Genomic DNA, 72,089 nt, shown 5'->3' with positions numbered 1-72,089 from the left:
CCTGGCCTTGCTCAGTGGGTTAAGGATCCGTCATTGCTGTGAGTTGTGGTGTAGGTCGCAGACATGGCTCAGGTCTGGTGTTGCTGTAGCTGAGGCATAGGCCAGCAGCTGCAGCTCTGATGTGACCCCTAGCCTGGAAACCTCCATATGCCACAGGTGTGCCCCCCCACCCCACCCCAGGAACACTCTTTTCTTACCTAACTCCTTACCAATACCTTTGCTGCAATGATAAAATTGTGGAGGGTAGTTGGGGGGATGGCAATGAAAAAAATAGGTGAGGAAGCTTAAGAGGTACACACACTTAAATGTTCAATGTATAAATGCTTTGTTCTCTGCATTGGAAATGGCAGTTTTGTCCACCCAAGGTCTTACGGTTGTATGTGACCCCCTGTGGTCCCTTTGGATAGGCCTTAGAAATGCAGTGTGAGAGGAATTTTTATGAAGTTTAAAATAAATTGAACACTTGACTCTCAGGGACTACAGCAGGAAAGCTAACTCTAATATAAATGTGCTCCAGCTGTAAAACCAATTGGTGACTTTCTTTTAATAATAAAATCTTTCTGGAGTTCCTGTTGTGGGTCAGAAGGTTAAGAACACTACTAGTACCCATGAGGATGCAGTTTCGATCCCTGGTCTCACTCAGTGGGTTAAGAATCTGGCATGGCAGTGAGCTGTGGTGTAGGTCGCACACGTGGCTTGGATCCCCATTGCTGTGGCTGTGGTAGGCCAGCAGCTGCAGCTCCAATTTGACCCCTAGCCTGGGAACCTCCATATGCTGTGGTTGTGGCACTAAAAAGACAAACAAACAAACAAAAACAAACCAAAAACCAAAAAAACAAAAAAATCCCTATCTTTCTATGATAGCTAGCTACCGCAGAAAATTACTGAGGCTTTTTTTGTTGGTTTTTTTTTAGGGCCGCACCTGCGGCATATGGAGGTTCCCAGGCTAGGGGTGGAATCAGAGCTTCAGCTGCCAGCCTACACCACAGCCACAAAAATGTGGGAACTGAGCCACAACTGTGACCTACTCCAGAGCTCAGGGCAACATCAGATTCTTAACCCACTGAGCGAGGCCAGGGATCAAACCCGTGTCGTCATGGATACAAGTTAGGTTCCTTACTGCTGAGCCACAATGGAAACTCCTACTGAGGCATTTTGAAAGACAGGAGCTTTTCATATATATGATGTGTTTACCCATGAAGGAAAGAACAAACTGCTTAGAAACATTATAGGAAGCAGAGGGACTCCTTTCTTCTAACAGGATAATATTCTTTTCACCAAGTTTATGTTTCTCTTGTTTCAGTTTTTATTTTCCCTTCTAGGTTTCCATTTATGTTATGAAGTCTGAGGCTTGTGACTAGAAAGATCTATCACCATGTTTTTAATCTTGTTCACATAAAAAAAATAATCTCTATTTTGGCAGTGTTTGCTTTGTAATACTGCTAACATGATAACTAATTTCTAGATCACAGGATTTAAAACAGTGGCTGTTTATCCCCATACTAGTTGTATCTTTGAAAAATAAGTGCATACATTGTCATTTTTATTACTGTTAATATTTGGATAAAAATTTCTTTAACATTTTTCTATGTAATTACTGTAAGTCAATTGAGTAGTAAAAATTTTACACCGATTTTGCCGGTTAATAATTATTCTTAAGAAATCAGCCCATTCTCACTCTTAGAGTTAAAATAACTGCTGTATTGTTTTGTGCCTCTGTGCCTTTTGTTTTTATGGCCTAAAATTCCTCTTCCTTTTTTCTGACCATCCAGCTTCCAAATATTATTTATGATTCAGTTCAAAGATTGTCTCATCTTGGAAGATTTCACTTATTCTCTAGGGTTAGATGAAAACCTCTGCCCCATATCTTCCCCACTTCCCAGCAGTTTTTTTTGTGGCCTCAATACACCATATTTTAAGATTTGTTTTTCTCCCAATATGCCTGCTCAAATCACTGAAGTACCGTCTGAAGAAAACACTGTTGATGTTAACTGCATTATTGTAGTGTCAAAGTAAAGAACCACAACATAAAGAAATAATGTCATGATTTTACATTTCCTTTTTAAAAAATATTTTATTGTACTTTGTTCTTTTTATGGCTGCACCTGCTTTGTGGAAGTTCCCCAACTTGGGGTCGAATCTGAGCGGCAGCTGAGGCTTAATGCTATAGCCACAGCCACGCTGGATCCTTAACCCACTGAGCGAGGCCAGAGGTTGAACCCACATTGTCACAGAGACCACAGGTGTGTCTTTAACCCACTGAGCCACAACCAGAACTCCATTTTCCATTTTCTGAGGCTTATTTTAAGAAACATACATAAAAAGGCATTAACTGAACAGATAAATTTAACTAAATCTTTAATACAAATCACAACAAAACATTAAAACTTTAATGTTTTTGAACATATAGATTCCTCAAAATTGTGTAAGGCAGACATCTGTCTCACGGCACAAACAATTCCAGGTGTCTGAATCCCATGAAAACTGAAACGGCCTATTTGTAGAATGTAATGGAAATTCATTTTTGACCTGCTTAAAAGTATGCTATTCTAAACAAACACATCTGCTAAACATTGTTTTTTTTTTTTTTCCTCTTATAACTGGATCTGTGTGGAATTCACCGCTGCAGACAGGATGAGATTGGTGGAGCAGTTCTGCCAATGAGCAGCGTGGTAGATGCCTCCACCCCTCATCAAGGCGGGACTTGGGTTTTGGGAAGCTGGCCTCCCAGCCAGGGTGAGAAAACACCAGGCAGGCAGATACTAGCTGGGCATTAAGTGGTGACCTGCACAGCCAGTTCGGGGAAGTGCCATAGAATGAATGGAAAGAACCAGGGTTGAGCTGACCATTTTGGAGCGATTTAGACTGTCCTATGGCATCGGGGGTGAAAGAGCGAAGTGGAGCATATATCTTGTCATTCTTTTGGCATCTTTATTTATTTATTTATTTAAATAGTTGATTTACAATGTTCTGTCAGTTTCTGCTGTACAGGAAAGTGGCCGAGTCATACATTTATATACATTTTTTTTTCTCACATTATCCTCCATCGTGTTCCGTCATAAGTGACTAGATATGGCTCCCTGCGCTATAGAGCAGGATCTCATTGCTTATCTACTTCAAATGCATCCACTAACCCCAATCCCCCTACTTATTTATTTGTTTATTTTTCATTTTACAGCACCTGCAGCATATGGACGTTTCCAGGCTAGAGGTCAAATTTGAGCTGCAGCTGCCAGTCCACACCTTAGCCACCACCATGCTGGATCCAGGCTGCCTCTGTATCCTATGCTGCAGCTTGCAGCAACACTTAACCCCCTGAATGAGGCCAGGGATCCAACCCACATCTTCACAGACACTGTGTCGGATTCTTAACCTTCTGAGCAACAAAACGGGAACTCCTCTTCTGACTTCTTGAACCCAACAAAAGTATGGCTACTCTTCATTGGCTTTTGTCAGAGGTAACTTCAGTAAAATAGCCCAGCAATTCCTCGGATCTTTACTTTCATGGCTTCTGTAATGTTAAGCACCATCAAATAAAAAGGACCATACTTAAAAGGAGAAAGAGTAGAGAATTTATCTACATAATTTAAAGTCAGCAATATTTCCAGAATTTTATGTATTCTCTCCCATTCTCAATCTGGATCTCCACTACAATTTTAAAGAGTGACTTATTCCTATCACAGTTCTTTATAAAATTTTGTATGGTATTGCATTACAATTCTAAAGAAAAACTGCAATAAACTTGTTGGAAATTCATATACTGTAATCAATTGCTTGTTTTTATTAAAATTCTGCATTCTAATTTAGACCAAGGTTTCTTGACCAAAATGACTATTGACATTTCAGTCTGGACTATTCTTTGTTCTGTGAAGTTCGTTCTAGGATCTTTAGCAGTATCTCCAGCCTCCACACACCATGTGCTAGAAGCATTGCACAGTTGTGACGACAAAAAATATTCCAGAAATCACTAAATGTTTCATGAAGGTAAAATCACTTCCATTTTAAAATGAAAATGTTTCCTAAGAGTGGAAATTTACAAAGCTCTTTGAGGTGGTGAAAAAAGCTTGGGCTTTTTCCTAAAACAAAACCGAGCTTGAATCCCAGGTTTATTATTTCATACCTCTGTGAATTTGATGAATTTATGTAATCTGTAAGAGCCTAATTTTCTTTCCTGAAATTTATGAATAATAAACACTAAAATATATTGCATGTAAAATGCACGGTAAATAAGCAATAACTTAAAGGCTCCATTGGTTTTACAGTTAGCAGTATTTATCTTAATTAGTGTGCATGTTGATCTGAAAATACTTCAGTTGATTTTCAGATAATAAGCTTTATCATATACATTAATCTCTACTCCCATCAGTCACCCAATTAAAATGATAAAGAAATAGAAAAGGGATATTCTACAGCAAAAAGGGAATTGGAAGAGATAAGTAGCAGACAAAATTTCTGCTAATATCTGAGGGGCTCTAAATGAATGGGGGAGTGAAAACTGCTAAAAACTCAATGTTCTTCATGAAAGGAGGTTATCGAACTGTCTTATCCATGCACTAATTTCTCAAATTTTTTATTGTTGTTCTTTTGTCTTTGAACATGAAACGAAGTTTATTTATATTTAGAAATGTCTGAAAAGGGGAGAAAAAGGGAATAAAACTTTTTTTTTTTTTTTTTTTTTTTTGCTTTTTTAGGGCCATACCCACGGCATATGGAAGTTCCCAGGCTAGGGGTTGAAGGAGAGCTACAGTTGCTGGCCTATGCCACAGCCACAGCCACTTGGGATCCAAGCTGCATCTGTGACGTATGCCACAGCTCATGGCAATGCTGGATCCTAAACCCACTGAGCAAGGCCAGGGATGGAACCTGCATCCTCATGGATCCTAGTCCAGTTTGCTAACTACTGAACCACAAGGGGAACTCCCTAAAACACATTTTTAAATGACCATAAAGTAAATGCAGGTACATTAAATAATTTTTAAAAATTGGTATATAGAGAGTCTACCTCATACATAAAACAAGAAAATAATATAATCAGGAGGAATAACTAGCTAACAATAAAAAACTTTTCAAAATTAAAAATTGATTTCTGAAATTAAAAAAAAAAATTGTATAAGCGTAAGAAGACAAAGTGGTATAAGTCTCCAAGAAAGAAAAACAAAAAGGCAGAGATTGGCAATATGGGAAAGAAGAATAGAAATTGAGGCATAATGCAAATTTCCATCATATGATTAGAGACAACAGATGAAAGAGAAAAGCAGAGGTGAGTATGCCATTGCTTAGCAATGAACGAATTACTTGTAACTAGCATACTGAAAGTTCCAGTTGCAAAGACCCAGCAATTGTTTAGCAAGTGGGATGGGGGCCAGTACTTACCTAGATAGATACAACTCTGAAAAACTGAGGAAAATGAGAATGTTATATAAGGCTCCAAAGAGGAAAGAAAAAAAAAGAGAGACAGGAAGGAACAATAAACACATTGTCATAAGACTCAATGGCAACGAATCAAAACTAAGAGACAGTGAAATGAGTATTTTGGATTTCTAGGAAAGGATCCTGGCCTGTGATTCTACATCAGTCATGCATTCATCCGCGAATGTGGGCTGACTACAGGTATTTTGCATATATAATGGTTTCTCCACAAGATTTTTCTTTTTAAAAAAATTTTTTTAAAACTTTTTAATTAAAATGTAGTTGATTGACACACAAGACTTTTCTTCAAGAAGTTGTCTGGAGGGTGTATTTGAGAGGAGAGTTGAGAGAAAATTTAGAAACCTAAGAGGTTGGGAGCTTCAAAATAATAAATAAAAATATAAATGTAGCACAGGTAGCCAGTGATGAACCTAAAAGTAGTAATGTGACCATTTGCAAAAAAAGTGAAGAGAAGGCGATGATGATATTACACATGACTTTAAATAATCATGGGAAGAAGGCAATACATGACTACAGTGAAAAATCTAGAAAAGGTCATGTAAATACTATTTACATACTAGTTTCATATTCATATTTACATATGAAATGCTGAAGTTGATATCAGAAGAAATTTTTTTTTTTTTTTGTCTTTTTGCCATTTTCTTGGGCCGCTCTCGCAGCATATGGAGGTTCCCAGGCTAGGGGTCGAATTGGAGCTGTAGCCACCAGCCTACGCCAGAGCCACAGCAACGCTGGATCCGAGCCGTGTCTGCAACCTACACCACAGCTCACGGCAACGCCGGATCGTTAACCCACTGAGCAAGGGCAGGGATCGAACCCGCAACCTCATGGTTCCTAGTCGGGTTCGTTAACCACTGCGCCACGACGGGAACTCCAAGAAGAAATATTTTTTTAAGAAGTATTTAGCTTAGGGGAATAAAACTGGAGATAGGGACTGATATGATGTGGAAATACTGTTTTTCATTACAGGTCATTTTGTATCACCTTAATAATTTTATGTATGAATTTCCCATTTTAAAAAATGTCATCATGTGGAGTTCCCATAGTGGCTCAATGGTTAACCAATCCGACCAGGAATCATGAGGTTGTGGGTTCGATCCCTGGCCTTACTCAGTGGTTTGGGGATCCGGCGTTGCCGTGAGCTGTGGTACAGGTCGCAGATGCGGCTTGGATCCCAAGTTGCTGTGGCTGTGGTGTAGGTCGGCAGCTACAGCTTCAATTGGACTCCTAGCCTGGAATCTCCATATGCCGCAGGAGCAGCCCTAGAAAAGGCAAAAAGACAACAACAACAACAACAACAACAAAAGTCATTATGATGTCACGTTCTCCAAATCCTCACTCGCCTATAAAGACGTAGAGTAAATAATCCAAAAAAAATAGAGTTTACTTGTAATTGTTTTCTGAATTCAAATGTAAATGTGGATCAGGGGATTTATAGCCCCTCAAATAACAGAAGCAAAACCACCCTTCAACACAAGCCAACCTTAGCAGGAGCGTGCACATAGCATCTATTTATTTTTATCTGTTGGTCTCTATAATGGTTTACCATTTTTTATTCTTCCAACTTCACCTAACCTTCTTTACCTGCTCTCTCTGACTCCCTCCACTTCCTTAACTTATGTTGTAATAGGAAAACCTTAGGAGGCTAATGTCTCTTCTATTCCCACTGCAAAGAAAATGAAAACTCCTGGAGTTCCCAGGATGACACAGTGGTAACAAACCCAACTAGTATCCATGAGAATGCAGGTTCCATCCTTGGCCTCGCTCAGAGGGTTAAGGATCTGGCATTGCCATGAGCTGTGGTATAGGATGCAGACACAGCTCGGATCTGGCATTGCTGTGGCTGTGGCCAGCAGCTGCAGCTCCAATTCGACCCCTCACTTGGGAACATCCATATGCCACCGGTGTAGCCCTAAAAGACAGACAGACAGACAGAAAGAAAGTGGGAGAGAGAGGGCGAGAAGGAGGGAGGAAGGAAGGAAGGAAGCTCCTGTGACTTCTCTTGTTGTGGGTAAAGGATTAATTCCAGATCAGAGACAGAGGGTGTCAAAGGAATTAGGCTGAGGTGGCAATAATAATAGTTAGCATTCATTAATGTCCAATAAATACAGAAAACTTTCCATCCAAAATCTTATTTGACACTAAAGATAAGCTCTTAAGGATTACCAGCTCTGTTTTATAGATAAATACTCCAGGGCTGTGGATGTTAAGATAATAGTCTTGTCAGGGGCGGAACTTGGATGAGACCCCAGTCCTGTGTGAAACCAGAGATCCTAGCCTTTCCTCTCTACCCAATTGTTAAAAAAAAGACATTAGATTTCTGGTTTTATCTGATAATTTTATTTGTTGATTCCCTTTAAGGTTTAAGCACACTCTTTATTAAAAACAAAATATAGGGAGTTCTCATTGTGGCTGAGCAAATTAAGAACCTGACATAATGGCCACGAGGACGCGAGTTTGATTCCTGGCCTTGTTTGGTGGTTACGGATCTGGCATAGATAGGAATGGAGTAGGACAGTTACACAGGTAGTTGTAGAAAGCCCAGTAGGGGACCATAGATAGAGAGGGAAACCTAGGGACCTTTGGGAGATCTCTGTAAGTTAATAATCGCTCAAGAAAGTCATCAGAATGAAGCAGACTTGCTTAACTACAAAACCGTTAATAAAAGCATGAGACATGCCTCAGGTCCTTAAGTGAAAGATAAATGAGCTTGAACTCAAGTGCAGCAAGATAATGACTGTTAGGACCAAGGACTGGAATTTAAGGCAAGAGGACATTCCAAAATAGGAGACCCTCATTGTACAGAAACCTGAGATGATGCAACATATTTCAGCATCTGTTACCGCCCTTCTGCTGATTTGAATAAGCTCAATGATGTCCTAGTTTGACCTCGTAGGGTCCAATGCTTTCTTACTGGACATGAAGGAGGAACTAATGAAGTAAGCCTGACATCTCCTTGAAGAAAGAGGAAGAGGCAGTCTTTTCCCCCTGCCACTTTCCTTGGATTATAAAAACAGAGCCCACCTAATCCTTGGGGCAGAGCATCTTTGCCTGCCAGCTTGCATCTCTCACAAGCGTCCTATCTTAATAAATCTATTTCTTGCCTATCGCTTTGTCTCCCACTGAATTCCTCATGCACTGAGACACAAAGAACCTGAACTTCATTCAGTAAGTCCAGGCACCAGGTGAGTGATCCTGATTTTAAAAACTGTGGGTTCAAGTCCCCATCTGGCTCCTGGCTGGGTTCGAGTCCCAATCTGGGTTCTGGCTAGGTTCAAGTCTTAAGTGTTGAGAGTTTCAGCATCGCCCTAAGCTGTGGTGTAGGCCAGCAGCTGCATCTCCGATTCAACCCCTAGTCTGAGAACGTTCATATGCTGCTGGTGCAGCCCTGAAAAGGAAAAAAGCAGGCCTTGAGTCATTGTGATTGATACTGTCTTGGCACCTGCACCCCATGGTATATGGAATGACTGGCCAGCGGGGACCTGCTTAATAGAATAGGGAACTCTATCCAATACTCTAATAATCTACCTGGGAAAAGAATCTGAAAAAGAATGGATGTGGGTACATGTATAAGTGAGTCATTTTGTTGTACAGCAGAAGTGATTACAACCTTGTAAATGCATCACACTTCCATAAAACTTTAAAAAATGAATAAAAAATATGCTGTCTTTAGATGCCAACCTCAGTTTAAATTGTCATGGTGCCCCCCACATAGATGCTGGTCGTCTTGTTCAACCAGGATCCAGGGCTGACACCACCTTGCTTTGCTAATTGTATTGCTTAGGCTGGTAATGTAAAGATTCCTTTGGGGTGAATCACATCAACGTATAGAGCCGGGAAAGCAAAAATGCCATGCAGAGTAAATATCAGCAGAAATAATAAGATTAGGAAAAGTCAATAAGAGATGCTGAGATAGGGAGGTTGTATTTAGCAGTGAGACACCCCTGAGGAAGCAATGCACGGGGACATAAATATGGATGTGACTGATAAGCAAGGAAGGTCAGCGTGGATAAAAGATCATTGTGATACTTATTGCTCTTCTACCTCCTACCCTGGGACACATGACACAAAGTAAGCCTTTTTTTTTTTTTAATGTTTAATTCTGAGCCTTAATAAATTCATTCTTCTAAGGATAAAATGGAGCACATAATAAAAGTTTATAAAAAGTCAGCTGTCCTTGGTGTTCCCATCATGGCTCTGCAGTAACGAACCCGACTAGTATCCATGAGGATGTGGGTCTGATCCCCAGCCTCGCTCAGTGGGTTCAAAGGATCTGGCATTGTGGGGAGCTGTGGTGTAGGTCAGACGCAGCTCAGATCCCGCATTGCTGTGGCTGTGGTGTAGGCCAGCAGCTACAGCTCTGATTGGGCCCCTAGCCTGGGAACTTTCATAAGCCGCAGGTGCGGCCCTAAAAAGACACACACAAAAAAAAGTTAGCTGTCCTGTCGCAAGGAACACTGACAAAGTGTAGTGTGTATCAGTGATACAAACGAGATCATATCAAGCTCCATCTCAGTTTAAGTAAAGTGTGGGATCATGGTGGTAAGCTTTCTTTATATACGAAAAGTACTTCATGGGAAAGTTTTGCAAGATTGTTTTCTGATCACCTCAAATGAGGCCCCTGTTAAATGGTGGAGTCAAAGTATGTAGCTCTTTTTTTTTTTTTTTTTTTTTTTTAGAGCCACACCCAAGGCATGTGGAGGTTCCCAGGCTAGGGGTCCAATTGGAGCTACAGCTGCTGGCCTACACGACAGCCACAACAATGCCAGATCTGACCACAGCCACAGCAATGCCAGATCTGAGCCACGTCTAAATTACAGCTCATGGCAATGCCAGATCCTTAACCCACTGAGTGAGGCCAGGGATTGAACCCACCACCTCATGGTTCCTAGTTGGATTCGTTTCTGCTGTGCCACGATGGAAACTCCATGGTATGTAGTTCTAAATGTCAGGTTTTGTGATGCTCTACAAATTCTTCAGATATTGGGACCCCAATTTGTGCCACTCCTGTACACGCATACATGGGCGTGCACACACACAGTCTTATTTGAAATTTTGGATAGAAATTAAATAACAGAAAAGGAAAGAGATTTTATTTGAATGTTCTTTTATTCTATACAGTAGGCTTATTAATTTTCATATTTTTCTACAAATGCAAATTATTCATAGACCAGCCCTCAACTCTGAAGGAATTTTGGAAAACAATTATATGAAAATGTTTTAAGCTTTAGATATGTGAAATCCATTGCACATTAAAAAGTCCAGCTCTGAAAAAGAAATGCAACTCAATGATTAATCACAAAGTGAATAACACATGGACAGAATTAAAGTCTAATAACAACAACAAAAAATTACATTGCAAAATCTGAATCTTACATTATAATCACTTCAGTCACGATCCCTCCCCTCCACAAAGATTACTGCAAATCTGACTTGCATATTTTTACATAACTAAATTCCAGAAAATACTCACCAGCATTTCTTCACTATTTTATCTCCTAAGTTTTCAACCCTAAATAATGTGGTATAATTTTGAATTGTGTGCAAATGTATTAAAGTGTGTGTGGTTTTTGCTTTGGTCCACATGATGTGTATGATATTTTTTTTTTTCTAAATTCCTCTTTTTTTTTTTTTGTCTTTTTTTTTGCTATTTCTTTGGGCCGCTCCCGCGGCATATGGAGGTTCCCAGGCTAGGGGTTGAATCGGAGCTGTAGTAACCGGACTATGCCAGAGCCACAGCAACGTAGGATCCGAGCTGCGTCTGCAACCTACACCACAGCTCCTGGCAACGCCAGATCCTTAACCCACTGAGCAAGGGCAGGGACCGAACCTGCAACCTCATGGTTCCTAGTCAGATTCGTTAACCACTGCGCCACGACGGGAACTCCTTTTTTTCTAAATTCTTAGGTGTATCTGTAAATCATTTTCATTGTTCTTGGATGTTGCATCTTACGAAGACACCATTCTAAGTTTGATGGGCATTTTAGGTGTTTTGAGTTTTTTGTTATTACAATGCAATGATGTTGCTATGGTACGTTCTTGTACATGTCTTTTAGTGAACATGCAGAGACATTTTCAATGGATACCTGCCTAAGAGTACAATTGCTAGGTTAGAAGTACGTATATCTTAAAATGTAGTTTGTCCTGGCAGACAGTTTTGTTTTGCATTATTTTTTTTTCGGTCTTTTTTTTTTTTTGGCCTTTTTCTAGGGCCGCTCCCGCAGCATATGGAGGTTCCCAGGCTAGGGGTCGAATCGGAGCTGCAGGCGCCGGCCTACGCCAGAGCCATAGCAACGCAGGATCCGAGCCATGCCTGCAACCTACACCACAGCTCACAACAACGCCGGATCCTTAACCCACTGAGCAAGGCCAGGGATCGAACCTGCAACCTCATGGTTCCTAGTCGATTCATTTCTGCTGCGCCTTGATGGGAATTCCCTCTGATCTTTTGAACACTGAATTTGACCCTTACACAAATGGAAGAGGACAGATCCAGTGGGTAATTAATGGCACAGGCTTTGAGGGCAGACTTAAAAACCCAGCTCTGCCACTTGGGAACTGCCTAGCCTTACCAGATTCCTCACTCTCTCTGACCCTTTGTCCTTTGCATGTCAAATGTCAGGAGAATTAGAGGGAGGGAAAATATACAGGGTGTTTGGTAAGTGGTAGCTAAAATTCAAATAACAAATAGCTGCTATTTGATACTCTTATTGAAATATTAAAAGGTCACTAAGAATTCTTCATATAGACCCTGTGATGCATGGATGAACAAATTTTATTTATTTATTTATTTTGTCTTGTGTCTTAAAAGGGCCACACCCTCGGCATTTGGAAGTTCCTAGGCTAGGAGTCAAATCCGAGCTGTAGCCACCGGCCTACACCAGAGCCACAGCAACGCGGGATCTGAGCCGCATCTGCAACCTACACCAAAGCTCACGGCAACGCCGGATCCTTAACCCACTGAGCAAGGCCAGGGATCGAACCCGCAACCTCATGGTTCCTAGTCAGGTTCGTTAACCACTGCACCACGACAGGAACTCCTGTTTTGCATTATTGAATGTCCTTTCATGAGTATTCCAAACACTGAGCATCATGGATGTTAAATCTCCCACATCCAGTTTGGACCATGTCCATCTATTGGCTTGGCTCGGTGACTCTGTCACTCTGTTTTACCAAATGTTTTAAATCAGTGAACGTGGGAGATGACTTGATCACTGTGCTAGTTCCCCCAAGAGAAATCTCCCATTTAATTTTGTCCTTAAATTTGGGATGAATGCCTCAGGATCCTTTAAAAGGAATTTGGGGTATTATCATGAGGAAACACTTCCCCCCAAAGCATTGACACTGTTCCACCTCGGTGAAGTCTGCTGTGCAAAGCCTGATCACGTGTCCAGCCTCTGTAGGGTGTATGTTTCAGGTAAAAATTAAAAGTTTTCATTGTGTCACCCCCTGTCACATCCAGTGTCTGGCTGTGCTTGCATCTGTGTCTTTAGATCACAGATATTTTGTTTTCTAGGTTCTGCGTAGGAAATGAAACACCCCACTGCAAATAACTACTTTAAATGGTCTGGTACACCAGCCTGAGGGCACATAGATAAGAGGTGTGAAATGGAAAATGCCAAGTTCAGTGTTAGGTAAATGTTAATGGAATGTGATATTTTAAAATGAATCAAAGAAAATAAACAAAATTGGAGCATGGGGGAGCATACCAGATAACTACCCCATTAGGCTCCACATCACAGCATTCTGGAGCCTCCTTTAAACAAAATGGCATGAAATCAGACTGCATCATCAGACCATCCCTAAACTTAAGCCAAGTCTCTGTATAAAGTTATTTTATTCAGCGAATGGCCGAGGAGGGTATAGTGACATACTCTAAACCCGCACAATAATGAACACGCACGTGCTAAATTTTATAGCACCTATCAATTAAATTTCAGCTGGTCAGGGAGAGAAATGACCGATATTTTTGTTCCAACAGTTAGGAAATACCTTAATTAAAGGTGACGATAACAGAAATGAGCTATGTGTAAACACCAAGACTGTGCCAGTCGTTCCTGAAAATTACGGGGATCCTCATTTTTAGTAGGGTAATCGAAACCATAGAGGGCGACAGTGGTCAATGTCAATATTAAAAATGTGTCAGAAGTCTCCACATTATCTGAGGAAAGAATTGATTATGAATTAGTGTCAGAATCAGCCCTCTGGTTTCTTGTCCTTCTGGAAGCACACATCACTGTGCCTTGATGAATGGTTTCTACTGGTTTTCTCCGAGGTAACTTTTAGAGGAGCCTGAAGATATTAAACACACATTAAAGATTCCATTGATCTTTTATAAGCAAAGGAGCAGCCAAGAGCGCATCCCTCAAAGGTGACAGATACAGGTTGGACTGTTTTAATGAATCGTGATTGAAAATTTCCCTGTACAATATCAGTTCCCTGCAGAGGCGTCAAATGTAATGTCTGATGATGGTTTCAGACATGATAGTTGATAGAATGTTAAGAAATGTTATATGTAGCGTGGGATCTGGGTAATGGGCAGTGGTGAGAATAAGGGATGGGAATTGATCTTATAAAAATATTTATTTGGGCCACCTGCTTTATTACCTAAGGTATTTTCTCAAACAAGCTTTCATGAAATCAGCATTCTTTCAGATAAAAAGGTGGGTAACTTGGTGGGAATAAAAAGATAAAATGTCACAGGTAATGCATCTTGCAAGCTTGGGAGGAAGGATTTAAATTTAGAATTTTCTGGAGTTCCTGTCTTGGCTCAGAGGTAATGAACCCAGCTAGTATCCATGAGGATGCGGGTTCTATCGTGGCCTTGCTCAGTGGGTTAAAGATCTGGTGTTGGATCATCCGTGGTTCTGATTTGACCCCTAGCCAGGTATCCTTCATATGCTTCAGGTGCAGCCCTAAGAAGCAAAAAAGAATAAATAAATAAATAAATAAATAAATAAACTTAGAATTTTCTTTATAAGTCAATAATCTTTCTTTGACAACACACCAGTTCTGCTACAAAGACAATTGTACTTTCATTGTAAACTTTTCCTCTCTGAGGCAAACATCATTATTTATTGCAATAAAATGTTTAGAAAATTAACTTTTGAGAAGAGTGAAAAAGTGTACTTCTTTTTTTGTATTCTCAGTGAGGCATGATTTTCTTATTTTTGTCATCAGGAAGAATTGCATATCTGTTGGAAAAGCACGAAATTAATGTGAGGGAGTTCCCGTCATGGCTCGGTGGTTAATGAACCCGATTAGTATCCATGAGGATTTGGGTTCAGTCTCTGGCCTTGCTCAGTGGGTTGGGGAACCGCCATTGCCATGAACTGTGGTGTAGGTCACAGACTCGGCTCAGATCCTGCGTAGATCACAGACACGGCTCAGATCCTGTGTTGCTGTGGCTGTGGTATAGGCCAGTAGCTGTAGCTCCGATCGGACCCCTAGCCTGGGACCCTCCATCTGCCCCAGGTTCGGCCCTAGAAAGACAAAAAAAAGAAAAAGAAAAAAAAAGAAATTAATGAGAAAGCTGGTAAGAATAAGACAGGGATTATGAATGGCCCCTATCTTGTCCTTTCCTTCCAAAGCTTATTTTGCATCTTTGTATAGAATTGTAAAAATGGTACTGGGGCCAGTCAGGGTCCTTGTAGCACTAGTGTGAACCATTGCCATCATCTGTGGAGTATGCAAATGGAAAGATGGGACCCAGCAGGCAGAGGAATTAAGATTCTTATCTAACAGCTCAGTGTTAGGTATTAACATTACCTAACATTCCCTCCCTTTGGAGGAAGCTAGTGTGAAGATACAGGTCTCTTGAGACCCTTTCAGAGATATATTCAGTGACAACTGTCTTCTCCTAATGCTAGGATGGGGATCATGGGGAGCGGATATTTTTCTTCTAGGGTAACAGAACACAGCAAGAAAAATCAATAAAACACCTCTGGTATATTCTCTGACAGCTTCTCTCAAACATTTGAACCTAAGAAACCCAAAGACTGATAGTTTATCTGAGTTATGTTTACTGATATTTACTATATTAGAAATTACGAAGGAGAATTTCTAAAAAACATTTTTTAACTTGAAATCCACTGCTTAATATAATTCATCTATGCTTCAATTTAAAAGACTTTATTTTGCAAAGCAAATAAACACATAGTGAGAGGAACGTCATTATTTTATATTTTTGCAAATCTTTCTTTCTCTCTTTTTTTTGCCACACCCACAGCATGCAGAATTTCCCGGGCCAGGGATCAAATCTGAGTCACTGCAGCGTCTGATCGCAGCCACAGCAGTGACAACGTCAGAACCTTTAAGGGCTCGGCCGCCAAGGAACTGCTATTTTTGTAAGTCTTATTCGTGTGTGGACTAACAGAAGACAGCTAGATCCTCCTATCTGCTTCTGTATTGTTACATATTTACTTTTAAGTTGCCTCTAGAAAATCTGCTAGAGGGATTTTTATGGGGAAATGAGATCAAAAAGTGTAAATCATGGGCAGTTCCTGCTGTGGCACTGTGGATTAAGAATCCGAATGCAATGGATTGGGTCGCTCCAGAAGTTTGGTGCAGTGGGTTTTAAAGGTTCCAGCTGTGGCAGTTACAGTCATAAAAAGAAAAAAGAAAGAGAAAGAAAGAAAGAAAGAGAAAGAAAGGAAGGAAGGAAGGAAAGAAAAAGAAAGAAGGAAAGAAGGAAAGAAAGAAAGAAAGAAAGAGGGGTTCCTGTCGTGGCTCAGTGGTTAACGAATCTGACTAGGAACCATGAGGTTGCAGGTTTGATCCCTGGCCTCACTCAGTGGGTTAAGGATCTGGCGTTGCCCTGAGCTGTGGTGTAGGTTGCAGACGAGGCTCGGATCCCGAGTTGCTGTGGCTGTGGCGCCAAAAAAAAGGGGGGGGGGCTGGGAGAGAAAGGAGGGAGGAAGGAAGGAAGAAAAGGGTGAGTCACATTTTAATATTATTTGAGGATACTTTTGCCTTTCTGGGTCTTCTGTGGTCAGGAACTCCAGACAACATGTTAAGAATCCTTACACTATGATTATTTAAAGGGGTGGTAGTGGTGGATGGAGATTATCTAGATGAACACACCATAAAAATGGCAATGAGTTAGCAAATCTGGAGCAGATGCTAGAGGGACTCGTATTAAGGGCATCATTAGCTAACCAGTATTTCCAGAATGTGTATCCGTCTAAAAAAGTTGCAGCAATTCCCAGCTCCCAGCTTTGTTATACAAATATACACACACTAAACATGTTTGGACCTCTAGAGGCCAACGAATGAACTCATGAGGGTCTAATTATTGGTTTCTTTGCTGTAATTTTGATACTTTCCTTTAATGCTTGATTATTTAGCTTTTAGTTACTATATAACTCTTTATCTAGTAGTATGTGATGTGTGCCCCGTGGTGCCATGTCTCTGCTGGACCTTTACATGTGACAAGCTTTCCTTGATCCTAAGAAGTAGAAAACCCTGACTTCAAAAGACATTTTTGTTACCTCTTGTCCTGACCCACGTGAAAAGAAATAGTGTCAGAACACTGTGGTATGCTACGGAAAAAAAGTGTGGTGATATAGTATGATCCTTGTGCTGGCATAAAAAGAAAAAAAAATGTCAGGAATAAAAGGAAGAATCACGGGGTGATGACTTCCTTCACCTGATATGCAAGCCAATGAGGTTGCCCAACAGCCTTCTGGAGCCGCTGTGGCTGATGATCGGCTAAGAAGCCCGGAAACTGATGAGTGGTGCTGGCCCAGGTTGTTTGGGAGAGTGTTTGTTATCCGTATAATGAGAGCTTTAGACATTCTGAATGAGATATTTTGTGTAATTGAAGTTGGAATCAGAACAGCTACAGGATGGATTTAATGACAAGAAGAACAACCTCACTTTGATTATGTGAAAACAAAGGAAGAATCTTGCCGCAGTAGGAACATTAAAAGGGGGAAGAGGAGTTCCCTTCGTGGCCCAGTGGTTAACGGTTTTGGGTTCGATCCCCAGCCTCGCTCAGTGGGTTAAGGATCCAGCTTTGCTGTGAGCTGTGGTGTAGGCCAGCAGCTATAGCTCCAATGAGACCCCTAGCCTGGGAACCTCCATATACCTCAGGTGTGGCCCTAGAAACAACAACAAAAAAAGACAAAAAGCGGGGTTGGGGGGGAGAGACACGTTAAGGGTCTGCAATCTGTAGATTCTAGGAAGGACCTAAGATTTCTCTGATTGGGTAAATACTGTGATGAAACTGTATATATTGTTGGAGATTGGCATATGCACACTGTAGTCTATGGAATGACTGGCCAATGGGGACCTGCTGTATAGCACAGGGAACTCTACCCAATATTCTGTGATAATCTATATGGGAAAAGGATCTGAAAAATAATGGATGTGTGTATATGTATAACTGAATCACTTTATCATACAGCAGAAATTAGCACAACCTTGTAAATCAACTATAATAAAATTAAAAAATGAAAAAAACCTCATTGACTATGGTAACACACACACACACACACATATATGTGTATATTCCCCTCCAAATGCTTTTGATCTTTTTTTTTTCAGTTTCCTGGATATTTCTGTCCTTTCTCCTTCACCTGTGTATATTCTAAATATATTAAAAACTGTCTAGTATATAATAGAGCTGTAAGAATGTCTTTGATTCCAGCAATGAATTGCAGTAGCTGTAGTAATGTGTTCAACATCATCTGGAAAAAAGGATTCAAATAGGGTTAAATTATCCATGGCTATATCATAAGAATCCCTATTGACAGAATCCCTATGAATTTGTGCCTAAATATGACTGACGCAGTTAAAAGATGAATTGGGCTAAGCCACATTTATGGATAATATACACCTTGTGTAGTTGTGATGGAGCATTATAAATGAATTGAAATTAATGGATAAGCAGTTTCAGTTCTCATTTATTCATATCAGTACCCATATACATGTTTGAATAACACTTGATCATTTACAGACTCTATATGCATGTTATATAATTAGTCCATGCAAAGCAGTGAGGTAGGAAGGATGAACCTTGGTTTAAGGAAATAGATTCAAAGATATTGTGTGTCTTGGTTCAAGTAACAGTAGGCATATAAGAAAGCCATTGTTTAAATCTGGATTTGATACATTGTATTAGTTTCCTAAGGCTGACATGATAAAGTCATGTGGGTGATTAATAAACTGGGTGATTTAAACAATAGAACTTTATTGACTTAGAGTCCTCAGGCTTGAAGTACAAACAAGGTCACGGTGTCAGTAGGATCTGCTTTGTTTGAAGACTTTGAGGGTGAATCTGTTCCTGCCTCGCTCCCAGTTTCGGGCAGTTTGCCAGCCTCCCTTGGCCGTCTGCCTTTGTGGTCAAGGGCATTCTCCCTGCCATACTGGATTTGGCCCCACCCTGTTCCGGTATGACCTCATCTTTACTAATGACATCTGCAAGACCCTATTTCCAAATAAAGTCACATTCTGAGGTCCTGGGGATTAGGACCTCAACATATGAATGAGGTGAGGGAAGTGCACTGTTTCATCCATTCAGACAGGAATGCGTGATTCTTTCCACTCAATCATCACACGCTTTCCTGGATATCTCCTTTGTGTCCAGAAAAATGAATAAGACCAAAAAAATTAGAAAGAAATATAAATAAAATAAGAAACAGGCAAACAAACAACAAACCCATCCAGCATACCCCTCCAGCGGGACTAACCTGTCTGTTCTGTTGGAAGGCATCTGAGGATATTCCTCTGCAGAAGAAGAAAAACTCTTCCGCTCATGTAATCAGCCCCACCTTTGCAACGACTTAGCTGCGCAGTAGTTGATGTAAACAGTAAACCTGACTGTGTCTGTAGTGACATATTCTACAGGTCGTGGTACCTATCCAATGGAAGAAGGGATATTGATTTTGTCCCTTAATAATATCCCCTTTATTTAGATCTTTACAGGTGAAAACACACTTCCATACAGGTTGTCTCATTTAATTCCTAGACACGGGGCAGAGGCGGGGTTTATCTTGTCCTCATGGATGGTGGGTGAACTCAAGCTCAATTAAATGAAATGCCTTCACCCAAACCGGCAAACCAGCGGGGGGCAGAGCCAGGAAGGGGGCTGTCCCTTCTGTCTGTTGTCAAGTCTTTGATGCTTTCCACAACCTGCTGTGGCTTCACTTCAGAACTGATTTCTTTCAAATCCTAGGTTTCTTCTTACTTTTTTCCTCCCAACGCCATGCTTCTTATTCTGTATCATTGATCCTGTTTCTAAAGTTGCCTGGATATTTCTGTCATCTTTCCTTCCCCTGTATAAATTCTATACATTCTTCAATACTCACATTACAATTTCTGTCTTTTCCAATGACCTCGGCCCACACCCATATTTTCTTCCTAAAAACCAAAGATATATATATTCTATAAGATTTAGTGCTGGATTACTCACTAAAGTTCTTTACTAAGAGAATGTTGTAAGTCAGTTGCATAAGTCAGTTCTTCTGTTTTCTTTTTTCCATACTAGATATTAATTTTATCTCAAGGTCATTATATATATACATACATATATATGTGCTGTGTGTATATAGATAGATAGATAGATACAACTACGTACATGTAGCACACACACATTTTATTTTTTAGTACCAATTTGTCTGGCTCAGTGCTTGGTCTAACAAAGGCACCAAGGGACTATTTTTTATTGGTTAATTTATGTTCCATCTCCTTGACACTATATTTACTCATGGTTGCCTTCCTTGTTGCAGCATTTGCATAAGCAGTGTGAAAAACAGATATTCTTTATTAGATGCTTTTTGAATTAAATTGAATGTGTCAAATCACAACGTATTAGTTTATTAAAGAAGCTCCTCTGAGCTTCCACACAGATCTACTGACTTTATGCATATTTTTATAAGAAATCTTGTATACAAAGTCATATTTATGGAATGTTGATGAAATAAAAGTATATGAGTCATTAGATGGCATTAGTTTATATTTAATTCCTTTTTTTTTTCCCAAAGGCACTTAAACTCAATTTATTCATTTAAACCATTATATTTGTTTTCATTTTTATACTCTCTTTTTGCTCCAACTATGTCAAATGCTGTTATATTCATCGTATTATATAGTTCAATAATTAAACAGAGTATATTTGCGAGTAAAGATACAGCCTTTGCTCATTAATTTCATAATTTAAAACAAACAAGAAAACAAACCCTTCTGGCTTCTGCTTTAGCTGTGGTCCTGTGATGATTCGGAGAAAATGAGTCCAAAAGGTCCCTTAGCACCTAGTCTTAGCCCATCATCATTGCAAGAGCCTTCACAGTAACACATTTTCTGATGTGGTTAGGAAACAGTCAGTGTTCTTGCAAATCTGGGAAATGCTGCAGATCTGCTTTTTCTTTTGTATTTATCATCAGCTTCTTTTTGAATTACACTGAGTAAAAGGTGATAACTTAGCCATCCCTTTAAGAATGATTTTTAGCATCTCAGAAAGACTGCTCCCTGTCGAGGAGGAAAAAAGGCACATGTGATGTGTAAAGGAAAATTCAGAATAGTTGCAAAAATGCCTGCCTCTCTCCTTCCTGCCATCTAAGAAAACATCATTCAAACCAGGGTGGTTCTTAAGATGCCTTGGATGGCATGACGTTATAAAGAAGAAAGGTTTTCTAAAGCTCAGGGAACACCTAAGCACAGACTACACTGGATGGCAAAATGGAGAGGCAGGGTGCTTATTAGGCGAGATGGTGAGATGATTCTACTCTAAGATCCTCTGCTGCTGATGACACTTTCTCCTGTCTGCGTTAGTTCAGCCCTTCTTAGTTGTGAGAAGCAGGGTCCAATTAATGCCCTTGGAAGCCCCAGGGACTGATGCATCCCAGAAACGTGAAAAGAACTCTAAGTCACGTGTACCTTGTGGTCTTTAATGTCTGTGGGCTTCTCACAACCCTAGTCCTCCTTAAAGAGAGTTTGGACCCCTGTTCGGGCATTCTCTCTTTAGGTGAATGTCAAAAGAAGCAGCATATCTGGCTAGTCTCCTTTGAGAGCTAAAAAACATTTTTGTTGTGCGTGAAGTATGTATAGCACATAAATGCATACTTTAAAAACCAACTCAGTTATCCCATCCAAAGAAGGAACTAAAACCTTGCCTGCACTATAGAAATGGTCTGTCTCTCCATAGCTGCATCCTCCGCCTCCCAGAGCTGGGACCTGCCTGACCCTGGAAAAACCATTCCTCGGTATTTCATCAGCATTTGCAATCTATGCAAATGTCAGTAGCTATATGTTAATGAGTCTTCCTATTTCCATGTGCTTTATACACATAGAATACTCTGGGCATTCTTCTGTGACTTGATTCTTTCACTTTATGTGTTTTTTTAGTGCTTTCCATTCATGTTGTTTTATCACTGTATGATATTCTACTATATGAATATACCACAATGTATTTGACTATACTTGTCTTATTGGACATTGGGGTTGGCTCTAGTTTTTTTTACTCTGTTTTAACATGGCTCTTGTGGGAGTTCCTGTTGTGGTGCAGCAAAAATGAATCCAACTAGTATCCATGAGAATGCAGGTTCCATCCCTGGCCTCGATCAGTGGGTTGAGGATCTGGTGATACTGTGAGCTGTGGTATAGGTTGCAGATGCGGCTTGGATCCTGCGTTGCTGTGGCTGTGGTGTAGGCTGGCAGCTGCTGCTCTGATTCGATCCCTGGCCTGGGAACTTCCATATGCCAAGGCGCAGCCCTAAAAAAAAATAATAATAATAATAAATAAAAAATAAAAAATTGCCCTTGTGAACATTCTAGTGTCTGCTGATATGGATGTGATGAAGTCTTCGAAGGTATATACACAAATGGAAGAAATTACTTGTCCTTGCTCAACATTATCGTGTGGTGCTGCTCAGCTCTGAGATAGAATTAGATACTTTTCCTTGACACCTACAATATTTGAGCGCTCCCTTTCCCCACATTTTCAACAACGCTTGGAGTTTTCAGGCATTTTAACCTTTTCCAAACTAGCGGATTTGTAATTATTTTCTAATAAGATTTTAATTCACAGAGTTCCTATCGTGGCACAGCGGAAACAAATCTGATTAGGAACCATGAGGTTGCGGGTTCAATCCCTGGCCTTGCTCAGTGGGTTAAGGATCCAGCGTTGCTGTGAGCTGTGGTGTAGGACACAGATATAGCTCTGATCTCACTACAGCTATGGATTAGACTCTTAGCCTGGGAACCTCCATATGCCACAGGTATGGCCCTAAAAAACAAGAAGACAGAAAAAAAAAAAGATTTGAATTCACACTTTCCACATTACTAATGAGGTGGAATCTTTTTGTATGTTTCATAGCTGTTGAAATTTCCTCCTTTGTGAAATTTGCATTAAAAACTCAATTTTTATTATTAGTTATTTCTTTATTATTGATTTGTAGGACTTCCTTTAGCATATTCTGAATACTTCTCTTTTGTCAATTGTATCTGTGGCAAAAACAAAAACCAAAAACTTTTCCTAGATGGTGGCTTGTTTTTCCCATTCTCTTTATGACGTCTTTTGAAAGAAGTTTTTATTTTTAATGTGATCTGTTTTTACCTTAGTGTGTAGTTTAAGAAATCTTTTCTTTTACCACAATAATGAAGATATTCCCTTACATAAATTTCTAACTTTGTTACAGATTTTCTTTTCAGGTTTAATTCAATCCACTTAAGAATGCATTTTCTTTCCTTTGTAAGGCTAATCAGTTATCTGGTACCACTTAATGAAAAGCCCATTCTCTTTTCCCTTTCCCCGACACTGCCTCTATCATTTATCAAAAATTCATATATTCATAACTACATTTCTAGGCTCCCTATTACATTTCTCTACTATTTATGTTAATACTGCACCATTTACTCTAGATTTGTAATTTGTCCTGATGTTAAATAGCATGATCTCCCTGCATTGGTCTTTTCAAAAAGCATCTTTGCTGCTCTTAATTCTTTGAATTTTCACAAACATTTCATAATCATCTTGTTAAGAAATAACACAAAAATATTAATATTTTGTTTGATTATACTGAATTTGGGGGGTTGTTACCTTAAAATTTAAAAAAAATTTCAATAATGAAAATAATAGATATTTCCATTTAATTTAAGCTTTTTATAATATGGTTCCATAAATTTTTTCAATTTCTTTACAAAGACATATTTTTTGCTACATTTATACCTCAGTACTTCATATTTTTGTTGTTTTTGGAAAATGATAGAAACTTTAAATTTCTGATTCCTTTTACATTTCATTTTCTAACTTGTTACCCAGAGATAGAAAAATAGATTTTTTTATTTGTTGAGTTTATAGCAAGAAAGTTTCTTACAGAGGTGATGAGTTAAAAAATGGAACAGAAAGAAGAGTGATTTAAAATACGCTATTTGATGGAGTTCTTGTCACAGCTCAGCAGAAATGAATCCAACTAGCAACCATGAGGTTGCAGGTTCGATCCCTGGGCTTGCTCAGTGGGTTAAGGACCCAGCATTGCTATGAGCTGTGGTGTAGGCCACAGACTTGGCTCAGATCTGGCATGGCTGTGGCTGTGGCATAAGCCAGCAGCTATAGCTCCTATTAGACCCCTAGCCTGGGAACCTCCATGTGCCACGGATGCAGCCCTAAAAAGCATTAAAAATAAAAAAAAATAAATAAAATAAAATACGCTATTTGAGAAATGAGAGATGGCATTGCTACTAGAATAACGCTTAGAAAAAATGTAGGTTCCTTCCTCTCTTTTTCTTTGAGATGTGTTAGCGGCTTGAAATAAGGATCTAGGAGTTCCCATCATGCAGTGGAAACAAATCCGACTAAGAGCCATGAGTTTGTGGGTTCGATCCCTGGCCTCCTTCAGTGGGTTAAGGATCTGGCATTGCTGTGAGCTGTGGTGTAGATCGCAGATGCGACTCGGATCCCAAGGTGCTGTGGCTGTGGTGTATGCTGGCAGCTGCAGCTCTGATTAGGCCCCTAGCGTGGGAACCTCCATATGCCATGGGTGTGGCCCTAAAAAGACAAAAAAGAAAAAAAGAAAAAAAAAGAAATAAGGATCTAGCAGTGGACAGAGTATAGCGAACATTCTGGTGTGTCTTCATGAGCCAGGAGCTTTTGCTGCTGTGCAGAACAAAATCTCCCTCCAAGATTTGTGTTTGGAGCGTTCCCATTGTGGCTCAGCAGTAACAAGTCTGACTAGTATCCATTAGGAAGTGTGTTCGATCCCTGGCCTCCCTCAGTGGGTTAAGTATCCTTGAGCCATGGTGGATCCCGCTTGCTTCTCCGCCTCATAGATATTGATGCTTAGAGTACCTTTCATAAGCCTCCTAAATACAGATGTCCGAGTCTCAAAGTCTCTTGCCAGGGAAGTTCAAACTGTGACAGGGACAAGGAAGAGAATGACAGTTGGCACAAGGGAACAAAATTGGCACAAGGGGGAGTTCTTTTCTCACTCCTTAGGTTAAGGATTGGTGGTGTCACTACTGTGGCTCAAGTTGATGCTGTGGCTCAGATTCAACCCCTGGCCCAGGGACTTTGGCATGCTGTGGGTGTGGCCAAAAAAATTGGCACCAGGGAACCAAATTAGAGGCATGGACAGAAGACTTGGTTAATCTGAAGAATGTATGGTTTTCTTGCAATGAAAATAAAAAGGCATGAGCGTGTGGTTGTAGATTAATGATGAAACTGGAAAATTGAGGTTGTTTATGCCCAAGCACCTTATTTTTTAAATACAGGTGACAGCCTGTTCTGTTGAGAAGAAGACGATTTTTGAGGTTTGAGAAAAGTAGTTTTTAAATGGTGGGTATGGAGAATGGAGAAGGAAGGCAGCCAGGACAGGTAGAATGATTGCTGAGAGCAAGGCTTAGGACCAAACTTAAGTGGGAAAGAACACAGGACTGGAAGAAGCAAAGATGTCAAGTTGTGGCAGGTTTATTTCAGTTGATAAGCTGAGTTTCAGTTATTCATCTGAATACTTGGGGTAGTAATATCAGCCCTTGTTTCTTCATAGCATTGTTGTGATGACTGAGACACAATGTGTGTTAAAGTGAATTTCAACACATTATAAAAGACAAATGCAGGAGTTCCTGTAGTGGCTCAGCAGTAACAAACCGAACTGGTATCCATGAGGATGCAGCTTTGATCCCTGGCCTCTCTCAGTGGTTAAGGATCCAGCATTGCAGTGAGCTGTGGTGTAGGTTGCAGACATGGCTCGGATCCTGCGTTGCTGTGGCTGTGGTGTAGGCCAGCAGCTGTAGCTCTGATTCAACCCCTAGCCTGGGAACTCTCCTATGCCTCAGGTGCAGCCTTAAAAAAAAAAAAAAGACAAAACAACAACAAAAACAAAAAAGAAAACAACCAAATGCAAATCAACAGTTAATGCGAAGACAAACAGACTGCAGTTGGCAAAGAAAATTGAACAGTGTGCAGAGACTACAATGTGAAAAATTTTAAGGCTTTAAGGCTATTAATGTAACAGCTCTGCTCTAAAGTGTTGTTCCCACCCGGTTTGCATAAAGCCTCCACCCAGTGATTGTGTTGCCGAGAGACTCTCGGCTTCTGTGCACCAGTGCCTAACAGAAGCTCTAAGACAGGGTTTTGGGTGAAGGACAAAAAGATAGCTTTCATTGATTTGCCAGACAAAGGAGGCCACCACAGGCAAATGCCTTAAAGACTGTGCCCTCCCTTGGGGGAGAATTGCAGGGAGTTTTATAGTCTAAAAGGAGGAAAAAACAGGATTTCAGTAAGAATCCGGTTTGGGGCAAACATACATTCTTTTTTCTTTGGGGAAATCTTAGTCATTGAGGCTGGCATTAAGAGATCTTGGCATGACCCTGGTGGTGGTCTTCTGGGTTACTGCCTAGAATAACAGTACTTGGGAAAAGGGAATATTGATCAGAGATTTGAACAAACTAGGAAAGTTCCTGAAAAACATCATGTACTAATAAATCCTTAACCTACAGGCAGATGTGCTCTGGGTACCTAATCATTAGCTTAAAGGTGATTGTGTTTAGGGTGTGATTCAACGAGGGAGAAGCACAAGAAAGGGCTCCAAACTGTTCAGTTTTAAAGTATTCATTTCTAAAAGAAGCATAAGGAATATAACGTTTCTCTTAGGTGTATAAGATACCTACATCATCATGTGTATCCCTTGAGAGGGAACTAGGATCCTGCCCCAAGGCCATACTAATGTTTCGTTTTTAAAAAATATTTATTTATTTATTTTGTCTTTTAGGGCCACACCCATGGCATATGGAAGTTTCCAGGCTAGAGGTCAAATTGGAGCCACAGCTGCCAGCCTACACCACAGCCCCAGCAACCCAGGATCCAAGTCTCATCTGTGACCTACACCACAGCTCACAGCAACGCCGGATCCTTAACCCAACTGAGCAAGGCCAGGGACTAAAACCTGCATCCTCATGGATCCTAGTTGGGTTTGTCACTGCTGAGCCATGATAGGAACTCCCTGTACTATTGTTTCTTGACTGTTCCTCCCTTGTCTTAGCATCCCCTTTGTTCCCTGATCAGCAACGGTCTGAACCCACCCCTAGGAACTCAGGGAAGGCCATAGAATGAATGAGGCCCATTTCCTAAAAACAAGAAATGGGGCACACAAAAAGGCTTTTAGGCCCTGGAGCCCTGCTGGGACCCTGCTCAGTTGCAATTAAAAGTTGAAGTTGACAAGGATCAGAAAGATTCATAACTGACTCCCTTTTGAAAAAAGGTACCACGGGGTAAATCAATGCACTGGACTAGGACCACTTATTACTGCACTAAATGCCTTGATTATATTGGTTATTTGCTTCCATTCTTCCTCCCATCTCAGGGTTCAAGTCATCTCTGATTGGCCAAGACAAGATGGTCTTGGCCTGTGGCTCAGCAAAGCAGGCTGGGGGAGCTTGAATTCTTTTCTTTTCTTGATTTGGTCATATTATTAAAATTGATTTCAGAGTTCCCTTCATGGCTCAGCGGTTAAGGAAACTGATTAGGAACCATGAAGATGCAGGTTCGATCCCTGGTCTCGCTCAGTGGGTTAAGGATCCGGTGTTGCTGTGAGCTGTGGTATAGGTCACAGACACGGCTCAGATCCCACAGTTGTGGCTGCGACCTATACCATAGGCTGGCAGCTGCAGCTCCAATTTGATCCCTAGTCTGGGAACTTCCACATGCCATGGGTGCAGCCCTAAAAAGCAAAACAAAACAATCTCTCTGGAAACCTCTGAGGAGCAGGGCCCATATTGGCTGCTCTTGTTACTGCCCCCAGAGGGAGTCCAAACATAGTACATCTTCCAAAAATAAATAAATAAACACATAAAAAAAAAAGACAGAAGAGGAGATCTGGTTGTGGCGTGGCGGAAACGAATCCAACTAGGAACCATGAGGTTGTAGGTTCAGTCCCTGGCCTCGCTCAGTGGGTTGAGGATCCAGCATTGCTGTGAGCTGTGGTGTAGCTCGCAGACATGGCTTGGATCTGGCATTGCTGTGGCTGTGGCCTAGGCTGGCGTCTGCGGCTCTGATTCGGCCCCTAGCCTGGGAACCTCCATATGCTGTGGTGTGGCCCTAAAAATACAAAAAGCCAAAAAAGAAAAAAGACAGAAGAAATTGTAAGGAGGACTGGTAGCTTAGCTTGTAGTCCAGAGACTATTTGTATTCCCAGATGCAGAGAAAGCAAACAATGGCTAGTGTTCTGCAAATCTGCATTGGGCTCAAAATATTCTTAGATGCCAGGCACCCACCTCTATCCACATGCACACACAACCACTCTCCCCTCAGTCACCTGTATGTCGGAAAAATGCAAAATAGAGAAATTTGATCTTTGAATGCCCATCCCTCAAAGCTAGGCCAATCTTGACAGCTCTTCTTTCCTCCTAGCTCTCCCACCTCCAGGAACCCAGCCCTCATCTCCAATAAACAGTTGCCACGTATAAGAATAACAACAAAGGCTAAAGTTCTCTCAGATGCTCTTGCAAGCAGAAGGAATTCAAAGGTGACTAAAAAATAGCCTTTTCTGTAGGAAACTCACAGCCTAAAAAGACCTTGGCCGTAACTTCCCACAGGAAGGGAAGTCAGTTGTGGGCTAGGAGGGGAATTAGAAAGAAAACACCACTTGTTTGTCTTGAGCTTTATTTTCCTAGTTGGGGAATAATGACAGGATAGTAAGCAAATCATTTATGTTGAGCAATTACTAGTTGCAAGGCATTATTCAATTAATCGTATATGTCAACTCCTCTTAGGAGAGTTTCAACCACATTGGTATTTGATCCTTTAGGATTTTTTTAAGATTTTATTTTATTTTTATTGTTGATTTACAGTTTGTGTCAATTTTCATCATTAGGATTTGACAATGTCTTCGACATTTCTTTTTTAATGATTTTTTTTATTTTTTCCATTATAGTTGGTTTACTGTGTTCTGTTAATTTTCGGTACAGCAAAGTGACCCAGTCACACACACACACACACACACACACACACACACACAATACCCATACATTCTTTTTCTCACATTATCCTCCATCACACTCCATCACATGTGACTAGACAGAGTTCCCAGTGCTATACAGCAGGATCTCATTGTTTATCCATTCCAAATGCTATAGTTTGCATCTATTAACCCCAAATTTCCATTCTATCCGTCTCCCTCCCTCTCCCCCTTGGCAACGACAAGTCTGTTCTCCAAGTCCATGAGTTTCTGTTCTGTGGAAAGTTTCATTTGTGCAATATATTAGCTTCCAGATATAAGTGATATCATATGGTATTTGTCTTTCTCTTTCTGACTTACTTCACTCAGTACAAGAGTCTCTAGTTCCATCCATGTTGCTACAGATGGCATTATTTTGTTCTTTTTATGGCTGAGTAGTATTCCATTGTATATATATATATGCTACAGCTTCTTAATCCATTTATCTATTGGTGGACATTTGGGTTGTTTCCATGTCTTGGTTACTGTGAATAGTCTTGCAATGAACATGTGGGTGCATGTGTCTTTTAAGGAAAGTTTTCTCCAGATATATGCCCAAGAGTGGGATTGCTGGGTCATATGGTAGTTCTATATTTAGTTTTCTGAGGTACCTCCATACTGTTTTCTATGGTGGTTGTACCATTTTGCATTCCCACCAACAGTGTAGGTGGGTTCCCTTTTCTCCACACCTTCTCTAGCATTTGTTATTAGTGGATTTATTAATGATGGCCATTCTGACTATGAGGTGGAATCTCATAGTTTGGATTTGCATTTCTCTAATAATCAGTGATGTTGAGCATTTTTTTGCTTGTTGGCCATCTGTCTTCAACATTTCAAAAGATACTGCAGATCAGTTATATCATTGATGAAGAGTTAACCAGAAAGCCCAATATATTTCCCCTGTTTTCTTTTCTTTTAATGACTCAGGAGTTTTGCAGATCAGATTTTTTTTTAAATTTAATGAATTTCTTAATGCTGGGCCTGAGATTCCACCTGTGCACTGATTGCAGGTGAGAGGTTTGTGAACAGGATGGGGAGGGAGGAGGAAGAGATTTAATCAGCTCAAAACAGTCTCTTTAACCCTCCTCTAAAAATAGTCTCCTGATTTGTACTGATTAAATAAAATATGAATCAAATTTACTGTTTATACTGCTTAAAAGATCAGCTTTAGAGGATTTTGTGCTTTTTCTTTTTCATGTAATTGCAGGAAGAGAAGGACAAAGGGTTAGTAATCTTTGGAAGGTTTATTAAAAGAAAAGTAAATCTACTTAGATTGTAGCTAAAATAAATGAATTAGCAAATTCACACACACATACACACGTGTATGTGTGTCTTGAATATGGTTACTTGTTACTTAAAAAGCTACAATAAAAGATCTCATCTCTGAATTTTTAGGGTTTAAGCAATGTTCAGTCAAAGCTGACATTTGTTCACAAAACCGTGAGTAGTCAGGCTTGAAATGTGCCTTTGGGAGAGGAGTCAGCATTGCTATGTGTCTCTGGGAAAGGGTCTGCATATTAGGCTTGCCCTCCAACTATATGTTGCCCATGCACTGAGTTCAGAAATGCTATGTAAATAGCAGTTTATTATAAAGCTAAAGGAATACACATTCTGGCATAAACTGTCAAACAGTGCTTAATACTAACTGATATCATTTTACTGGGTAGTAGCGGGGAAGAATCTAGGATGGTCTATGGTACTATGAGATGATGGCGAAATTTGAAGTAAATAGACCTTGCAGATTTGGAGGGGGGCGGTCGGTGTGGGGAGAAGCATACAGTGAGAAGCAAGGTGATCCACAGAGCCCTGACCTGCCTTTAGAGTAGTGGAATGGGGTGTCAGAGCCCAGCTTGCAAATGAGCATGTTCTAAGAGGCCCTCTCCTCTCGAAATCAATTTCTGAGGTCTCAGTCAAAATTAAATGCTTCTTAAGTTGCCTGTCTGCTGAACTTCTTAAACCTCAATTTATCTCCTGCTTTTTTTGGCTCTGTGTTCAGGTGCTTTTGCATATGACCCTTAGCTGTTAATGAAAGGCAACATAGTGCAGCCAGAAAGATCATGGAATGTAGAATCCATGTGCCAAGGTTCATATTCGGGCTTAAAAGCTGACGAGTTCTGTGTTTTGAGCAAGTCAACCATCCGGTACCTCAGTTTCTTTGTAAAAATGTGTGTGCGCGCGCGTGCGTGTGTGTGTGTGTGTGTGTGTGTGTGTGTGTGTGTTTGGTCTTTTTAGGGACACATCAGCAGCATATGGAGGTTCCCAGGCTAGGGATCCAATCAGAACTATAGCTGCTAGCCTATGCCACAGCCACAGCAATGCAGGATCCGAGCCGCATCTGCAACCTACACCATAGGTCATGGCAATGCCGGATCCTTAATCCACTGAGCAAGGCCAGGGTCCAATCTGTGTCCTTGTGGATACTAATCAGATTCATTTCCGCTGAGCCATGACGGGAACTCCTCCTAAAATGGGTGCATTAATCAACCTCTAACCCATGGGGTGGTTTGAAAAATTAAACATGTTAATTTTTATAAAGTAAACAGAATAGAGCCTGACATATAGTATGTGCTTGTTATTGTTATACTAAATAGATTGAGTTTTAAAATTTTTCTGTTCCTCCCAATCAGATACACTGCGTATGCTATTTGGCCATTCCAAGAATACCAGGAAAGCCTTGTGAAATACATGGAGGCAATGATTAACCATATATTCTATTTATAAGATTTGAATTCCAGCCTATTCCTGATAGAGTAGCTCCCAGAAAAATATGAAAATTACTTCAAGAGGGGATATTGTTAGCTCATCTTCTAAATAAGAGATACAGAACAGTAGGACTAATTAAATCAAACTTCTTCCATATTCAAATAGTTTCTCACCAGGGGTTATAGAAGCTAGAGTATATCTTCAAATACTCTTGTTAAACATGAAACAACAGAATTCTTCCAGGAGTTCCCTCAAAGCTCAGAAGGTAAGGGTGTTCAGTGTTTTCATGTTATAGCTCTGGTTACAGCTGTGGCACAGGTTTGATCCCCGGCCCAGGAACTTTCAAATACCTGAGAGCAGCCAAAAAAAGAAGAAAAAAGAAAGAAAGAAAAAAGAAAAGAAAGAAAGATAATTCTTCCCCCCCAAAAGTCAGCGATAGAGCCCACAAATTGGACAAATTACTTACTTTCAAGACATATGCAATATATTTATTCAACTATCATTTATTTAGTGTCTCATATGTGTCAGATATTTGACATGTGTTATATATACAGAAATGAATTTTAATTTTGTCTTTCAAATTTGATAGAAGAGAAAACATGGGGAGTTGACATATCACAGAAACAAAAGAACAACAACAAAAGAAGATAAGAATGACAGAGATTCTAAAATACTAAATACCAGGCTGGAAGAATTTAGAGGAAGGGATGCTGGATAATTCCTCAGAAAAGAGATCTAACTGGTTTAAGTTTAGGGATAGGGATTGGGTTTCGTATACTGTGCAGGGATTTCATCAGGTGATGGTAGTTCAGGATACAGAGAGACGGTAACAACAAAGATTCAAGGAAACAGAAGTGCTCTGAAAGGAGCTAATAATGATCCAGGTGTCACTGGAGAGATTGAGGAATTTGGGGAAATGATGCTGAAAAGATCAATGCAATGTGCTTTGAAAGCCCTGGCAAGACTTTATCCTGTTGGCAGTAGGGCTGTAGAATTTTTTTTTTTTTTTTTTTGGCTTTCTGCCATTTCTTGGGCCACTCCCGCAGCATATGGAGGTTCCCAGGCTAGGGTCTAATCGGACCTGTAGCCATTGGCCTACGCCAGAGGCACAGCAACTCGGGATCTGAGCCGCATCTGCAACCTACACCACAGCTCACGTCAATGCCGGATCCTCAACCCACTGAGCAAGGCCAGGGATGAAACCCGCAACCTAATGGTTCCTAGTCGGATTCGTTAACCACTGAGCCGTGATGGGAACTCCGAATTTTTTTTTTTTTTTTTACAGCCGCACCCATGGCATATGGAAATTCCCAGGCTAGGGGTTGAATAGGAGCTGCAGCTGCCAGCCTACACCAAAGACACAGCAACCTGGAATCCAAGCGGCATCTGCAACTTACACCACAGCTCATGGCAACTCCCAATCCCTAACCCACTGAACAAGGCCAGGGATCAAACCTGCATCTTCACGGATACTAGTCAGATTCATTTCCACTGTGCCACAGTGGGAACTTCATGTAGAAAACATTAGAGGGAATGAGTTGAAGGAACTAGAGAGAATTCTGGAAACATAATTCTTTTTTTTTTTTTTTTTTTTGTCTTTTTGCCTTTTCTAGGGCCACTTCCTGTGGCATACGGAGGTTTCCAGGCTAGGGGTTGAATCGGAGCTGTAGCCACCCGCCTTCGCCACAGCCACAGCAACATGGGATCCGAGCCACATCTACAATCTACACTATGGGATCCTTAACCCACTGAGCGAGGCCAGGGATCAAACCCGAAAACTCACGGTCCCTTGTTGGATTCGTTAACCACTGAGCCATGACGGGAACTCCTGGAAACATAATTCTGATGGCAAGATGAGGCATGGGGTGGAAAAACATACATGATGGATGGAGAAAATGCAATTAGGAGGCCACACATTGTCTAGGAGAAGTAGAAGAGCCTACGGAGATAGATGGCAGTGGTGGAGAAAGATCAAAGGGTGAATTTAAGAGGTACACTGAGAAGTTCCCACTGTGGCACTGCAGATTAAAGATCCAGTGTTATTATTGCAGTGGCTCAGATCCCTGCTGTGGTGTGGATGGATCCCTGGCCTGAGAATTTCTACATGCCACAGGCATGACCCAAAAAAAGTACATTGATTATAAAGTTGTCATAACAAATATAAATTGGAAGTGTTGCACATAGAAGTGGGACAGTCAAGGATGGCTCTGATCTTCCTGTTTCATCACCAGTAAGACAATGATTCCATTCACTGAGATAGGGGACGGTGGATGGAGAAAACTTTCCAGGGGTTGGATATAAGGATTTCAGTTTGGAGAAGGTGGATTTTGATTTTCCAGGGCAAGGAGATGAGACACAAACCAGGAGACAGTTGGCTTTGTGAGTTTGGGGCGCAGTAAAAAGGGCAGGGTAGTAGAAAGGGATCTTGGAGTGTCTACCAGGGCATTGCCTGAAACCATGGAAGAAAGCGGCCCTCCCAAGAGCTGGAGGAGCAGAGGAAAGAAGACATTTCGCTGTTTTGCACTATGTTAAAGACACTATGGTAGACTGCTTTTTATTTTTATTATTTATTTATTTATTGTCTTTTTGCCTTTTCTAGGGCCGCTTCTGCTGCACATGGAGATTCCCAGGCTAGGGGTCCAATCGGAGCTGTAGCCATTGGCCTACACCAGAGCCACAGCAACGCCAGATCCGAGCTGCGTCTGCAACCTACACCACAGCTCAGGGCAATGCCAGATCCTTAACCCACTGAGCAAGGCCAGGGATCATACCTGAAACCTCATGGTTCCTAGTCGGATTCGTTGACCACTGGGCCATGACAGGAACTCCTATAGTAGACTGTTTAGCTAATTTTTTTTTTTTTTTTTAAATGGCTTCACCCTTGGCATGTTCCCAGGCCAGGGACTGAATCTGAGCTGCAGCTTTGAACTACACCACAGCTGAGGTAACGCAGGATCCTCTGACCCACTGCACCAGGCTGGGGATTGAACCTGCACCTCCGCAGTGATCATATTCTTAACTCACTGGGCCACTGCGGGAGCTCTCTAGGTACACCGTTTCATTAAAGTCAAGGTCACAGAGAGAAACAGGACAAAGCAGCATTTACAGGATGAGTGGATGTGTAAGTGTTAACACAGGAAAACAGGAACAATCCACACTGGTAGGGAGAAGCCCAAAATGAGTTCTTCTGAGGACAAAGCAGGGAGAGCTTTTTTTTCAAGGGAGGTGATGGTTAGCAATGTCACACGCAGCACAGATACTGAGTAGCATGAAGATCTGGCACGTTGTATTGACAGGGCAATTATTCTGATTTATTTTTGGGTTGATTGCAATTTCTGGGAACATTGTTCATAGTTGTAAAACATCAATGGATGATTTAATTTTACATCATTCTTGTTCCTCTAGTCAGTATCATGTGGGAAATAGTCGCAAGAACTAAAGAGCCCAGGGGGCTTTGGAAAGGTATCGTTTAACTAATGTCTGCATCCTGATTATCTTATCCCAGAGTTGGATTCTTGTAATGCTTATAATTATCAACTGTTCCTGCAGAGGCTTTTGCAGGCAGCAGTTGAGAAAGCTAGGGGACATAGGAAGATGAGGTTGGGTTTCACTATATATTTTTTTCCCATTTGCATCTATAGGAAAAATTAATGGGATTGTACAATCAAAAATTTCCTTTCTAAGATTTCCCACTTCATATAGCCTATGCCAAGTTGGAAAAGATCCCTGGCAGCCTGTTTCTGTGCATGGCTGCCTGTTACTCTGTTTTGTCTGTATATTGGGCAAATGTTAAAGTGTCCTTGATTCCGGAGCTGCTGGAAGGGTCTTCTCTGATGGGGTGGGATGTGGAGAGGTTGAATGAATATATACAGAGTCTCTTCGTCTCCGTCAAGAAGTGAAGGTGTAATAGGAGCAAATAAGAAAGTTATTTCCTTTGCTTCCCCAAGAACCAGAAGATTAAAGAACTGAAAGTAAAGGACAAAAAAAAAAAAAAAAAAAAAAAAAAAAAGAAGCAAATAAAGGCCCTACAGGCGGTGGTGGATTTTTTGTTTGTTTGTTTTTGTTTGTTTGTTTGTTTTTTAAGGGCCGCACCCATAGCACATGAAAGCTCCCAGGCTAGGGCTTGAGTCAGCCCTGTAGCTGCCAGCCTACACTACAGCCACAGCAACGTGGGATCCGAGCCGACTCTTCGACCTACACCACAGCTCATGGCAATGCTGGACCTTCAGCCCACTGAGAGAGGCCAGGGATTGAACCCACAACCTCATGGCTTCTAGTCGGATTCGTTTCCACTGCACCACACTGGGAACTCCTGGCAGGGGTATATTGTTGAATTGGCTCACCAGAAAAAAAGAAAATCCTGCGTGTATCATTCGACAATTTCTGAGTCAGGCTCTCAAACTGTGGCCAATTTCAATCAAGAGTTTAACCACTAGTTTGAAAATGTCTGAGTAATTAATAATCAGGCCTAGGGAGTTCCTGTTGTGGTGCAGTGGAAACGAATCTGACTAGGAACCATGAGGTTTCGGGTTCTATCCCTGGCCTTGCTCAGTGGGTTAAGGACGCAGTTCATATCTGGTGTTGCTGTGGCTCTGGCGTGGGCCGGCAGCAACAGCTCCGATTACACTCCTAGCATATGCCACAGGTGCGGCGCTAAAAAGAAAAAAAAGACCAAAAAAAAAAAAATAGGTCTAGTGAGCCATGCAAGCTACTTTCAACACACCACAGCCCCTGCATGTGTGTGTGTGTGTATTTAGGTCAGAGAACTGTCCATATTTTTTTGGTAGAATATTTACCATTTTAAAGAATCCATATCTTTGGTTTTTTTCAATCTGCCTTTTTTGAATTTACCTGTGCACTGGGAATAACCATCAATACCTCAATAGTCTCTGTGATTTTTTATTCCCTTTTGGAGATATAGTTAATTTTGATGCGTTAAAGAAATATTTTTTGTACTAATTCAGTGTGTGTGTGTGTACACAACTTTGAATTTTCTATAACCACTTATCTTTCCAAGCAATCCAAATAGTGTCAGTCTCTCTGGTTTGGGAGATGGGACAGTAATCTGATGAACTCTTCTCCACTCTCAAGACAGAGGAAAAAACAAGGCTTGAAGGTCAAATTTCACGTTTCTTTCCTCCTCAAAGTACTTGTGTACAGAGCCCCTGAATGTTCTGCATTGACCTTGATTCATATTAAGGCTAAAGTAGGCCCTTATTCAGCTGTTGTTTTTAGGCTTCATCAGGGCCTCTGTTATTAACTGGTCAGATACTTCAGTTCATTTCAAGTTAAGAGAAATGTAATCCAGGCAACCATAGGTAATCTCTCAATTTAAAAGAGAAAAACAAATGAAAAATTAAGATAAAAATCAAATACATCTTGGAGGGTTTTGTTTTGTTTTGAATGCCAGCCTCGGACTAAAGAATGTGATTTTTAGGAGTTTCCCGTCTTGGCTCAGTGGTTAACGAGCCCAACTAGGAACCATGAGGTTGCAGGTTTGATCTCTGGCCTCACTCAGTAGTTAAGGATCTGGTGTTGCTGTGAGCTGTGGTGTAGACCGGAGGCTACAGCTCCAATGAGACCCCTAGCCTGGGAACCTCCATATGCCACAGGTGTGGCTCTAGAAAAGACGAAAAAAAAAAAAAAAAAGTATGATTTTTAAATTGGAGTAAAGAAACAATTGCAGTACCCAATGTAAGTGTGTATAAGAATCAATTACATAGAATCAGTATAAAGAGTTTAACTTACACTATAATCAAAATGAGGAGCTGTTATTTCTAAGCTTTAGTTTTACGTCAATTAGCATTTCATAGAATATAAGGAAATATTGAGTTACACTTTTTTATTTATTTTTTGTCTTTTTGTCATTTCTTGGGCCACTCCCGCAGCATATCGAGGTTCCCAGGCTAGGGTCTAATCAGAGCTGTAGCCACCGGCCTACTCAAGCCACAGCAACGTGGGATTCGAGCCGCATCTGCAACCTACACCACAGTTCATGGCAACGCCGGATCGTTAACCCACTGAGCAAGGCCAGGGATCGAACCCACAACCTCATGGTTCCTAGTCGGATTCGTTCACCACTGAGCCACGACGGGAACTCCGAGTTACACTTTTTTTCTGTTATTAACATTCATATCATGGACTCTGTTATTAATAACAGTTTATTACTCTTAAAGGTTCACTGACTTTAGCAACACTGAGGGGGAAAAGAAAATGACTGGATATAATCATCCCTTGCTATACTGTTTGGACTTTCAGCAGTGATTCTCTTGCTTTCAAGTTTTGCTGAGCTATAGAACAAAAGGTCTAGGATTAAGGCGCTTGTCGTTATCCTCGTTCAGATCTCCATTCAGCTTAATTAAGATACTGCTCGTGTTAATCAATATCCTAAAATATGCTTTTCCAACTTTGCCCAGCTTACGTTTCTCCTGCTTTATGTATCACAGATAATTACTCAACTAGAGATGACATACTTGGAGGGTAAATTTCTTAGGAATACTCTGTCATATTTGAAGAACAGATGTTGAAGAACTCATTCTTTTTAGGTATCTTGATAGGAATCACCAATGTCTCGTGATGTGATGGGGGATGGGGAGAAAGGAAGGAACAAAATGGGGAATTTTTCCGAGTCTCATTTTAAAGCATTGAGAGCTAAGTGGACAGATTTGGAGGGAGAGGTGGGGGTTGTGAATTGCAAGAAGGAATTGCACCTTCCTGCAGCTTCATAGAGCCAGGATCCTTGGGTTATGGAGCACTTGGTCAGCCACGGGGAAAGAAATCTCTGCTACACTCTCACCAAAACATATGTAAACACTTTCTCTGCCACTCATGAATCCCCATGCAAAATAACATTACAAAATATCTCCCAAGGGGAATTCCCGTCGTGGCTCAGTCATTAATGAATCCCACTAGAAACCATGAGGTTGCAGGTTCTATCCCTGGCCTCGCTCAGTGGATTAAGGATCAGGCATTGACGTGAGCTGTGGTGTAGGTTGCAGACGCAGCTCAGATCTGGCATTGCTGTGGCTGTGCTGTAGACCAGCAGCTACAGCTCCGATTGGACCCCTAGCCTGGGAACCTCCATATGCCGTGGGCGCGGCCCTAAAAAGACAACAAACAAACAAACAAAAAAACATCTCCCAAGGAATTCCCATTGTGGCTCAGTGGGTTAAGAACCCAATACTGTTTCTCTGAGGATTCAAGTTTGATCACTGGCCTAGTTCAGTGGGTTAAGGATCTGGCATTGCTGCAAGCTGCAAGGTAGGTTGCAGATGTGGCTTGGATCTGGTGTTTCCCTGGCTGTGGTGTAGGCCACAGCTGCAGCTCCGATTGGACCCCTAGCCTGGGAACTTCCATAAGCTGCAGCATGTGGGGCCATAAAAAGAAAAAAAAAGCCTCCCAAGATGTTGTAATAAATGAACCCTTGTCACATTATCATAGGACCATGTAAATAATAAAATTATTTGAAGGCTTATTTGCTTAAAAAGTAAATACTTTAAAAAGTTAATTTTGATTAGTTAAAAAATACTTTTAGTAATAGTTCATTGTGTGTGTGTGTGTGAACAACTTTGAGTTTTCTATAATCACTTACCTTTCCAAATAATCCAAATAGCATCAATCTCTCTCTGGTTTGGGAGATGGGACAGTAATCTGATGAACTCTGAAATTCTTTTTCTTCAACACTTCTAAATATCTTAAGCTTCATGTCAAAAAAAGCTAAGGAATTAAGATTCCTATCTTTCCTAAATGTTCTCAGGTTTGGTGAAATATGACAAGTGACGGATTTGTTATTATGGCATTCATGCCATTGTCACAACCCCTCTCTTTTCAAATAGTGAGATGTTACTCCAGCGGCTCGGAAATGTACGAAACTCATTACCAAGCACCTGAGAATAGCTCTAAAGCATCTGTTAAATATTTCATAAAGATATGGCAAATAAAGTAGAAATTACCTCGTGGAAAAACAGGATATCCTCAAGCAGCCAGAGGTTCTCACCAATAACCGCTTTGAATAATTTATTTTCCTGCCATCATCCAGAATATGAAATATACTTAAAGTCTCCAAAAAATTTTACTCTTAATAAAAGCAGAGCAAAAAAAAAAATCAAAGAGATTTATTGGTCATTACTTATTTTGGATTTAACAACTCACTGCAGACGTTTTAAATATTCTTACCTTTCAATTCCTCCAGCAGACTTATATAAAGTAAAATATCAGCACAAAATAGTTGGAATCTTGTCCAGCACACAGTTATTTTTTATTCCGGAATAAGACTATGTTCAGGTTCAAAGTGTTTATTTTTCAGCTGCACATTGTGTACATCATACAGTCTTACCTACTTCATTCACTTGGTGTAGGTTTAAAAGACGACAATTGGTAAGGCATCTTTATTTTTTTCTTTTGCAGTTTCTTTTTTGTCGTTAGAAAACTTAACAACTTATTTCTCTTTTTTGGCCGTAGTTCCTGGGCCAGGGATGGAACTCAAGCCACAGCAGCAACCTGAGCCTCTTCACTGACACTGAGCCTCTTCAGTGACAGGGTCCTTAACCTGATACACCACAAGGGAACTCCAGGAACAACTTATTTGTATCTCTACCTCTTGATCTCTCTCTCTCTCTTTCTCTCTCTGTCACACACAAACATGTACTTCTTAGATCCCTGTGGAAACTAGAACCTTTCCTGTGAAAGTTTTAGGTTTACTCTCATTCGACTTACCCTTCTGCACAATTTAATTTTTCATGTCTCGAACTCCTGTCCAGTACACTTTCCAAATATCCCTGGTTCTGGTCACTTTTTTAATCTCTTTCTTAGTTGTCCTGATATGAACATCCCATTTCTGAAAGCGCATTCTGCACCATCCAGTAATTGAAATGAACTAAGTTTTCAACAAATGTTATTGATACTGTTATTATTACATTGTCTTCCTAATGGTTTTCATTCCTTTGGCTTTTTCCTCTTTCTCTCTTTCTTTCTCTCTTTCTTTCTCTTTCTTTCTTTCTTTCTTTCTTTCTTTCTTTCTTTCTTTCTTTCTTTCTTTCCTTCCTTCCTTCCTTCCTTCCTTCCTCCCTCCCTTCCTTCTTTCCTTCCTTTCTTCTCTTTCTCTCTTTCTTTCTTTCTTTCCTTCTCTTTCTTTCTTTTCCTTCCTTCCTTCTTTCTTTCTTTCTTTCTTTCTTTTCCTTCTTTCTTTCTCTTCCTTCTTTCCTTTCTTTCTTTCCTTCCTTCCTTCCTTCCTTTCTTTCTCTTTCTTTTCCTTCCTTCCTTCTTTCTTTTTCTTTTTTCTTTCTCTTTTTCTTTCTTTCTTTTTCTTTCTTTTCCTTCTTTCTTTCTTTCTCTCTCTTTCTTTCTTTCTCTTTCTTTCCCTCCCTCCCTTCCTTCCTTCCTTTCTTTCTTTCTTTCTTTCTTTCTTTCTTTCTTTCTTTCTTTCTTTCTTTCTCTCTCTCTCTTCCTTTCTTTCTTTCTTTCTTTCTTTCTTTCTTTCTTTCTTTCTTTCTTTCTTTCTCTCTCTCTCTCTCTCTCTCTCTCTCTCTCTCTCTCTCCCCCCTCCCTCCCTCCCTCCCTCCCTCCCTCTCTCTCTCTCTTTCTTTCTTTCTTTTTCTTTCTTTCTTGCCAAACCTACAACATATGGAAATTCCCAGATTAAGGGTCAAATTGGAGCTATAGCTCCCAGCCTACGCCATAGCCACAGAAATGCAGGATCCAAGCTTCATCTGAGACCTACACCACAGCTTACAGCAACGCTGGATGCTTAACCCACTGAGCTAGGCCAGGGATTGAACCCACATCCTCATGGATACTAGTCGGGTTTGTAACCTGCTGAGCCACAGGAGGTACTCCCTTCCTTTAATTTCATCTTCTATCTATCTCTAGCTCCTCATCTTGTGGATTCTGTTCAGATATTTCAAAGGAAATCTAAAATCTCCCATCTTCCCAACTCACACACATTCACACACATCACTGTAAACACACATGTATATCCATCCATCTGGTCCATAATATTCTACCCTCCTAATATGTTTAAGTCAGTTTGACAGTTTCCTGTCCAAAATATATTAGCACCTTAATTTAATCAATCACATGATAACAGTTCCATATATAGCAACGGTATCAAAGTGAATGTTGTAAAATTTTTATCTCATCATTGAGAGCTCTTTCCATCCAGCTACCACTCTTCATCCATCACCCCATATTAGCCACTTGTAGTTACTACCTAATATAAAAGAATTTACACCTTATTTGTATCTGCCCATCTATTTATCGATCATTTATCATCTTCTATCTGTCTTACCATATAATATATGTGATTTTTTTTTTCTACTTGTGAAATTCAATCTCATAATTTTGGTTTAAAGGCTTGAAATCATGATGGAAGGCCCCTCAAAATAAGACGGATAGATTTCTAGTTACATCCTGGACATGTGACTAAAGTTTTTAATCTAAAGGGCCTTTTGAGTATGGGGAACACTCCCTACTATTTTATAGTTTGTGTAATGCTCCAACTATGGATGTTTCTCAGTACTTAACATTACCACTCATAAACAAATTCAGTATAGTGTCCATCTCATAAATCAAATACTATTTAACAGATAAAAATTTGCTGCAAGCATAAACAGTCAGATCCCTCTAAATAAGGGCCTATCATACCCAATTGCACAGTAAAATTGTGTGAGCAGCTTTAAAGAAAAAACAAAGCTCTGCCCCAACTCCAGAGATTTTGATTTAATTGGCTCATATGATAGTTTTTACAATTTTCCCAAATGATTGTAATATGGAGTTAAAACTGAGAATGACTTCCCAGATCATGTTAATAAATTTAAGGTTTTTGCATGGCTTTTTAAAAAAGTTGTTAAACACCTATAAAACACACAGAAAACAGGGAGTACCCTTGTGGTGCAGTGGGTTAAGGATCCAGTGTTGCCACAGCTGTGGTGCAGTTTCGGTCCCTGTCCCTGGGGAACTTACACGTGCCACAGGTGCAGCCAAAAAAAAAAAAAAAAAAAGTTTAAAAAATTAATAAAGGAGTTCCCGTTGCAGCTCAGCAGAAACAAGTCTGACTAGTATTCGTGAGGACACAGGTTCTATCCCTGGCCTTGCTTTGTGGGTTAAGGATCCGGGGTTGCCGTGAGCTGTGGTGTAGGTCGCAGACACCACTCGGATCTCGCCGTTGCTGTGGCTGTGGTGTAGACTGGCAGCTACAGCTCGGATTGCTCCCTAACCTGGGAACATTCATGTTCCGAGGGGGACCCTAAAAAGATGAATAAATAAATATAAATAAAAAAATAAAATAAAATTGGAAAAAACAACTTTAAAAAAGCATACAGAGAAAACATGCCCATCATTTTAGTGATTACAAAACTCACTATTATCCTTATGTTTAACCTAGTATGAAATTATTATTTTATTAATTATTGGTACATTTTATTAATTTCATTACTATTCATTCCCCATATTCTTAGGGTTATATAAATATTTATACTACTACTGAGTTAGAGTAATATTTATTGTTCTAACAGGAAGATGTCTCAAGCCATATACCTTCTGAATTGAGGCTCAAATGATTTTGGATTTAAGACACGAGGCAGATTAGCAACTCAAGATGATTTATATCCATGGAGACCTTTATCGTGCAGGGCCCCTTTCTCAACATGAAAATGTATCATGTTCTAACCTGAGTCCCCACTTCTCTGCTTCTGTATCGATTTTGTCTCTGTTCTGCGTGTTTTCTGTGTTTTCCATGAAGGACATTAATTTGGTTATGCTTTAATTGCACCTCATCATGATTGGTAGCAGTACCCTGGTGTTAAATCCCAAGAGTCAAATAGTTTGCATCTACACACCTTATAGCGGTTTTCACAGGACATTTGTGAAGCCATCATTTCATGACACGCTTTTGGGCCCGTTTTCTGTCTGGATATGTTGCCTGCCCCTGGGTCTGATCAGCACCACTATTTTGGTCACAGCTTCACTGTTTTCCATTTTTTTTCCTTTATTAAAAATATTTGCTTTTTTTGGAAATGTATTCATAATTATCTGTATATATACAATCACAGAGAGAGGAAAACCTGTGTTCATCTGTGATAAGACAACTAAACTAGAAACATCTGTACATGTCAATATTCCACTTTTTTTTTTTTTTTTTGTCTTTTCTAGGGCTGCTCCCACAACATATGGAGGTTCCCAGGCTAGGGGTTGAATCGGCGCTGTAGCTGCCAACCCACACCACAGCTCACGGCAACGCCGGATCCTTAACTCACTCAGCAAGGGCAGGGATCGAACCCTCAACGTCATGGTTCCTAGTCAGATTCGTTAACCACTGTGCCACGATGGGAAGTCCAATATTCCACTTCTTATTAAATTGGTAGAAATTAATCACAGACTACTATTTCAGTCTTCCTTTTCTGTCATAACCACTTGAAACAGTTTATAATAACTGGATTTTTGTTGGTCTGTCATTATGTTTTAGGTTATTCAAAGACTTTACTGGCAGTGGAGCTATTTGGATCCGAGCTAAAAACTGGTCAGAAGGAAAGGGACATAATTTAATATTGAAAATTAATAGGAGGCATTTTGGAAAGAATCTCTGAGCAGGAGCAAAATAATTAAGTGAACAGGCCACAAAACACAGTTGAAAAAGAAACAAATAGCTCCTGTAACAATATTTTCATGTATGGAAAAAGCAATCCTTATGCACCTGGCAGGATACTTTATAGGTATGATGCATCCCTCATTCAAAAATGGTCCAGCGTCAACTAGAAATGGTTTCACTTCTCAATCACAGTGACCTTGAAACATTAAAACTTGATGGAAAACAATAAAGTCTAACACTTAGACTGTACAGAGGCTCTATCATGAGAAGATAAGGTAATAAAAGTAGCGAAAGCCTTTTAGCGAACTTTGGGTAGAGTCTCATTAATGGTGTTACAGAATCATTAAAAAGGTAATGAAAGCAGGTTTCAGGACAATTAAAATCAAACTACCTGCAGGAGCAACAAAAGCAAGAAGTAAATCAAATTGATTTCAAGATGATGACCCGTTGCAACTTCTCACCTCTTGCTTTGTTCTAGATTCTTAAAAAAATGATTTTTTGAATTGTAATACTAAAAGAATTGGCAGATTCATTGCAGTTTGGGAACGGAGCTCTCAATGTGATTTACAAATTAATTAAATAAACCCTTGGCAACACTAACAGAATATTGCAGGGGAAGTCAGAAAAGTCCATGTTATATAAGCCAACATTTCTTTTAGAGAGGCTATTGATAAGGCATTTAAAATGCATGTTTTCCTTTCCAACATTAAGAAAAATAGCAAATTAAGGTTAAAAAAAAAACCCTTGCTACTCTCTAAATTTACTGTGCTAATTTATGCTATGACTGTCTAAAGCAGTTTTGTCCCATAGCACTTTCTGAGAGGACAAAAATGTTCTTTATCTACATTGCCCGATTATGTGCCACTAGCTATTGAATGTTGAAATATGGTTAGTGTGGTTGACAAACTGGACTTCTAATTTTATTTAATTTGAATTAATTTACATTTAAATAGTCCTATGTGACTAGGGGCTGCAGTGCTAGATACTTCTGAAGCTTAAATTTTGTATTTCCAATGTTTGATCTTTGCAAGACAACAGATTCTGCGCTTGTTTGGATGAGTTAATGTAGTTAGACGACAAAGAAATGAATTCAGTGGATCTGAGAAACTAATCTGAAGTACACGAAACTAATTTTTCAACCCTGGGGTATTTTAAAACACAGGGCAGGCACTCTCACGTTGGGTGAGAAGATCACACATTCAGTGGAACAAATAGTTGAAACTAATTAAATATTGTACATATATCTTTACTCTCTTGTGTGCTGTCTGCACAACCAGAGCTGCACTGCCCAATACAGTGACCACAGGCCACCTGTCCTTCTTGAGCACTTGAAATGTGGCTGATCAAACTGATTTGTGCTTTAAGGATAAAAGAGATGCCAAATTTCAAAGACAGAGCATGAAGTATAGAAGGTAAAAATATATCAAAAATTTTATATGTTGCAGTGGTGATTCAATAGTTATCTCCTAAGTAATTTATATGTGGAGGCTAAAATGTGGCACAAATGAACTATTTACAAAACAGAAACGGACTCACAGATAGGGAGAACAGATGTGTGGTTTGCCAAGGGGCAAGGAGGGTGTGGGATAGTCTAGGATTTGGAGGTTAACAGATGCAAATTCCTCCATTTAGAATCGAAGAGCAATGAGGTCCTACTGTAAAATACAGGGAACTATATTTAATCTATTGTGATAGAGCATGATGGAACATAATATGAGGAAAAGAATGTGTGCGTGTGTGTGTGTATATATATATATATGTATGTATGTATGACTAGGTCACTTTGCTGTACAGCGGAAATTGACAATATCGTAAATCAACTACATTTTAAGAAAAGATTAAAATACAAGTAATTTCACCTGTTTAGTTTTACTTTTTATTTATTTATTTATTTATTTAATTTATTGTCTTTTTTTTTTTTTGCCTTTTTGAGGGCCGCTCCTGCAGCATATGGAGGTTCCCAGGCTCTAGGGGTCTAAGACACGCCAGACCCAAGCTGCGTCTGCGACCTACACCACAGCTCACGTCTACGCCTGATCCTTAACCCACTGAGCAAGGCCAGGGATCGAACCCGCATCATCATGGACACTAGTCAGGTTCTTAACCCACTGAACCACGATGGGAACTCCCTCAGATCACCTTTGGAGGCTCTAACATTCCACTGAAAGAATACCCAGGAATCCTCTCTGCTTATTTCAAAGTCTTAAATTTCTCATTACAGAGGAGAGGCTACAATTAGAAATAATTTCATTCATGTCTTTGGATGTTAATCTTCTCTTAAAGGCTGGGCCAGTAAGGAGACTAGTCAGTGAAAATTAGTGATTGCCTCTCTGAAAAGATTTCTCTGAACATATTTAAATCCAGAGGTAGAATGTAGGACAAGGGAGAAATATTTTGGAAGTAAATGGGCTGAAAAGTTGAGTTTTCAGAAGATGTTTTCTCCTCTGTTACAATCACCTGCTCCGTGCAAGGCCTCGTGGGATAGAGAGACATGGTAGAGAACAGCCCTGCCTTTTTTTTTTTTTTTTTTTGTCTTTTTGCCTTTTCTAGGGCTGCTCCTGCAGCATATGGATGTTCCCAGGCTAGGGGTCGAAACAGAGCTGTAACCACCGGCCTCCACCAGAGCCACAGCAACTCGGGATCCGAGCCACGTCTGCAACCTACACCACAGCTCACGGCAACTGTGGATCGGTAACCCACTGAGCAAGTCCAGGGATCGAACCAGCAACCTCATGGTTCCTGGTCGGATTTGTTAACCACTGCGCCACGACGGGAACTCCCGGAACAGCCCTGCTTTAAGCCAGTTCTGCTGTTACTTGGGATATGATAAAGACTTGAAAATTAATGCAAGGTCTTAATATAATTAATGTCAAATTGGAGATTGAGGGAACATGTGTTTTAAAAGTTAAGGAAGAGAAGTAATCAAGCAGCTTAGGGTGGACTGGAAAGTCTTCTCAGAAGAGATAGAGCTTGAATTGAATATGTAATAAGGATCAAAGTGATCAAATATTAAGGACTGGAAGGCAGGGCTTTCTAGGCTTTCAATACCAATTAGGAAAAAAAAATCCTTAGTTTGTCAGTGTTCTTAAAGCTTGATGTCCTGAACCTAAAGCAATTTTATTTTTGACCAAATATATTCAGTTTTTCTCTAGAGAGTCTGCTAATCTATTTAGATAGACAACATTTCTTATAAGTAAATACAGGAGTTCTCTGGTGGCCCAGTGGTTAAGGATCAGGCATTATCACTGCCGTGGCTTAGGTTCAATTCCTGGTCCACTAAGTTCCACATGTCATGGGTACAGCCAAAAAAAAAAAAAAAAAAAAAAAAAGGAAGAAAGGAAGAGATAATATTTCTAAAGCACTCAGTATGCATTTAAATACAAGTCAACAAAAATTCATATAATTTTTTATGTTTCTTAAATTAGAAAACCTTTACAATTTTTTTCTAAGATATAAATGTTGGTGAAAATAGCAATTTTGTCCAGAGAAGATCCCTCTGTACCAATATAAAAGAGAGAATGAGTTAATATTGAATAGGCATTATTAGAGCTACACGCCCGTGAAACAGCATGAAAATGACTACAGACTCTGACAGATGTTCACACAAACTTCAGCAAGCAAAGTAGAAGAAAGAACAATTCAATTTCTCTTCCTCCCATGAGCAACAAATAGACAAAAAAGTATCTTATGATCGTCCCCTGGACATCTTGTGAGAAAATTCATTTCAGAGGTATGTGTTTGCCCTGTTAAGTGAACAGGTTGGGTCTCTTATTGAGAGTATTAAATTTTCAGAGACATTCCGAATAGGATGGAGGGGCCGTTGCCTCAGTCCTTAACAAACGAATTGTTTTATATTCACTTCACATAGGAAGATGTCTGATAGATCAAAGGCGGTCTTCTCTAAGGTTCCCACTTCCTCCGTCCTCATGTGTATTTGTTCTTCTGTGTAAAAGAAAAGAAAAAGAAAAGAATTGTTTTGGCATTTTCCCACTGACTAGTAGGAAATACCATAAAGTGAGATCATTTTATCATTCACAGGGAGCAGCATCATCGCTGGGAACAATGTAACTGGAAGTTCTCTGCCATCATTCCAGAAATGGGGCCTTAATCAGGAAGGCAGAATGTAGGGGTGGAAACCAGCCACCCAGGTACCCGCCTGTGCCTAAAACTACAGTGAATATCTGCACCAACTAATAAAATCCCCGCTTCGGGGAGTAAGATTTTAAAAAAATGGCTTCAGAGGCACGCTTCTGCGTTAGAGATAAACTTATCTATCTGTTGAAATTATGGCACTAGGTGGGGGAAACAGGCAGAACAATATCTAATAGACAAGGAAGTAAGATGTCTGAGAAAAAAAGGAAGGCAGGTACCCCAAAGCCATCGCAGAAAGAAGCAGAGCTTGTCTTAACACAGATTTTAACTGTTTAAAATGGTTAAGGAGAACTGCAGGGAACACTGCTACTCGGACTGAGTGATGGGCTCAGTCATGGAGTCTTAGGTTAATTTTATTTTTTTTTAATTTTTAAATTTTTTTTTTTTTTTGTCTTTTTGTTTTTCTAGGGCTGCACTTGAGGCACATGGAGATTCCCAGGCTAGGGGCTGACTCAAAGCTGTAGCCGCCAGCCTACACCACAGCCAGAGCAACATGGGATCCAAGTTGTGTTTGCAACCTACACCACATCTTATGGCAACGCTGGATCCTTAACCCACTGAGCGAGACCAGGGATCAAACCTGCATCCTCATGGATGCTAGTCAGGTTCGTTAACCACTGAGTCCACAACGGGAACTCCTCTAAGGTTAATTTTAAACTGAGGCTATTGACACAACCAGTCGTCGGGCTTTCAAGAGCCATGGTGGTACTGAGTCTGAAGCTGGGGAAGAGCATACTTTGATGTCATGGATGGCGAGGAGTCAGAAGGGGACAGAGTTCAGAATAAGCACATGGCTGTGGTGGGGGGATGAAAAGTCTAGTTAAATCTCCATTGTCCAAAGTTTTTCTGAAACAGAGCAGGACCTTCTCCCCACCGACCCCCACCATGTCCTCCTCCTGCCTTTTGTCTGTAGAAAACCTTTAGCCAACAAATAATTTTAATCAAAGAAGTGAGAAAATACAGAAGCAAAGGAAAACAGTCAAATTAGACCAACTAATAATAGTTTAGATATTAAATAAAGTCAAAGACTTTTAGTTCTTTCTCAAGGGCCATAGATGATGTTCTGAGCCATATCCTGTGAGCTGTCTGTCCTGTAGCTACTGACAGCCCCACCAGGTGGCAGAAATTAACTACCTGATGACCAGACTGTAGCCTTGACATAAGCTGCCACACTTCTAAGAATGAGGTTCAAGGACATGGGAACAAATGGACTCTGAAACTGGAAACTGTACTTAAAACAATCAAGATGATGTTTGTCAGACCACTGCAGGACCAATTTCAAGATGACTTTCAGAGCTGATGGTACTGTTTCGACCTGTAGCGCCCTCCTTTCATGTATAAAAACTCTTTCCCACTGCTCGTCAGGGGGACATGAGTTCGCCTACCCCCCCTCCACACTGCCCCACCCCTTGCCCCCCTCTGAAACAAAGCAAACTTTCCTTTCCACCAACCTTGCCTCTATATTGGCTTTAGAGCAGCAAACAGTGCAGCCAGACACCACTTTCAATAAAATTTCTTTAAGGGGACCATTGGCGAAAATGTCCCACTTTGGCCAAGCACAACAATAGCCCCTTGCAAGAGTTGTCTCACTACAGGAGGTCCTGATAAGGAACTTTGTGCTGCCCTGAAGACTAACCAGGAGGATTTGGGAGGGGCCAGTAGGAGGAAGGAGACAAGCAACCTCCCAGGATCCTTGGAGCTGGAATCCCTCTTGGTTGAGAGGTGCTCATGCCAATGAGAAGGACCCTGAACTGGATAAAATATGGGCTGAGATGACTTGGCCAGAGACAACCTAGAAACCAACCCCATTCCCATAAAACCAGAGACTGCAACCACATGGCAGAGCAGTTCTCCTGGGCTCCCCCACCCTGCTGCGCCTGGGCACCACTTCCAATAAAGTCTCTTGCTTTGTCAGCATGTGTGTCTTCTTGGACAATTCATTTCCAAGTGTTAGACAAGAGCCCATTCTTGGGCTCTGGAAGGGGTCACCCTTCATGCAACATTTGTATTTATTTTGCAGTAATTCTAGTCAATACCAAGAACTCCTTCTGCTCAAATGCTGGCCCACTTGAATGTGTAAGTGTTGGAGAATGGCTGAGATCATCAGTGTCGGAAAGTGAGATACATGAACACGGGGAGGTCTTGACAAGGCTCTTTACTTCTGCAGAAGTGGATACTCAAAAATCATGCTCAAAGAAGAAAAGACCCTCCCTATTTATCCCTAACACAGGTAATGTACCTGTCACCTTCCCATTGGTCAGGTCAGGGTGCACATTCTTCTTGGTTGGCTAATCCAAACAAACTGTTGCTGGGAGAAGAGGGAGAGAGGAAGGGGTCGCAGGAGGGCGTCTCAGTCGAAACCGGAGCAAGAGGGAGTAACCAAGATTTCCTTTGATAGAAAAGACATGGTAATTCTCACATAAGTAACATTATTTTCTGATCTAATGAGCTTTCTTTGTCCCTTCATATACCAATTTGCTGCCAATCAATTTCAATTTGTAGACATCTTGGCATGTGGTTAACTGGGTCTCATACCCCAAAAAACAAGGCTAGTGATCCACTACCTATTTTATTATCCATTCTCAGTAAGGCTGTCAGTTACACTTATAAAACAATTGCTTTTTTTTTTTTTTTTTGTCTTTTTAGGGCTGCACCTGTGGCATATGGAAGTTCTCAGGCTAGGGGTTGAATCAGAGCTGCAGCTGCCAGCCTATACTCCAGCCACAGCAATTTGGGATCTGAGTTGTGTCTGTGACCTACACCAAGCTCATGGCAACGCCGGATCCTTAACCCACTGAGGGAGGTCAGGGATCGAACCTGCATCCTCATGGATACTAGTGGGGTTAGTTACTGCTGAGTCACAATAGGAATTCCTGAAACAATTGCTTTTAACAGCTATTTATTTCCTAAAAGTAAGCAATATGAAATATTTTTAAGTCTGGCATAAAAATGATAGCCTTTGGGGCAGCTTTAAGTTTGGTGGTGTAATTTGTCTATTGCTATTAGAAATATTCTAATTTTTTAAAAAGCAATTCAAATTGGGTTCTTATATCAAAGAGTGTTATTTAGGGAGGAATGACAACTGCATTTTTCATAAACTTCTTCCTTCCTATATTATAATGTCTTGGAATGAAGTGTTCCTGCTAGAGACAGTATTATATTAAAGGATGATTTTTGCTCATTTTCTATGGTACTTCGTATAATTAGAGCACTGATCAGAACAGAAAAAATGAATAAGAACTAGGGAATCATAAATCATGAATATTGCAAAAAAGCAATCCTTATCCCAACTTGTTATCCATAAGCAACAGAAAAAAAATCTAATATATATATATATTTTTCCTTTTTAATAGGGCCATGCCTGCAGCCTATGGAAGTTCCAAGGGGAGGGTCTGGCCTATGCCACTGCCACAGCAATGCCAGATCCTTAACCCCCTGAGGAGGGCCAAGGATCAAACCCACATCCTCATGGATACTAGTCAGGTTTGTTACCGCTGAGCCACCACAGGGACTCCAGAAAAAAATTTGGGGTTTTTTTTGTTTTTTGAGTAGAAGATAGAGTTATGATGTTCCAATCACTGAAATGCTTTCATACCAATAATGGGATAGGAATTTCAATTAACCAAAACAAGCCTGTCTAGGAAATATTAGAGAAGCACAGCAGTAGCAAACAAAATAACATAAACATGCCCAAATGATCTTTTAGGAACTCTGTCTAATAGACATTTAAAAACCCTCATCTCATCTGCCTTATAGGAGAAAAACATTTTTCACTTCAGCATAAATTGTGGAATCTCATATAGTGAGAAGAAGAGACTGAACCTATGTTAATTGCTCCGTGACTGGCAGAAATTGTTCCTGGTGAAAGAAAATGTATTGTCTCATCCCATAAATGATTCAGCAATGAGACAGGGAGGTCAAGAAAGTAAAAGTGAGGATTTACTTAAGTGATAATATGCTCTCAAAAGGAGAGCAGGCAGATAGGTGAGTAGCTGCCCTGAGTTTCTTTGGCAAGCCTGTTATGTGGGGTGTAGAAATGAAGGGGTGGAATATTCATCAGGAAGGAGGAGTCTAGGGGTCATATGCCCTGATCTTCACCCTGGTTCCACCTTCCCGAGGGGAGGAGGGATGTTTGTCCTTATTCAGCCTTGATTGGAAATGGCCTGGTCTCAGGGCATGATGGGAACTTCTTATCTGCAAGGCTAATTTTATTGTAATGAGGGCATAATGAGCAAAAGGATACATTTGGACACCAGAGATGCCTGCCTTTTCCCACCTATCTTGGTCTTCAGGACACTTGTCATCTCCAAATGTGTGGTTTCCTGTCAGTCCGGGGGTTCCTGCTTTTCTTTGCCCAAGGACCCCCACTGTTTACAAGATGCCTGGTTTCCTGCCACCTGGCCTGTGCGCACCCCCTTCTCTGCACATACCTAGCTACCTGCCTGTTAGAACAAAATCAGTCAATCAGGAAGAGTTAGAGCTCACCGGGGCCCTTACCTTTCTGATATATGTCACAAGGCTGAGGTTTTCAATTTCACTTTTCAAAATTCTCTAACTATTCAAAACAAACTGACAGACCCAACATCATAAAAATCTTAGATAAGCCATTATATAGTCATTTATTAAACTGACTTCAGTCGCTTTAGCTCAGGAAAAAAATATATTGTTATGGGAGAGGGGGCTGTGATGCTCCAGGAAACGGTGATGTCAGAGAGACTGAGGTTGTTGCTAAAACTGGGCCTCTGTCCGCTGGTGCTGAATAGAAACATGGAGACAGTTTTGGGTGAAGGAGAAAAAGATAGTTTTTGTTGCTTTGCCAGGCAAAAGGAGGCCACCGTGGGCGATTGCCTTAAAGACTGTGCCCTCCATTGGGAAGAATTGCAAGGAGTTTTATGGTAAAAAGGAGAAAAACAGGTTTTCAGATAGGAATCAGGATTGGGGCAAACATGCATTCTTCTTTCTTTGGGGGAGTCTTCGTCATTGAAGCTGGTGTCAGGGGGTCTCAGCATGATCATGGATGGTGGTCTTCTGGGTTATTGCCTAGAATAACAGTACTTGTGAAAAGGGAATATCGATCAGTGATTTGAACAAACTAGGAAAATTCCTGAAAAACATCATGTGCTAATAATCTTTAACCCACCGTCACTTGTGCTCAGGGTGCCTGATCTTTAGCTTATGGGTGATTGTGTTTAGGGTGCAATTAAGCCAGAGAGAAGGACAAAGAAGGACTCTAAGCTGTCCAGTCTTAAAGTAGTCATTTCTAAAAGAAGCACAAGGGGTGTTCCCGTTGTGGCTCAGTGGTTAACGCATCTGACTAGGAACCATGAGGTCATGGTTCGATTCCTGGCCTCGCTCAGTGGGTTGGGGATCCAGTGTTGCCGTGAACTGTGGTGTAGGTTGCAGATGCAGCTTGGATCCAGCGTTGCTGTGGCCCTGGTGTAGGCCGGCAACTACAGCTAGGATTAGACCCCTAGCCTGGGAACCTCCATATGCTGCAGGAGCAGCCCAAGAAATGGAAAAAAAAAAAAAACTAAAAGAAGCATAAGGAATATAATTTTCTCTTAGGTGTCCTAAGATGCCTATGTCTTTATACATATCCCTTGAGAGGGAACCAGATTCCTGCCCCAAGGCTGTGCTATGGTTTCTTGTCTGCTCCTCCCTGGTCTCTGCATCCCCTCCTTTCCCTGATCAGAAACTGTCTGACCCTGCCGCTTGGAGCACAGGGAAGGCCATGGAGGCTGAATGAGGCCCATTTCCTAAAAACAAGAAATGGGGGACCCAGAAAGGCTTGTGTTGCCCAGGAACCCCACAGGGCCCTGCTCGGTTACAAGGTGAACTTTGAAGAAAGGATACATTCTATGTAGGTAATGGATTAAGCAATTCCAAGACATTGTAAAGTTGGGGAAATGGCACAAAACAAGAGCACAGGAGTAAGGACTAGAAATGGATTATTTGTGTGGCGTGAAGAGAACGAGGCTGCCTATGGGGAGAATTATGTGCTGACGTCTGGAGTGGATCAAACCCTCTATGAATGATGAAGGGTAGTGACAGTGAGAGCCAGACAAGAGCATTTAGGTTTCCAAAGTCCTTGATTGGGATCATAAGCAGATGGAAGAGTCAACAAGATTTGGAAACAGTTGTTTCCTTCTTTCCCGAATAAAAAGAAGTTGCTTTAAATCACTCTCTCTCTCCTCAATTCTTAGAAAACTTACAGGTTAAGAAGTCATCTAGAAGGTGTGTAAGGTTTAAACTGTGGAAAGCCGTGCACATCAAATGCATGACCTTGAAGGAAAGTGCCTCTGACTTTAAAGAGCTCAGAGGAAGTGGGCTGGTGCTTCCTGGCCTGCCTGAATTATCTGGTATGTTCTCAAGGTCATGTCTGAAGACAGGAAAAATTGAAGGAGACCAGTCGAAACTCATCCTAGGCTGTGGATTCTTAGGGAGCGTCGCCTCTGCAGAGAGGATTAGCAACCTCAGGTCTGAGGTAATTCTCCACCTCTCCCCTCAACACCTCCACCACTTCCTTGGACAGCGAGGTGATTGATTAAGGAGCTGGCAGGTTCTCCTTTAATAACCAGAAGCACAGATGGATTGATTGCCACATTAGTGGCAATTCTCTGAGAGGAAAGACGTTGTGACAGATATTCTGGGCAACTGCAGCCAAGCAGAAATACTTTATATTGTCAGCACGGTATTTTTTTTTTTTTTTATTTGTTCAGTAGCTTAGTTACCAAAAGTGGGAGATAATTATCTGAGGTTATTACACAAAGTTTTACCATGAAGGCTTAGCTTCCTGATAAACGGTATGGCACCAGGATTCTAAAAATAGTGAAGCGGACAAGATTAGCTGCAGAATCCTTTTGTATTAGGAATAAACATTAACAATCATTTATATCACCAGAGACCACACTGCATGGTCAGGCTTTTCTAATTACTTTGGTTTTAACATCATTAAAAACAGGCTCTGGGTGAGCACAGTTTCCGTGTTTTCAAAATAAACACCAGACACTTGATACAATGAGAAACTAAAATAATCTAAGTAGTTTACTTGTTATTTTTTAAATAGTCTCAAAAATATTAAAATAAAATCACAACGAATATTCATTATCCCCACACAGATGCTCAGAAATGAATCTATCTCCCTGCTCACTATGTAACCGAGCAGGGGGCCCTGTGGGGCTCCTGGGCAACACAAGCCTTTCTGGGTCCCCCATTTCTTGTTTTTAGGAAATGGGCCTCATTCAGCCTCCATGGCCTTCCCTGTGCTCCAAGGGGCAGGGTCAGACAGTTTCTGATCAGGGAAGGGAGGGGATGCAGAGACCAGGGAGGAACAGACAAGAAACCATAGCACAGCCTTGGGGCAGGATCCTGGTTCCCTCTAAAGGGATACACAAAATGATGTAGGCATCTTAGGACACCTAAGAGAGAAGTTATATTCCTTATGCTTCTTTTAGAAATGACTACATTATTATTATTATTATTACTATTATTATTATTATTATTACTGTCTTTTTCGGGCCGTACCTGTGGCATATGGAAGTTCCCAAGCTAGGGGTCTAATCAGAGCTGTAGCTGCAAGCCAGTATGCACCACAGCCATAGCAATGCCAGATCCGAGCCATGTCTGTGACCTACATCACATCCACAGGAACACCAGATCCAAGCTGCTTCTTCGACCTATACCACAGTTCACAGAAACCCCGAATCCTTAACCCACTGAGGAAGGCCAGGGATTGAACCTGTGTCCTCATGGATACTAGTCGGGTTCATTATACTAGCCACAACAGGAACTCCAGAAATGACACCTTTAAAATAGAACAGCTTAGAGTCCTTCCTTGTCTTTCTCCCTGACTTTAAATGCACCCTAAACACAATCACCCATAAGCTAAAGATCAGGCACCCCAAGAATGATTGCCTGTGGGTTAAAGATTATTAGCACATGAGGTTTTTCAGGAACTTTCCTAGTTTGTTCTAATTTCTTTTTTATTTTTTTATTTTTTAATTAATTTATTTATTTATTTTATTTTATTTTATTTTTTTGTCTTTTTTTTGCTATTTCTTTGGGCCGCTCCCGTGGCATATGGAGGTTCCCAGGCTAGGGGTCGAATCGGAGCTATAGCCATTGGCCTACGCCACAGCCACAGCAAGGCGGGATCCGAGCCACGTCTGCAACCTACACCACAGCTCACGGCAACGCCGGATCGTTAACCCACTGAGCAAGGCCAGGGACCGAACCCGCAACCTCATGGTTCCTAGTCGGATTCGTTAACCACTGCGCCACGACGGGAACTCGTGTTCTAATTTCTGATCAATATGCCCTTCTTGCAAATACTGTTATTCTAGGCAATAACCGGGAAGACCACCGTCATGATCATACTGAGATCTCCTGACTCCAGCTTTGATACTGAGATTCCCCCAAAGAAAGAAGAATGCATGTTTGCCCCAATCCTGATTCCTATCTGAATGCCTTTCTCCTTTTTACCATAAAACTCCTTGCAATTCTTCCCAATGGAGGGCACAGTCTTTAAGGCATTCGCCTGCAGTGGCCTCCTTTTGCCTGGCAAAGCAACTATCTTTTTCTCCTTCACCCAGAACTATCTTCATGTTTCTATTGGCCACCGGTAGACAGAGGCCAAGTTTTGGCAATAATCCCCTGTACTATTGGGGCTATGTTTCCTCAACCCTCTGGAGTGGCGCTCATGAAGGAAAATCATCAAGTTGCAGTCTAACTGAAATCCTGATTTGATGATAGAAAATGCATTATCATGATATTTATTTTCAAATCTTTATGAAGCCGAGAGGTATATAGTTCCTTTCAATGATATACTAAATTTCATTCAGTTACAATGAACTCTAAAAAAGAAAGGAGGAAAGAAATAAAAGAAAGCTCCTTTCGTGTCTTAGGTTTTCTACAAATTTCATCATGTAAATACACGCACAAATTCATTTTAATGAATCTAATTAAAATGTATCTGTCAAACAAGAAGAAATGGCATTATATTTTAAATGGCCTTTTAACACACTCTTTAGTTAGCTCTCTGTTCCAGCAAAATAGGCTAAGGTTCTGAAGGTAGAAGGACTATGCATGAACCGTCTATAAACTAGCTCACAGTCACAATCATTAGCCACTTAGTTTTGTAACTAGCTTGATACGGAAATTGCAACTCATAGTTTATCCAAAACACTTTATAGTTAATTTTATAGATGTTTATAGGTGACTTTGGACATTATTACAATGATCCTAAATACTTTCAGGACATATTTGATTAACAGTTTTTGGTCAGACTGAAGTATTGAAGGAAATATTCCCCCCCCCCTTTTTTCTTTTTAAGGCTGCACCCATGGAATATGGAAGTTCCCAGGCCAGGGGTTGAATTGGAGCTACAGCTGCCACAGAACACAGCAAAGCCAGATCCTAGCTGCATCTATGACCTACCAGATCTGCAATGCCAGATCTTTAACCCTCTGAGTGAGGCCAGAGGTCGAACCTGCGTCCTCATGGATTCTAGTCAGATTTGTTTCCACTGAGACATGATAGGGACTCCTGAAGGAAATATTTTAATGTGCTCTTTTAAAAGTAATGACATAGGAAATATATTTCTTGCAGTTTGATTTTCCACAGAAATATACTTTCTGAGTTAAATTTGAGAAATAGTTTTCTATCATATTCAAATGATAAGCTTTTACCTCTTGTGGTAGATTGTCTGCAAAAATGGCTGCTCACCATGGCTCCATTACCTGCATGCATATGCTGCTCTATCCATCCAAAGAATTCGTTTTTCACTCTTCCTTTTAAACATACGCTGGTCCTATGACTTTCTCTGACTCATAGACTATGGTAAAAATGACATCGGGAGATTTTCAGTTCTGAGTCTTTAGAGGTCTTATGATTTCTGGGGTTTTTGTTGTTCTTGTTGGTTTGTTTTGTTTTGTTTTGTTTTGTTTTCTGTAAAACTGTTGCCCCACCAAGAAGAACAACTAACTTGCTAGAGAGAGTTCCCATGAAGAGAAAGCAGCCTGGGGGGCGAAAGCATACAAAGAGAGATGGAGTAACCCAGCCAGCCCCTAGCCTTTCCAGCCATCAAGCTGAGGTGCCAGAAATGAGGGAAGCCGTCCTGGATTCCTCAGCCAACACAAATGAGCACAGATGAGCTGTCCTGCTAAGTTCTGTGCAAACTGAAAGTCATAAGCAAATAAATAACAAGTTTTTTTTTTTTTAATGACTACATATTAAGAAAGCTTGTTACACAGAAATAAGTAATCAAAATTCTTTCCAGACTATCATCTGAAGACTATTATTCTTCCTGCCATTTCTTTCATTTTGTTTCCTTCAGTGCTCCCCCCTCTCCTACCCCTTTATCTTCTTCCTGAACTTCAGGGCTAGAAGCTCTGTCCTAGGGGCCATAAAAAGACAGATGAGCATACATGGTCTCTCCTCAAATGGACTTAGTATTACAGTAGAGAGAAAAATGCTTATAAATGTCTAACTACAATACAATAATAATAGCAAGAATAAACACAAGGGGCTATACTTCAGTGGCCTTTTAATAGCATTCTGCATACATAGTATTTCCCTTCTCTCTCCTGCATTTCTCTGGCAAGGGAATGCAGTGAGAAAATAGAGTAAATGTATTATACCATGACTAAAACATGGATACCAGCTAACAACAACAATAACAATAATAAAATATGAATAATAAACACTTATGGAGGCTAAGTTTTTAACATTCTATGTAAAGTTAGTTGATTATATTTGTTTTTCTACCAGAAATAATAGGAGAAAAAATAAATATGAAAGATAACTGAATATCATTCCCAAAATTACCTAAGGTGGGAGTTCCCTGGTGGCCTAGCAGTTAAGGATCTGGCATTGTTACTGCTATGGCTCTGGTTACTTCTGTGCTGTGGGTTAGATCCCTGGCTGGAGAACTTCCACATGCCATGGTCATGGCAAAAAAAAAAAAAAAAAAAAAAAAAAAAAATTGAAAATAAAATAACCTAGGTCAATGGAAACTGCCCCTTTAGACAATGGGATCAGTGCTTGGTGGTCCCTAGGAATATGTGTGCTGATTCACTGCTATTAAAAAGCTGTGTCTTCCAAAAAAAAATAACTTTTAAAGACTTTTGAATGTTTAATAATTTTGTAAATCATACTCTACATAGAGTACCACTTATTTAATAATACAAGGTGTAAATTTACAGAAATGAACTGGTATTCTAGGACAGAAGATGGCATTATTTTTTTTTTTTTTCGTTTTTTAGTTTTTATTGCTTTTTAGGGCTGCACCTGTGGCATATAAGTTCCCAGGCTAGGGGTCGAATCAGACCTGCGGCTGCCGGCCTACACCACAGCCACAGCAACGCAGGATCCCAGCCGTGTCTGCAACCTACCCCACAGCTCACGGCAATGCCAGATCCTTAACCCACTGAGGAAGGCCAGGGATCAAACCCCAAACCTCATGGTTCCTAGTCAGATTTGTTTCCACTGCACCATGATGGGAACTCCTGATGGCATTATTTTGAATGGTACTTTGTGGAAAGAGATGGGGAATAAATTTATGCTCATGCCCATCACTTGCAAATCAGCAAATCTGCCATCCCCATGAAGGCTGGGCTGATGCTTCCTCTGGGCATTGTGGTCCTGGTCCTGAAAATATCGAAGTAGCCCTGGGGTTGGGGACCAGGTTGTCAAAAATCTCCCCAAAGATTACATTGTAGTTAAGACATTTCTAAGTTTAGTATCACTATTTGTTTAGATGACTTTAACAACATAAATAATTTTAGATATCCATCTTTTTGGGACTATTTATTTATTTCTAAAATTCCCAAAGGATAAAAGTAACTCATTAGAAAACTTTTCACAATACGAGTCTATTGTGTCCAATAGTTCTTTTAAGTTTTGAAACTACTTACAAAGGCAAGGTATTTTATTTTGTTATGCGTATCTTAAACTATAAAGTAGACTATGAAAAAATATATACATGTATCACTTGTTTAAAATACAAGCTATATTACATTGTTTTATTATAATCCATAACTCTTGTTTAAAATATAAGGTAAAAGATTAAATAGAATTTCTAAATCTTAGAATATAATTTTATATTAACTGAGCTTATAGTATAATAATTTAATAATGCACCTAATTTTAATTGATCCTTTAGAACAAAATATATGTGGTATTTAATTATTTCAAAGTATGTCCTAAAACATTGCACTGTACTCAATTTAAAAATCTTTTTTTATCAGTGGGTAGCAACTCATTTGACCTTGAATATTTTGAATTACTGGAAAACCTCCAAGTTTGCAATCTGTTCTTCCTTAAAAAGGAAATAAAGAACAAAATAAAGCAACTTTAAATGTCATTTGATTAATAAAATTTAGCTTCTATAGAATCTTGAGCTTAATGGGATTGCTGGCATTGCTGAACGCTGATTAAATGCATTCGGATCAATGTTAACATGCTTAACGATGTAAAGCCCATCATAGAGTAACTTGTAGTTAGATGAATGATACCTCTTACTTTTTCTGAACTCATTTATTTCGCCTATATCATTGGAAAATGTTTTAAATCAGTTATTGTTCAAATAACAGGCAGATTCCAAAGTCACAAGATTATATAACTGGAAACCATCATGGCCAATCACTCACATATGACAAATACCTCTCCAGGTAAGACATAGTTTATAGACTCTTTTTATGCTGGCTATTTTCATTTGCTTTCTTTTATTCTTTTTCTATATACTAAGGAAAGAACTATTGATGTAGATAACTCTTCAGTGTCCTGTGACATGTTTCCTTTCAAGAAGGAAAAAAACGCCAAAGCCCACAAAGTCGTCAGACCCAGCTTTGGAGAAATTGAAGCTTAACCCTCTCTTAGAAGACAAGATTAGCTCAGAAATGCATTACTTCTTTTTGGGCATTTCAAACACATTGCCGAAATAAGATACCTGCATACACTGACTTCGATTTTTCGTCATTAGTGATTCTCTTTTATTGTCTTTATATATTTTAATATGTCATTTAATGTATGCCCAAAAATATACACCATCAAACAGAATTATACAGGGAATTTATTGCCATAATATCATTTAATCTATATTACTACTCTCTCCTCTAAAATAAATATTCATCTAATTTTAGAGCTAGGATTTAATGATCTGTCCATGGTTACATGACTAATAAGAGATGGGTTGGGCTCACTTGCCATAATGTATTTCACTCTCAAACTCTCAAAGCCCCAGGATCCTTTTTTTTCAGTCCTATAGTTTTACAGAGATAGATCACAGAGTGACATGAGATAAGCAATACATATCTTTTAATTTTACCAAATTTATGTTTAAGTAATATTGTGATATATAAAATATTTATGCTCTTTATAGACCAGAACAGGAAGGAGTAAGACTAAGCATCGTTTTTTGTTTTTGTTTTTTTTTTTTTTTGGTCTTTTTAGGGCCACACCCACGGCATGTGGAAGTTCCTAGGCTAGGGGTTGAATCAGAGCTGCAGCTGCCGGCCTACACCACAGCTACAGACCTGGTAGATCGGAGCCACGGCTGTGACCTACGCGGCAATGCTGGATCCTTTAATCCACTCAGTGAGGCTAGGGATCAAACCTGCATCATCATGATACTAGTAGGAGTCTTAACCCACTGAGCTGCAATGAGAACCCCATTATTCTTTTTTTTTTTTAATTTTTTTTTTGTAACTTTAATATATCTGAAACCAAGAGGAGTTTTCATTCTTTATTTTGTTTTTCTTTAGGAAAAAATTAAAAAAAATTTTTTAAGATGTTTAAATTTAATTTATTTCTAAAAATAAATTTTATCGGAATATGGTCAACTTAGAAAGTTCTGTTAGTTTCACATGTACAGCCAAGTAAATCAGGTATACATAGATCTTTTTTTTTTTTTCAGATTTTTTTCCCATATCAGTTAGTACACAGTATTGAGTATATTACCCTGTACTATACAGTGGGTCCTTGTTATTTATCTATTTTATATATAGTCCAAGCATCTTATTCTTGATATGTATGTGTGTGTGTGTATGTGAAGTCTGTGGTCAGTTTTGCATTTAGCATCACTAATGCATGTGGACTTAATAAAACAATCCTCCAGAGCTGAAATTACATTTTCCTATCCACAATTTTAAGAGTGAGGCATTTAGAATCAGAGAAACGTGACCTTAAGCTATCACACAACCCCTAATTGACATGCACTCTGGCCCTTGTGCTTTTCCCATTATTCCTGGAGGTTATGGCTGTGTTATATTCCTGGCATCTGGATCATGTCTGCCACATAGTAGGGCCACAGTAAACATCTAGTAAATGAAGAAGAAAACTTTCTAAAAGTAAAAAGTTGCTCTTTTTTTTGGTATCCAAAATATGTTTATTGGGATTGTTTCTCATTCATCTTGATTTAGGGTGCTTTAGTGCTGCTTCCGTCTGAAGGAGCATCCTTCTGTAAGCCTTGTCTTTCCTCCTGTAGGCTGCCAGAAGAGACAGTAGAGCAGCCAACACACAAAACTACACATGTATGGCTAAAGATGGTGGTGATTTTATAGCATCCTGGGCACTTCACATCCATGAAATAGGAATGGGGGCTCTGCACCAGATGCTTCTTCTTGTGTTTCTTCTCCTCTTCTGGAGAGGGATGAAGGAGGTCCTTTGCAAGAGGCATGTTCTTGTAAGGACGTCCTCGCCGCTGGAAAGCAAAAGTTGCTCTTTCAAGTTGAGGACTCAGGCCCTTTTTTTAGATGACAACATTGTTCACTCCACCACAAGGCCTGCAGAAGGCAGTGTCCGTGACCAGAGGGTAGCTTCTCTAGCCTTGGCATTGAGGTCAGACTGGACTCTCCATCAGGCACTGAGCAATACAAGTCACTGTCTTTATTTATTAATCCCAAGGAGTTGTCTTAATACTTACCCTTTGATTTGTAAATAAGGAAAACAATTACAAGTCAATTGTTAATCAGAGGCTTCTCCAGCTGGGAGGAAATTAGCCATTACCTCAGTTAAGTCAGTTTCCATTCCTCCTTCCTTGGCGCAGGACTCCAAAACTGGGTTTTCCTCCCAGCACTAACTTGGAGATGATCAAGCTAATCTTTAACCTATAGCTAGCAGAAACCAACCAAAATGTGGTTTGTGGACATTTGCATCTTTTTTCTTGCCAGAAGCAGTGGGTTACTGAACTCATTACAGATTCATGTTTGAGCACCATTAAGCATCAAGACCCGCAAGAAAATAATGTGTTGTGTATATTCTGTTGTACACAGTTTTCCTGTTTCTGCAAGCACAATAAAAATTCCCCTGGCAAGGACCATAACTCAGTCACCCTATTATATATCCAGGACTGAGCAGAGCAAATAAATATTTATGAGTAGATATTGTCTTGCAACCTTTCCTGAGGGAAACAATAGTACCAAAATCCAAAACATGATGCAAGTCCAATGTGAGTTCAGTTTTCATGGAGAAGTTGGGGTCTCCTTGTGTTGTTCTTTTTTTTTTTTTTTTTTGTCTTTTTGCCTTTTCTTGAGCCTCTCCCTCGGCATATGGAGGTTCCCAGGCTAGGGGTCTAATCGGAGCTGTAGCCACCAGCCTACACCAGAGCCACAGCAACGCAGGATCCGAGCCGCGTCTGTGACCTACACCACAGCTCACAGCAATGCCGGATCCTTAACCCACTGAGCAAGGCCAGGGATTGAACCCACAACTTCATGGTTCCTAGTCGGATTTGTTAACTACTGCACCATGACGGGAACTCCTCCTTGTATTGTTCTTAAATGCATCCTCGTTCTATCCTATCTGAAAAGAGAAGTCATTGCTATTTCTCTAATTATCTCAGGTGCAAAAGAAACCCAACCACAACAGTAATTAAACAAAAAACACTCAAAGAAAAAAAAATAGGTGAAATTCACTTTAAACCAGAACCCAGTGCTTTGGAATGGGTGGGTGTACCTTAAGTCTGTCACTGTACCGCTGATATTCCTGAGCCTGTGTTTTAGGAAACGGCCCCAATGAAAGATGAAGACACCATGGGTCCAAGGACTAACATCTGAGAACACGGTCAACATCCCTGAGATTCCGTTTTCTCATCTCTTAGGTTCCCAATTTGCTGAGAAAGTTCCTATTGGGATGAAGGAATATATGGAACTTGAAATGTAGTTTATACACTCCAAGGTAGAGCATCGCTGTATTTGGTGCTGTGTGATGGAATGGCTGGTGACCTCTGCGGCAGAACTCCTGGGTCCTAGCTATTGGCAGGCTCTGGGAAAGAGGGCAGAATGAGGACCCTTTGCCTGTCATCTCTGAAATAAGGGCTTGCATTTAGCAATTCATTTCAGTCATGACACTCTCCAATTCTAGGGGAGCTAGGATTTTGAAACTTATAATCAAACAGTCCTAAGCATAATCCATTCCATGACGCTGGGGTTTTTATTTTATTTTAGTATTTATTTATATATTTACTTATTTATTCATTCATTTATTCATTCATTCATTCCTCATCTGTGGCATATGGAAGTTTCCAGGCTAGGGGTCAAATTGGAGCTGCAGCTGCTGGTCTACGCCACAGCCACAACAGCACAGCACCCAACCCGAATCTGTGATCCACCATGCAGCTTGTGGCAATGCTGGATCCTTAACCCAAAGCGCAAGGCCAAGGATCAAACTCACATCTTCATGGACACCATGAGGTTCTTAACCTGCTGAGCCACAATGGGAGCTCCATAGTTTAACCATCAACCTTGGTATGTCTCCCTCCAAGACTCTTCCCCAGAGAGTCACAGAATCATTTTGGAATTTTTATCTGACATGGCAGCCATTCCTGGGGGGAAAGCCCGCTGATGGAAAATGCAGGCCCATTCATTGATGGCCCATTTATTCTTCATTCTTTACCTTTAATTTAGCTGAATATTCTGTGTACAGCATGAATTGTTACCAGAATCTAAAATACAGGAGTTCCCGTCATGGCGCAGTGGTTAACGAGTCCAAGAACCATGAGGTTGCGGGTTCGATCCCTGGCCTTGCTCAGTGGGTTAGGGATCCGGCGTTGCCATGAGCTGTGGTGTAGGTCACGGACGCGGCTTGGATCCCGAGTTGCTGTGGCTCTGGTGTAGGCCAGTGGCTGCAGCTCCAATTCAACCCCTAGCCTGGGAATCTCCATATGCCCCAGGAGTGGCCCAAGAAATGGCAAAAAGACCAAAAAATGTCTCTTAGACTAGAAGCTGGACTTCAGTGATTCTTAAGATTCAGAACCAGAATAAGTGAGATTTATTTTTCATGGGAACCCCAAAGTTTGAGGAAAACCAGCAATCTTGTAAAGTTTTTCAAGATAATTAGAAAAGAAAAAAAAAAAATCTTACATTGCCAGAAAGGAATTGTGTTGATAGTAACAAGTGCCTTTCAGAGAAGAGAAATTGAGGTGTTTAATAAGACTGGTCTCTGAGTGGTTGCTGCTAATGTATTCCAGCTTAGCAACATTTAATTTCTACTGTCCTAAGGCTAATTAACTATAATCAAGAATCTGATGTTTGCCAAGTATCATATGGCCTTTCCCTTGTGTGCTTTATTTTAACAGATTCAGTGAGTACTGGGCCACTGGTTCTACATTTAAACTGAAAAAGAAAAAATTTAAATATCCAGTAGAGCAAGCATTTTCCATGCTACTATCATTTATCTAAGTGCCCATTTACTTAGATTCATCTTGTTCCTTTATTTTCTCTGAATTTAAATACAGCATTGGTTAAAGTTTTGGTATACAGTTGTGTTTAACCAAACTGTCTACTCTTTTCTTTAAAAACAGCTTTATGAAAATAGAATTCACAAACCATACAATTCAACCACTTTAATTGTACAATTTACTCTTTTCTAGTTTATTCATAAAATTATGCAACCACTGTGACAATCAATTTTAGGACATCTCCATTATCCCATAAAGAAGCACCCACAAGCAGTCACTCCCCATTTCTCACCAACCCTTCCAGGCTTGGATGCCCATTAATGTACTTTCTGCCTCTGTAGATTTGCCTATTCTGAACATATAAATGGAGCCATAAATTGTGATCTTTTTCGACTAGCTTCTTTCAGCTACCCTAATGTTGTCAAGGTTCACTATAATATTAGCATCACTTGTACTTCATATAGTTTGTGCAACATCTATAGAATCTCAACCTATACCATGAAATATAATCCCATTCCACTTTCCATAAGGTTACCAAATCACATTCGAAACTACAGAAATCATAAATTATAAATGTTAAGTCCATCACCTCATGTCCTGTTAGATATTTATATATATATATGTGTGTGTGTGTGTGTGTGTGTGTGTGTGTATAATTTAGGTATAAACAGAGAAAAGGAAGCATTCATTAATGATGCTGACCAAGAAAAATAAGATCTTGTTTGGTTGGAAAAAACATGTATATGTACAAAAAACATATATGTATGCAATTTTACAAGAACGTATATAAAGAAAAAAATCCTCTTAAAATCAAATAGGTCATGGTGACAGAAAAGTGATACTGTTAACAAAAATAGAAATATAAAAAAAAGAATTCACTTTTAGGATAAAAATCCAATGTTAAATCCTGGAGCTAAGTAAGAGACGTCTGGGCTGCATAGGTTTGCAAGGGCTGCGTAGGTTTGCATATGGAACGCCTCACTGCATGCTCAGTGGGAATTAGAGATTGGAAGAAATAGAAGAGCGTCTAGGACTAATCCTTGAGGAATCCCATCTTTAATAACTTGGCAAAGGGTGAATACCTAAGGAGAGATGGGGTAAATCCTTAACTCACTAATAAGAATAAAATTTATGAATCCTTAAAGCATGGATTAAATTGGCTGCAATGTCGACTTAAAAATGCACAACCTGAAAGTTGAGAGTTGAGTTTTATTTGGGGCAAAATTAGGACTTAAGCCTGGGAGACAGCATCTCAGGTGGCCCTAGGAAACCACTCCAAGGAGGTGAGGGAGGTGCTAGGATGTATAGGAGTTTTTGCCACAAAGGGCAGGGAGCAGGAACAAAGAGGCCTGGGCTTGGCTGAAATCATCTCTTTGATATGCACCTCTGCTTTCAGGGCCACGTCCTGAGCTTCCACAGCCGGCTGGACTCCCTGGCTCTCACCCTTGGAGGTCACTGCATTCACAGATGACCAGGACATTCTTTGTTTCATCCTTAATTATAGACTGGGCGGTACAGATACAGCTTCAGATAGCTCTGTCTGAAATACCGCCCAAAGAGGAAAGGGGGGGGGTGATAGGAGGATATGATAAAGGTGAGGGGGCGGTGCCTGCAAGCATGCACACATTTTACAAAAGTTCGTTGCTGGTCTCCTGAAGGTTACTACTCATCACAAGGAGCAACTGTGAAGGATTTTCGTGTTTTTCTAGATATGAGGCAATGCAAAAGAATTGGGGACATAAAATCTCCTAAAAATATCTATCTGAAGACCTGTTCTTCCAGTTTTCCCAGAGCACAGAGTGCTTCACTCCTGCCCGGTTGGCAGCTGCAGTGGCTCATGATTTAATCCATGTAGAGGCTGATGGCAAGTGCTAAACTTCAGTTCATAGTAACCAGACTCCGGGAAGGAGAAGATGCTTGGTTCTCCAGAAGACGACTGAAAGCTTGCAGTGGTAGACTGCAGTTCATTAAAGCATTTCCATGGTGGGAGCAAGAGGGCTTCCCAGAGGATCCTAGTCCAACAGTCATCTCCTTTCTCTTCACTCTCCTATTTACCACCCCTTCCCCTCACCACTCACAGAAAATGGCACTGCCTGCATAGAGTTGCAAAGTGCCCCCTTGGCAACCTCTGCTTCTAGGCTGGCTCTAAGCTCAGAGAGCTAAACTCAGGAAATGGCCACCATACCAGCTTCATGAATACAGAAAACTCACCCTACCTCACAGTTTTCTCCACTGTATAGAGCCAGCTGAGTCATTTTGCTCTAAAATATTTTCTAAGATCTTTGCTCATCTAGTACACAAGAACATACATTGGAGCTATCATGGTGCATCCAAAAATATGACTACCACACTTACATATGCACGTACATGTCATTTATCTGTCTGTCTGTCTATCTATCTATCTATCTATCTATCTATCTATCTATCTATCTATCTATCTATCATCTATCATCTATCATCTATCTATCTATGCATAGATCTATTTGGACTTCTTGCTTCCAATGCTGATGAAACTCTGCTTATCTGCAGCCAATTATTTTCTTTCTGGGGGGGGGAAAGATCTGAGCCATAACTGTCAGTTCAAGAATAATCATCCATTTATATCTTCAGAGATAATAAGACAGGAGTAATAGGAAATTTGCAAGGAAGGGTGTTTACTAGAAGCAGCAAATACTCTTCTCTCTCTATCTCCTCTCTCTGTGTCTCTCTGCCTCTCTCTGTATGTGTGCCTCTGTCTTCTTTCTCTGTCTTTGTCTCTGCCCCTATCTCTCTCTTCTGCACACAACCATAAGTGGAGGTAGGCAGGGAGCTGCTGGAGCACCGGCTCTCTTGGAAAGCTTCAGGGCGTTCATAGCCGTTGCATCATCCATCCTTAAAGTTGCTATGTTGACATCCCAGTAATTAGCACTGTGATTGGACGATGGAGTGGTCACAGCGTGCGAGCAAGACTGTCATCCAGCAGAGGAGCACATGGACGCTCACTTCTGCAGGAACCCACCGATGGATGTGAAAGCTCTGCCCCCAGGCTTGACATCCTGCCCTGATTCCAGTCCCTTTTAGGTAACAGAGCTGGCTGCTCCTCCTAACACTGTATTGGTATTATAAAATGCTTACACGCTGTCCGTGTTATATCAGGGGGAAAAGTTCCTTTTATATAGGGTATCTTCAGCAAGCTAGTCATTTCCCAGACCAGTGTAAATTATGCTCTAAAATAGCTGCAGAAAGTCATGGTGATAAACAGACCGGGCCACATCTGTCTCCGCAGAGCTGAAATTGTTACTGCTGGGTGAATATTCTGTATTCCCCTCACATCATTGTACCCATCGAGTGCAGCACAGATATACTCGTCAAGTCAAATAAAAATAAAATTTCTTATTTGATTGCATTTACTGCATGACACAGAATAGTGATTTACTTTCTCATGCCAGATGCTCTTTTCTCAGACTTTTTCACTCAGCCTCTTTTCAGAATTTCTAACTTCTAACCACTTCACATCTCTACAGCTGCCCACAATCCTGACTTTATTTCATCCTATAATTTGTTTATGCTTCATGCTAAGTCATTAACTTCTTTCTGTATTTTCAGACCAAGACTTGGAGCCAAAATCTATATCTGCCTGTGATTATATTCTCATGCTGCTGTAAAAAAAAAAAAAAAAAGAAAGAAAGAAAGAAAGAAAAAGAAAAAAAAGAAAAAAAAATCACAGACTTCATGGCTGAAAAAAAACAAAAGCCATCGAGGCATGAGTCTGAATCTGAATTTGTGCACAGAGCTTTGCAAACTCAGGAAACATCTCCATCAGAGTCCTGCCTCCCTGAATTCTGGATAAATGTCTGTGGCTTGAACAGTCACTGGGATACCAAGAGCTTCTGCTGAGACAATGCCTCTCTTCTAGAGGCTCTTCAAGAGGAACAGAAATAGTTTTGTTTGAAATAAAATGATTACTTTTTTCAAGATGGTCATTTACATACTTCCATTCACATGAATCCACAACTGAAAGACAGCATGTAAACATTTTATTTCCTTTTAAAACTAAAATGTTCAGTCTCTTGTCTTCCAGCTAAGGTGGCATATATCTGGGTTTGACTGGGACAGTCCTAATTTTTACCTGTTGTTCCAGCACTGCATCCAATTTTGCACTTGTCCTGGAATTTTTAATTTTAATATTCTATTGTGAATTCTTGCATTAAAATAAGCATAGATAAGTTTGGTATAGCTCCTTAATTTTTTCTCAGCTTGTGCAAAGTTCTTGTAAGGTGTGGGGTGTGTGGGTAACGAACGACTTTCATACTTTAACATATGGAAGAAACTGAAATGAATCAAGGGCTATCCTATCTCTTTTTTTAATTTTTGGCCCATCTAGACAAATCTAAATTAGCATCTTACTTTAAAAGGACGTCATCCGGGGATGCGCAGACCAAAAAAAAAAAAAAAAAAAAAAATTCCATTGACAGGGTTGGGGTGGGATAACTTGCTCTTTCCAGTTCCCTTTAAGGGTGAGGGAAGTAAGCTAGCCTGTGCCAGGGTGGCCGCTAATGTACCTGGCAGTGGTGCCATGCCTGTGGCAGAAATCTGCAAGATACCCAGGCTGCAGGCTGTGGTTCTTCTGGAACAGTATAATATGGTAGGAAATTATAGGTTAGCTCTATGCAAAATGCATGCAAGGAGCAGGATGAGCAGCCCTGTCTCAGAAACCTAGGCAGGATAGGTTGAATGATAGGGTTTAGCAATTTATCATGACATGTAAAACTAAAATAATTCATTCAGTTTATTGTCTGATAATGTTTTTTATTCTATAAAAAACCAGTTTTGCATCATCAAACTAAAAAATATGAATTTACACTCATCGAAAGTATTAATAGACATGTAACTGATGGAGACTGCTGACAAATACCACTTTACCAAAGAGGCCACCGGGTATCACAAATCGTATAAGCCCTAGAAGAAAGGATTGTGTAACATAACAGACTTCAAATAGTGGTTATTTGAAAAGACTTTGCCCAAAAATGGCAATTTACTTGTTGCAGTTTCAGAAAGTATACTTATACATCATTTTTTGAAGCTTGACTTTTTATTTGTATCAAGTGATTGTTTTTTAATTTAATGTTACACAATTTTTACTCCGAATTTTTTTGTCCAAATATGAATCATGAAATTATAACTCTGTTAATTCCATTAGTGGTAGTTGAATTTTGCAGAGTTAAACAATTCAAATATCATGATAGTTCCATCACCCTCTTATTTTGAAAATGAGTTCAGTTCTAAGAAGAACTGATTCTAAGAAGAGTACATTTTTTCGCCATCAGTTTTTGAAAGCAAAAGAAGTATCTTGGAAGCTTATTTCATTGAAGGTGAAAGATCTTATGCTACTGTGGATAGTAATGCAAATTAAGTTTAGAAATTCACCATTGTAATAAAGAATTTTTTTTTTTTTTTGCAGTGATCATAGGACTATAAACTTTGGTAAAAACAGACTTGCAGTTGCCAAGTGGGAGAGGGAGGGAGTGGGATGCACTGGGAGTCTGGGATTAATAGATGCAAACTATTGCATTTGGAGGGATAAGCAATGAGATCCTGCTGAATAGCACAGGGAACTATATCTGGTCACTTGTGATGGAACATGATGGAGGATAATGTGAGAAAAAGAACGTGTGTGTGTGTATGTATGACTGGGTCACTTTGCTGTACAGTAGAAATTGACAGAACACTGTAAATCAACTGTAATGGAAAAAATAAAAATAATAAAAAACACCCTAAGTTTTGGAAAAACATAGTCATGGTAAAAATAATATTTTAGAGTTCCCACTGTGGCTCAGCAGTAATGAACCCGACTAATGTCCATGAGGATGCGGGTTTGATCCCTGGCCTTGCTCAGCGGGTTAAAGATTTGGCGTTGTGGTGAGCTGTGGTGTAGGTCGAAGATTCAGCTCAGATCCTTCGTTGCTGTGGCTGTGGTATCGGCTGGCGGCTACAGCTCCAAGTCGACCCCTAGTCTGGGAACTTCTATATGCTGTGGGTGCAGGCCAAAAAGAAAAAAAAAAAAAGTAATAATATTCTCACTAAATTAAGAAAGTATGGAATTAAAATGTACTTAGAAATGGTGGTATTCCCACATATA

The 72,089-nt window shown here is 40.3% G+C and overlaps 1 pseudogene; it reads right to left on the bottom strand.

The window, feature by feature from the left end:
- Positions 1–62,720: 62,720 nt before the first annotated feature.
- Positions 62,721–62,971, bottom strand: LOC146401577 (small ribosomal subunit protein eS27 pseudogene; annotated as a pseudogene).
- Positions 62,972–72,089: the final 9,118 nt, after the last annotated feature.

The sequence above is a fragment of the Sus scrofa genome, chromosome 7 (genome assembly GCF_054392235.1).
Source record: "Sus scrofa isolate SSC_HxYL_T2T_F1_AM1 chromosome 7, Sscrofa_HxYL_maternal_Yorkshire_Landrace_v2.0, whole genome shotgun sequence".
Classification (NCBI taxonomy): Eukaryota; Metazoa; Chordata; class Mammalia; order Artiodactyla; family Suidae; genus Sus; species Sus scrofa.
Note: the sequence above shows the minus strand (reverse complement) of the source record. Positions and strands in the feature narration are given on the sequence as shown.